Raw genomic sequence first — 72089 nt, 5'->3', positions numbered from 1 at the left:
TATCCAACCTAAACCTCCCCTGACACAGCTTAAGACCATGCCCTCTTGTCCTACTGCTGGTTGCCTAGGAGAAGAGACCGACATCCACCTGGCTACAACCTCCTTTGTTGTAGAGAGTGATGAAGTCTCCCCTGAGCCTCCTCTTCTAAAGGCTAAACAACTCCAGCTCCCTCAGCCTCTCCTCATAGGATTTGTGCTTGAGTCCCTTCACCAGCCTCATTGCTCTTCTCTGGACCTGCTCCAGCACCTCAGTATCCTTCCTGAACTGAGGGGCCCAGAACTGGACACAGTACTCAAGGTGTGGCCTCACCAGCACTGAGTACAGGGGAAGAATCAATTCCCTGGTCCTGCTGGCCACACTGTTCCTGATACAGGCCAGGATGCCATTGGCCTTCTTGGCCACCTGGGTACACTGCTGGCTCGTGTTCAGCTTCCTGTCAATCCAAACTTCCAGGTTCCTTTCTGCCTGGCTGCTCTCCAACCACTCTGTCCCCAGCCTGTAGCGCTGCATGGGGTTGTTGTTGCAGCCAAAGTGCAGGATGTGGCACTTGGCCTTGTTCAACCTCATCCCTTGCTGAACATCAACTTGATGTCATCTGCAAATTTGCTAATGGCACACTCAATCTCCTCATCCAGATCATCACTGAAGATATTAAACAGGACTGGGCCCAACACTGATCCCCAAGGGACACCACTAGTGATCGGCCGCCAACTGGATGCAGCACCATTCACCACCACTCTCTGGGCCCAGCCATCCAGCCAGTTCTTAACCCAGCGGAGCCTGTCCAAGCCATGGAATGCCAGCTTTTTCACGAGTATGCTGTGGGAGATGGTGTCAAAGGCTTTGCTGAAGTCCAGACAGACTACATCCACAGCCTTTCCCTCATCCACTGGGTGGGTCACTGTCATAGGTTTACTTGTTCTAAAAAAACTAAGTGGAATTTTTTTCCTTTCCCCTGCATCCTTATGAAAGGGGGATGTTGAACGAGGGAGAGGGAGGTTGGTTCTTTTGGCTGGGGTGATTGACACACACAAAAGAACTAACTAGCAGGCCTGCATTCCAAGCTGATGGCCCTCCTAAGACTGTGGGGAGGGGTGATGAGTTTTTTTTCTTCTCTCCTCGGAAAGGGGAGTCACTTGACTTTTGCCTTGATTCAGGCAAGGTGTGTGTTGGAGGGGTCCGAGGTTCGCTTTGTTTTTTGGCCTGGTCATCTGGCTGTTTTCTGACCCTGGCTTGCCTGAGTTTTCCTTCATCCTGTTCTGCCCCCAGCCCAGATCTGCTCGGACTTCATCGGAGTGGCTTGACCCATCTGCAGAGGAACTTTTTGAGGAGGAGGTCGCCCTTTTCCTCCTCTACTCCCGTGTTTGGCAGCGGCTTATGCCCATCGATGAAGGGGGAGAAATCCCAGCCACAGCCAGCTGCAGACAGTGTGAGTTTCGTGGGAAGAACCCCCTTTTTCCCCTTTTCCCCTTCCCCTTCTCGGTGGGGGGAAAAATCTCCATTTTTGGCTTCTCCCGCGAACCAGGGCCTCACGCGGCAACTGCCAGCGCCCAACAGCGCCCCCTGCTGGCCAACACAGAGAAACTGCAGGCTCAACACCTCCAGTGATCCAACAGTGCCCCCTGCTGATCGTGGTTAGAATTGCGCCAAAAGGCGGAAAGTACCAAACTGTTTCCTTTTTGAAGGGGATTTTTGGGTACAAGATTATTGTTTGGTTGTTTTTGTGTACTTTTGTTGTTCTGCCAATACACATATATCCTTTAATAAAGGGCTGTTATTTTTTCTTTCTCCATACTTCCTCAATTGGAGCCTCTTAATTTCGGATTTACAATTGCTTAGAGGGAGGAGTTTGGTCTTCCTCATAACTCATCCTCCTTTGCAAAACACTTCAATCTCATTAAACTGAGACAGTCACCTGATCATAAAAGGAGATCACATTGGTCAGACAGGACCTGCCCTTCCTAAACCCATTCTGGCTGGGTCTGATCCCTTGTCCTTCCTGTAGGTGTTGTGTGATTGTACTTAGGATGATCTGCTCCACAACCTTGCCAGGCACTGAGGTCAGGCTGACAGGCCTGTAGTTTCCCGGGTCCTCCTTGCAGCCCTTTTTGTGGATTGGCATGACAGTTGCCAACTTCCAATCATCTGGGACCCCCCCCAGTGAGCCAGGACTGTTGGTAAATGATGGAGAGTGGCTTGGCGAGCTCTTCTGACAGCTCCCTCATCACCCTAGGATGGATCCCATCTGGTCCCATAGACCTGTGGGGATCCAAGTGTCTCAGCAGGTTGCTAACTGTTTCCTCCTGGATTACAGGGGGGCTATTCGGCTTCCTGTCTCTGTCTACCAGTTCCAGAAGCCAGCTGTCCTGAGGACAACCTGTCTTACTGTTGAAAACTGAGGCAAAGAAGGTGTTAAGTACCTCAGCCTTTTCCTCATCTTTGGTGACTATGTTACCTCCCATGTCCAACAAAGAATGGAGGTTTTCCTTGCCCATCCTTTTGCTATTGATGTATTTGTAGAAGCACTTCTTGTTATCCCTAACAGAAGTGGCTAGATTGAGTTCAAATTGTGCCTTTGTCTCTCTAATTTTCTTCCTACATGACCTAAGTATATTCCTAAACTCTTCATGAGCCCTTTTTTCCATAGTTGGTAAGCTCTCTTTTTTCCCCTAATTTCCTTTAAAATCTCCTGGTTCAGCCAGGCCTGCCGTCTTCCCTGCCAGCTTGCCTTTCGGCACACTGGGACAGCCTGCTCCTGTGCGTTCAAGACTTCCTTCTTGAAGCATGTCCATCCCTCCTGGACCCCTTTGTTTTCAAGGGTTGTTTCCCAGGGTACCCTCTGAACCAGTCTTCTGAGTAGGCTGAAATCTGCCCTCTGGAAGTCCAGGGTAGAAGTTTTATTGATGGCCCTCTTTGCGCCCAAGTACACTGTTCCCCAGACGGCCTCCGACCACCACATCTCCCACCAGCCCCTATCTTTTTGTGAACAGCAGGTCTAGCAGGGCCCCTTAAGGAGAGGAGATGGTCTCTGGATCTGAAGACATACAAACACTGTCACTGAACCAGAAACCAAATCCTCAACTATATCAGTTGCTCCGAGATAGTCAAGAAGAAACAATGGAAGTAGAGGTCAACTTGTTTAGTAAGGGAGAAAGCAGCTTCTCCTGAGTGTGAGCAGGAAGGAGAATCAGAAGAGTCAGCCAACAGCAGAGCAGTAACAAGAACAGGAAAGGAAGAGATTGAAGGCATAAACAAGTCAGAAACTACCCTGTCCCTGAGTGAGTTGCAGGATATGCCAAAATATTTCAGCCATCAATACAATACAGCAGAGAGGAAGCAGTCTAGGAGGTTCCTGGAGTGTGTGAAAGACAACTTCCTAACACAACTGGTAAATGAGCTTACCAGAGGAGGTGCCCTGCTAGACCTGTTTGGGAACAAAGAAGGACTAGTGGGTGATGTGGTGGTCAAGGGCTGTCTTGGGCATAGTGATCACAAAATGTTTGAGTTTTCAATACTGGGTGAAGTAAGGAGGGGCACCAGCAGAACTCCCGCCTTGGACTTCCAGCAGGCAGACTTTGGTCTGTTTAGGAGATTGATTGACAGAGTCCCTTGGGAGTCAGTACTGAAGGACAAAGGAGTCCAAGAAGGCTGGATGTGCTTTAAAAAGGAATTGATAAATATTCAGTACCAGGCTGTTCCCATGTGTAGAAAGACAAGTCATTGGGGAAAAAGACCAGCCTGCTTAAACAGGCTCCTCTGGAAGGAGGGTCAGGAAGGACTATAAGGATGTCATGAGGTCATGTAGGGAGAAGATAAGGACTAAAGCCCAATTAGAACTTGATTTGGCCACTACGGTTAAAGAGAACAAAAAAAGTTGCTATAAATACATCGACAGCAAAAGGAGGGTCAAGGAATGTCTCCATCATTTGTTGAACACAGAGGGTAGTGTAGCGACAGGGGATGAGGAAAAGGCAGAGGTACTTTATGCCTTCTTTACCTCAGTCTTCAATATCAAGACTATTTGTCTTCAGGATATCCAGCTCCCTGAGCTGGAAGTTAGGGAAGGGGAGCTGAATGAAGCCCCCATAACACAGGAGGAGATGGTTAGTGACCTGCTATGCCAATTAGACAGTCACAAGTCTATGGGCCCTGATGGGATCCACCCCAGAGTAATGAGGGAACTCGTGAAAGAACTTGCCAAACCACTCTCAATCATCTATCAGCAGTCCTGGTAAACTGGAAAAGTTCCAGCTGACTGGAAATTAGCAAATGTGACACCCATCTACAAGAAGGAGTGAAAGGATTATCTGGGAAACTACAGGCCTGTGAGCCTTACCTCGGTTCTAGGCAAGGTTATGGAAGAGATCATCCTGAGTGCCATTACACGACACATGCAGAACAACCAGGGGATCAAGCCCAGACAACATGGATTTATGCAAAGAAGGTCCTGCTTGACTAACCTGATCTCCTTCTATGACCAGGTGACCCGCTTAGAAGATGAGGCTGTGGATGTTGTCTATCTAGACTTCAGTAAAGCATTTGACACCATCTCCCACAGTATCCACCCAGAAAAACTGGCTGCTTGTGTCTTGGATGGATGGAGTCTTAAATGGGTGAAAAACTGGCTGGATGTCTAGGCCTGGAGAGTTGTGGTGAATGGAGCTAAAGTCAGTTGGTGACCAGTTGCTAGTGGTATTCCCGAGGGCTCAGTTTTGGGGCCAGTCCTGTTTAGCATCTTTCTTGATGATCTGGACATGGGGATTGAGTGCATCCTCAGTAAATTTGCAGACGACACCAAGCTGGGTGGGAGTGTTGATCTGCTCAAGTGTAGGAAGGTTCTACAGAGAGACCTGGACAGACTTGATCAATCGACTAAGGACACTTGCATGAGGTTCAATAAAGCGAAATGCCAGGTCCTAGATTTGGATCACAGCAACCCCATGCAGTGCTACAGACTGGGGTAGACGTGGCTTGAGAGCTGTTCAGCAGAAAGGGACCTGGGGGTGCTGATTGACAGCTGGCTCAGTATGAGCCAGCAGTGTGCTCAGGTGGCCAAGAAGGCCAGTGGTATCTTGGCTTTTGCAAGAGTTGTGTAGTCAGCAGGACTAGGGAAGTGATTGTCCTCCTGTACTCGGAATTGGTGAGGCCACACCTCAAGTACTGCATTCAGTTTTGGGCCCCTCGCTTTAAAAAGGACATTGAGGTGCTGGACCGTGTCTAGGGAAGGGCAACAAGGCTCATGAAGGGTCTAGAAAACTTGTCTTATGAGGAACAGCTGAGGGAGCTGAGTTTGTTTAGTCTTGAGAAAAAGAGGTTCAGGAGGTCCTCATTGCTCACTACAACTACCTGAAAGGAGGTTGTAGTGAGGTGGGGGTCAGTCTCTTCTACTGTGCCTAAGATGTTGTTTCGAGTAGTGGCATAATTTACTGGGTATGTTTTTAGCCATACAGTAGTTGCTTCCACCATGGTGAGTATGTAGTGCTTGCCTTGCCATGTTCATGGCAGTAGTCTAATACAGTCAATTTGCCAGACCTTGTCAAAACCCAGCCACTGCCCTCTATTCCAGGGAGACTTTACTTGTGTGGCTTGCTTGATTGCAGAATGTTTCACATTCATGAGTAACCTGCATGATGACCTCCATGGTCAGGTCCATCACTCAGTCACGAGCCCATGTATATGCTGCATTTTAATCTGGGCCATTTGTGACCTGGATATAGAATGATAGAATCATTTAGGTTGGAAAAGACCTTTAAGAGTTCAACCATAAACACTGCCAAGTCCACCACTAAACCATGTCCCCAAGTGCCACATCTACATATCTTTTAAATACCTCCAGGGATGGTGACTCAACCAGTTCCATGGGCAGCCTGTTCCAATGCTTGACAACCCTTCCCATGAAGAAATTTTCCCTAATATATAAACTAAACCTCCCCTGGGGCAACTTGGGGCCATTTCCTATCATCCTGTCAATTGTTACCTGAGAAAAGAGACGGACACCTGTCTGGCTACATCCTTCTTTCAGGTAGCTGTAGAGAGCAATAAAGTCTCCCCTCAACCTCCTTTTCTCCAGACTAAGCAACCCCAGTTCCCTTAGCCACTCCTCATAGGTCTTGTTCTCTAAACCCTGCTGCGGTTCGAAAAGGGGGGGAGGACCGTGGCACTACACGAGTCCGGGACACGAGGGTGGGATGCAGGTAGAATACTTTATTCATGTGTGCACCCGGTCTTTTATCAGCTCGGGAGGGGAAAGGGCCAGAACATAGGGCGGAGCATGAGACAGACAAGCAGGGGGACAAACCAAGGTAGGGACACGGGCAAAAAGGGGAGGAGCACAGGAGGAACCAGGGGAGGAAAGGGCAAATGGGGGCTGTCTCCTGTCTGCAGCTTTTCCAGCCAATCGGCAGAGAAACAGAGGAGCAGGGAGGTGAACAGGCCGGGATGTGCCCGGAAGATACAAATTCTGGGGGAACATACAATGTGTGTATACATAATAACTATAAAACCTGCATCATAAAGTCCGTTCAATTGCTATACATATTTTTCCATTTCTGGAATCATTCCCATTCCGATTCTTGGTCCTCGACATAACCCTATATCAGCGTCATTGTCTTTCTTTGGACATGCTCCAGCACCTCACTGTGTTTCTTTCCTCTCTCCCTACATGTCCTGATGTTTCATGGGCCCATCGAGCTACAAATAACTTCCCCTTATGCTCCCAGTCTAAGTCCACCTGAGATACTTCAATTTTGACAGTCTTCTCTACCTGTTCATTGTTTTGATGTTCTTCAGTGGCACAGTTCTCAGGCATGTGAGCATCTACATGACATACCTTTAAAGCAATGCTTTCTACCCGAGCAGCGATGCCTTGCCACAGTGCAGGATCCCATATGGGTTTACCTCTGCACTGCCAGTTGATCTGCTTCCATTGCATTTGCCACCATCCATGAGTCAATATAGAGATAAAGTAATGCCCACTTTTCTCATTCAGCATTCTCTAGAGTCATCTGGATGGTTTTCACTCCTTCAAACTCGCCTTCTCCAACTTGTCATATGGGACTCCACACAGTAGCTTTCCACTTCCGATGGTTGTCTACAGTATGACAGGATTCATCAGTAAATGAAGCATAATGCCTTTATCTTCTGATAACTCATTATATGGTTTGTGCCTCTTGGGCACACATCACGTCCTCAGGCAATGCTCCAAAATCACCACCTTCTGGCCAGTCGTCAGCTCTTCCAGCATTCCTGGGTGGTTGGGATTCCCCATTTGAGCCCATTGCATGATCAACACTACCCACTTACTCCATGTGGCATCAGTTGCGTGATGTGTAGAAGGGATGTTTCTTTTGAACATACAATGTAGCATGGGCAATTGTGGTGCCAAGATCAGACATGCTTCTGTACCAAGAACTTCCGAAGTGACTTGAACTCCCTCATATGCTACTAGTATCTCTCAGTCAGCGTGTAGTGGGCTTCTGATCCTCAATAATCCCAGCTCCAAAACCCTTGATGTCAACCTTGGGTTTCTCCTGGTGTTTTCTGCCAGAGGCTCCAGGTGAGACCATGCTCCCTGGCTGCAGTGTAGAGTACATTTTGCATGTCTGGTCCTGTCCAAACAGGCCCAAGAGGTACCGCATGAGCTATTTTCTGTTTGATCTGCTCAAAGGCTTGCCATTGTTCAAGGCCCCACTTAAAATGGTTCTTCACTCAATAGATGGGGCTCACAAACTGACTATAACCTGAAACATGCATTCTCCAGAACCCCACAAGGCCTAGGAAAGCCTGTGTTTCACTCTTGTTAACTGGTAGAGACATAGTTGGTATAGAATCATAGAATGGCTCGAGTTGGAAGAGACCTTAAAGATCATCTAGTTCCAATCCCCCCACCATGGGCAAGGATGCCATGCACTAGATCAGGTTGCTCAGGGCCCCATCCAACCTGGCCTTGAACACCTCCAGGGATGGGGAATTCACAACTTATCTGAGCAACCTGTTCTGGCGCCTCACTACTCTCTATGTAAAGAACTTCCTAACATATAATCTAAATCTCTCCTCTTTTAGTTTAAAATCATCCTGCCTTGTCCTATCACTATCTGCCTGTGAAAAAAGTCCCTCTCCATCTTTCTTGTAGGCTCCCTTCAGGTACTGGAAGGCCACAACTAGGTCTCTCCAGAGCTTTCTCTTCTCCAGGCTGAAAAGCCCTAGCTCTCTCAGCCTGTCTTTGTAGGAGAGGTGCTCCAGCCCTCTGATCATCTTTGTGGCCCTCCTCCAGACCTGCTCTAACAGGTCTATGTTTTTCGTGTTCTGAGGACTCCAGACCCAGATGCATTCTCCAGAACCCCACAAAGCCTAGGTGGGGTCTCACAAGGGCAGAGTAGAGTGGGAAAATCACCTCCCTTAACCTGCTGGCCACACTTCTTTTGATACAGTCCAGAATGTAGTCAGACTTCTGGGCTGCGAGCACACACTGTTGGCTTATATCCAGCTTTTCATGGCCCAAAACACCCAAGTCCTTCTGTGCAGGGCTGCTCTCAATGAGTTCTTTTAGTTTGTGCTCATGTCTGGGATTGCCCCAACCCAGGTGCAGCACTTTGCACTTGGACTTGTTGAACCTCATGAGGTTCTCTTGGGCCCACTTTTCAAGTTTGTCCAGGTCCCGCTGGATGGCATCCTGTCCTTCTGTTGTGTCAACTGCACCACTCAGCTTGGTGTCATCTGCAAACTTGCTGAGGGTGCACTCAATCCCACTATGTCATTGATGAAGATATTAAAGAGCACTTGTCCCAAGACAGAGCCCTGAGGGACACCACTCATCAATGGCCTCCCCCTGGAAATAGAGCCATTGACCACAAGTCTATGGCTGTATCCATCCAGCCAATTCCTTATCCACTGAATAGTCCATGCATCAAATCCACGTCTCTCCAATTTAAAGATAAGGATGTTGTGTGGGACCACGTCAAAAGCCTTACAGAAGTCTAGGTAGATGACATTGGTTGGTCTTCCCTTGAAAACTGTTGCAGTCACTCCATCATAGAAGGCCACTTGATTGATCAGGCATGATCTGCCCTTAGTGAAGCCATGCTGGCTGTCTCGGATCACTTCCTTGTCTTGCATGTGACTTAACATTGCTTCCATGAGGATCTGCTCCATGATCTTCCCAGACACAGAGGTGAGACTCACCGGTCTGTAGTTCCCCGGGTCTTCCTTTCTCCCCTTTTTAAAAATAGGAGCAATGTTTCCCTTTTTCCAGTCACCAGGGACTTTACCTGACCACCATGGCTTTTCAAATATGATGGAGAGTAGCTTGGCAACAACAGTAGGCAGTTTCCTCAGGACCCTGGGATACATCTCATCAGGTCCCATAGATTTGTGGCTATTTGGTTTCATCAAGTGGTCTCAAACCTGCTCTTTGCTTACAGTGGGAGGGACTTGCCTCCCTCAACCCCCACCTAGGGGTTCAGGGGCTTAAGGGATATGGGAAGCCTGACTGCCAATGAAGACTGAGGCAAAGAACTCGTTGAGTACCTCAGCCTTCTCTTGTTAAATCTGTTGTTACCAGTTCTCCTTTCTCATTTTTCAGGGGGTACACTCTCCTTGGTCTTTCTTTTCTGACCTATGTACTTATAGAATGCCTTCTTGTTATTCTTCACATTCCTTGCCAATTTCTGTTCCAACTGTGCCCTAGCTTTCCTGACCCCATCCTCACACATCCGAACCGTATCCCTGTACTCTCCCCAGGCCACCTGTCCCTGTTTCCACTGGCCGTGCATTTCCTTATTCCTCCTCAGTTTGAGGAGCAAATTCTTGCTCAGCCATGCTGTTTTTCTGCCTGCCCTGCTTGATTTCTTATACATGGAGATGGAGAGCTCTTGTGCACAGGCTCTCAACCTGTTCATGGCTGTTTCTCAGAGACAGCTCTTCACAATCTATCCATTCCTTAACATAGAGGGCAGCACCTCCACGTCTCCTTCCCAGCCTATCTCTTCTGAAAAGCCTTGTAGACCTCAATTTAAGTGTTCCAGTTCTCTGATTTTGTTGATCTCATGTATATCTTGTTGATCACATCCATAGGGACATGATGACATCTATCCTGCCATTTTACTCCCATGAACTGGATCTCCTGTGCAGGTCCCTTGACCTTGCTTCTTTTTATGATAAAGTCAGCTTTCAGAAGAACCTAAATTATTCTTTTTTCCTTTCTAAAACACTTCTACTTTCTTGCCTCACGTGATCATGCCATGGATGTATTGTACATGTTCAGAGGCATCACCCTGTTCCAGTATAGTTTGTATTTGTCCTAGTTAGAGACGCCGGGACCAGTTTCGCCACTGTGTGGGTGTAACCCAAACTGTGTATTCTACACCCTCCATGTCATTTCCCAGGAACTGTTAACAATAGACCATTTGCAGAAGCTGCCCAGAGCACACCTGACCCCTCAGGCTATAGTTATGGGTGATGTTAACTCCCCTCCAGGGAGTCATTAGCACCTCCACACCCAGCCTGAGGGGTCATGTCTGCTAATGGGCCACCAAGGATTCCAAAAATATCTCACGACTCACATTGTGGAACTCCCCGCCCTGGAGGAGGTACTGGGCATTCCCACTCGAACCTGAGTGTATATAATCTTGGGGTCTTGAGACTTCTGGCCCCATTCATCGGATCCAGAGGAGGACCAGAACCTCGACCAGACTGTGACCACCACTTTCAACTAGACTGCGACCACCACGTTCAACCAGACTGTGATCACCACCCTCGACCAGACTGTGACCAGCACTCTCACCAACAGGTTTTCCCTCTCCTTTTACTTTGGACTCAGGGGGACCGCGTGGGGCTCAGCACGGGGGGCCAATGAACACCACTGTTTGTGCCCCAGGGTGCCGGGTTATACATCTGGGTTTTGTGGGTTAAAACCAATTGTTTGTCCATATAATTGTACTTATTGTATTATTTTTATTAAATTGTAACTCTGACTTATAATCTCTTTTGAGTTGGGTTCATTTCTCCTGCCAGTTTACCTTTAAACCAGCACAGTATTAGTTCATGACAAATGGTAGGACTGTGTTTCTACCCCAGGGGAAGTCAATTCCAGGTATATTGGACACCCTTCCATGCGAAAGCAAACTGTGGCCTGCATTCTTCTGCCAAAGGCATTGAGAAAAATGCATTGACAATGTCAATTGTAACATACCAGTTGGCTGCCTTTGACTCCACTTCATATCTCTCTCTCTGTGCCTGCATCATTCTCTCTGTTCCACTGCATCTGTATGCCGGTCTCTATGTCTTGTTCTGCATTTGTGTGTCTTTCTGTCTCTCTTCCTCTGTGTCTGTGCTCATTTCTCCCTCTGCATCTGAGTCAGCATAGACTCATAGAATCATATATTCATTAAAGTTGGAAAAAACCTCTAAGATCATCAAGTCCAAACATCAAACTAGCGCCACCACCATGTTCAACAATAAACCATGTCCTCAAGTGCCATATCCACACATTTTCTGAACATCTCCAGGGATGGTGACTCCACCACTTCCCTGGGCAACCTGTTCCAATGCTTGACAACCCTTTCTGTGAAGGAATTTTTCCTAATATCTAATCTAAACCTCCCCTAGCGCAACTTTGAGCCATTTTCTATCATCCTGTTAATTGTTACCTGGGAAACTGACACCCACTTTACTATAACCTCCTTTCAGGTAGTTGTGAAGAGCAATAAGGTCTCCCCTCAGTCTCTTTTTATCCAGGCTAAACAACCCCAGTTCCCTCAGCCACTCCTCCTAACACCTGTGCTCCAGACCCTTCACCAGCTTCCTTGCCCTTCTCTGGACATGCTCCAGCACCTCAATGTCTTTCTTGTAGTGAGGGGCCCAAAACTGAACCCAGTACTCAAGGTGCAGCCTCACCAGTACTGAGTACAGGGGGACAATCACTTTCCTAGTCCTTGATGGCCACACTATTTTTGATACAGGGCAGGATGCCTTCTTGGCCACCTGGGCACACTGCTGGCTCATGTTCAGCTGCTGTCAACCAGCACCCCCAGGTCCTTTTCCACCAGTCAGTTTTTCAGCCTATCTCCCCCAAGACTAGCGCTGCAGGAGGTTGTTGTGACCCAAGTGCAGGACAAGGCACTTGACCTTGTTGAACCTCATACAATTGGCCTTGGACCATCAATCCAACCTGTCCAGATCCCCATGTAGATCCTTCCTACCCTCAGTCAGATCAGTGCTCCTGCCAGCTTGATGTCATCTGCAAACTTACTGAGGGTGCACTCCATCCCCTCCTCTAGATCATCGATGAAGATACTAAATAGAACTGGCCCCAGTACTGAGCCCTGGAGAACACCACTCATGACCAGTTGCCAACTGGATGTAACTCCATTCACCACCACTCTCTGGGCCCGGCCACCCAGCCAGGTTTTTACCTAGTGAAGAGTGCACTCATCCAGGCTATGAGCAGTCAGTTTCTCCAGGAGATTTCTGTGGGAGACTGTTTCAAAAGCTTTACTAAAGTCTAGGTAGATAACACCCACAGTCTTTCCTTCATGCAAAGGTCACCTTGTAGAAGGAGATGAGGTTTGTCAAGCAGGACCTACCTTTCATGAACCCATGCTGGCTGGGCCTGATCAACTGGTTGTCCTGCACCTGTGGCATGATGGCACTAAATATGATCTGCTCCATGACTTTCCCCGGCACTGAGGTCAGGCTGACAGGCCTGTTATTCCCCAGATTCTACTTCTGACTCTTCTTATAGATGGGCACCACATTTGCTAAATTGCAGTCACCAGTGACATCCCTGGTTGACCAGGACTGCTGGTAAATGATTGAAGGTGACTTGGTGAGCTCTCCCTCCAGCTCCCACAGTACTCTTGGGTGGATCCCATACAGCCCAATGGACTTGTGCAGGACTAAGTGGCACAGCAGGTCACTGACCATTCCCTCCTGGATTATGGGGGCTTCATTCTGCTCCCCATCTCTGTCTTCCAGCTCAGGGGGCTGGGAACCTTGAGGACAATTGGTCTTGCTATTTAAGACCTAGGCAAAGAATGCATTAAGTATCTCAGCCTTTTCCTCATCCTTTGTCACTGTTTCCCCCCACATCCAGTAAAGGACAGAGATTCTCCTTGTCCCTGCTTTTGTTGTTGATGTATTTGTAGAAACACTTTTTGTTGTCTTTTACAGCAGTGGCCAGATTAAGTTCTAGTTGGGCTTTGGCCCTTCAAATTTTCTCACAACATCCTTGTAGTCCTCCTAAGTTGCCTGCCCCTTTTTCCAGAAGTGATAAACTCTCCTTTTCTCCCTGAGTTCCAGCCAGAGTTCTCTGTTCTACCAGGCCTGTCTTCTTCCCTGTCGGCTCATCTTTCAGCACATAGGGATGGCCTGTTCCTGTAACTTTAAGATTTCCTTCTTAAAGAATGTCCAGTCTCCCAAAGGACTCTCTCAAGCAGTCTTTCAACAGGCCAAAGTGTGCCCTTTGGAAGTCCATCATGGTGGTTCTGTTGACCCCTCTCCTTACTTCTCTGAGAATTGAAAACTCATCATTTTGTGATCACTTTGCCCAAAATGACATCCAACCAGTCCTTCTCTGTTCACAAACAGGTCCAGTGGGGCACCTCCCCTTGTTGGCTTGCTTACCAGTTGTGTCAGGAAGCTTTCTTACACACACTCCAGGAACTTCCTAGACTGTTTTCTCTCTGCTGTGTTGTATTTCCAGCAGACATCTGCTAAGTTGAAGTCCCACATGAGAACAGGGGCCAGCGATTACAAGATTTCTCCCAGCTGCTTATAGAATATTTTGCCTGCCTTTTCATCCTGGTTGGGTGGTGTCTCAGTCTGAAGAGACTAGACTGTTTGCTAAAGAGGATGAGTTATGAGGTAGACCAAACTCCTCTCTCTCTGCAATTATAATGTCAAATTAAGGGGCTTTACTCGAGGAAAATGTGGAAAAACAGAAGAAATAACAACCCTTTATTAAAAGATATATGTATGTTGGCAAAAACAGTAACAAAAAACCAACAACAACAACAACAAGTCTAAATGAATACTTCTCTGTCCTTTAGCACAGTCCTAATTGTGGTCTGCAGGGGGCGCTGTTGGATCGGTGGAAGGTGTAGGACCTGCAGTACCTGGTCATGGTCGGCAGGGGGCGCTGTGGGCTCCGGCAGTCACCCCGCGAGAAGAGGGGGCTGGAGACAGCGATCCCGGACCGCGTGGGGAAGCCGAGAAGGAGATGGGGGGGTCCTCGCCTCCATGGGGACGAAAGGAAGGCAGGCAGTACACTCCCACGGGAACTCACCGCTGTCTCAAGTGGCAGGGACTCACCACAGTCTCAGGTGGTGGTGTCTCAGAAAAACTCCCCCTCCTCTCCCGTGGGCAAGCAAACTCTCCGATGAGGCACAGCAGCTCCGGGGAGCGGGACAGTCAGGCAGATCGAAGCCAGCAGGAATGAGGAGTCGAGCTCACCAGGATGAACAGCCAAAAAAGGAGACTAGACCTCCAGTCCCCTTCCCCAAAATGCCTGTCTGCACCCAGGGAGCCAACAACGCAGTCTGCCCCTCACCTCCCCGAACAGAGCCAGCCCCCGCCTCCCTCTCTCCTCTCTCCAAATGGGCCATTAACCTAGGCTGGCTACATCTTTTGTAACGCTAATGACCTCCCTTCCCCCCCCCCATCCCGCTCACTCCGTTTTTTTTTCCCTTGGAGTGGAGCAGGGGGAAGAAAAATTCCCCTGATTTCCTAATCTGTAACAGGTGGTCTATAACAGACTCCCACCAGGATACCTGCCTTATTGGCCTTCCCCTAGATTCTTACCCATAAACACTCTTCCACCTCATCTATGTGCAGTAACTTCTTTCAATATCTATGTATATGCAGGTGTCTGTATCTCTCTTCTACTAGGTCTGTGCACATGAATGCCACTGTTGATCTCTCAGTATTTCTTTGTGTCTGAGCATGTGCACATATCTCTGCATTTGTGTGCATGTGCTTCTGTCTCTATTCCTCTGCATCTGTGTGCATACCTCCCTTTTTCTCTTTGAGTCTGTGTGCTCCAGTCTGTGTATGTGCACGTGCATCTCTGTCTTCTCCTCTGTCTCTCATGTGTTTCTCTTCCTTTGTGTCTGTGTGCATGCACGTGTCTGTTTCTCTCTTACTCTGCATCTGTACACATGTGCACCTCACTGTCTCTGCCTGTCTGTATATGCCTATGACTGTCTTCCCCTTCTGCATTTGTCTGCACAAGCATCTGTTGGTCACTCTTCCTATGCATCTGTGCATATGCGCATCTTTGTCTCTGCTCCTGTATGCACATCTCTTTGACTCTCTTTGCCAGTGCCTCTGTGTGTGCATCTCTCCTCCCCAATTCTGTGCCTATGTGTGCACATGTCTCTGTCTCTCTCTGCATGTGTGCATGTCTGTATCTCTTTGTCTCTGCATTTGTATGCCTGTGTCTGTCTCTTCCTCTGCACCTCTGCACACCCATCTCTCCTCCTTTGTGTGCATACATGCATGTGTCCGTGTATACATGCTCCTCTCTCTCCCCTCCTGTCCACGTGCCTGTCTCTCTGTCTCTCCATCTGTGTGCACATGCCGCCTTCTCGCTCTGTCTGAACATGTGCACATCTCTCTGCATCTCTCTTCCTCTGCAACTGCACATGCATCTGTCTCTTCTCCCGTGTCTATGTGCATGCCCATCTCTGTATGTGTGCACCTCTGTCTCTTTTTCTCTTTTCTTTCCTCAGTGTCTTTGCTCATGCCTTTGTCTTTCTTCCCTATGCATCTGTGAACGTGTGAACCTGTCTCTGTACGTTTCTCTCTGCATCTGTGCATGCCCACATCTATCTTCCTCCATGTTTGTCTGCATGAGCATCTCTCATTTGCTCTTTCTCTGCTTCTGTCCATGTTTCTCTCCATGTATCTCTGCATCTGTGCATGTGGATTTCTTTGTCTCTCCGTGTCTGAGTTCACACATCTCTGTCTCTTCCTCTATGTCTGTCTATATGCTTCTCACTTGAGATGTGGGCCTGTGTGAACCCCAAGTTCAACAAGGCCAAGTGCAAGGTTCTGCACATGGGTCGGGGCAATCCCAAGCACAAGTACAGGCTGGGAGGAAAATGGATTGAGACTAGCCCTGGGGAGAAAGACTTGCAGGTCTTGGTGGACGAAAAGCTCAATATGTCTCAGCAATGTGCGGTTGAAGCCCAGAAAGCCAGGTCTGGGACCCCCAACACAATAAAGACATAGACCTGTTGTAAGGAGTCCAGAGGAGGTCCAGGAAGATTATCAGAGGACTGGAGCACCTCTCCTATGAAGACACACTGAGAGAGTTGATGCTGTTCAGCCTGGAGAAGAGACGGCTCCAGGGAGATCTTATAGCAACCTTCCAGTACCCAAAGAGGGCCTACAGGAAGGCTGGAGAGGGACTTTTTACAAGGGCATGTAGTGACAGGACAAGGGGCAATAGCTTTAAACCAAAAGATTTAGATTAGATATTAGAAAGAAATTCTTTACTGTGAGGGTGGTGAGGCACTGGAACAGGTTGCCCGGAGAAGGTGTGGCTGCCCCATCCCTGGAAGTATTCAAGGCCAGGTTGGATGGAGCCCTGAGCAACCTGGTCTAGTGGAAGGTGTCCCTGCCCATGTCAGGGGGCTTATAACTAGATGATCTTTAAGGTCCCTTCCAACCCTAACCATTCTATGGTTTTATGAAGCAGAGCGTTGAAGTTTAATGCTTGAAAACTGTCTTTAATAAATACCCTTGTTTACATAAGAGAATTGATACTTATTTTTTAAAAGTTCATATGGAGTTGTACTTTTAATGGTCAGAAGCAAAATGAATGCCAGATATTCTGGTGACTGATTAAAAAAGCAGTTGAACAAATGCAAATTTAGAATCTTGTTCCTGGATGTGTAGAGCTGGAAGTAAAACTGAGCACTTCCATGAAGTGAGTTTCTATTCTCCCTACTACCACCTTAATTCCTGAGAGTTCAGACTTTACTGAATCATGGTATATTTTGGACACATAACATCACAGAGTAGACGTCTGCTTTTACTGTAAACTGTCTCTGGATGATACCTTCATAGTTCAGAGGTTTTGCTCCAGAGCTTATGGCTCCCCTCAAAACATGGAAATGAGCAGAACTTTTAAGGCTAGTTATAACTTATAATCACACTCATAGAATGGTTTGGGTTGGAAAGGGCCTTCAGAGCTTCAACTCCCTTGCCATAAGCAGGGACATCTTTCCCTAGATCAGGTTGCTCAGAGCCCTGTCCAACCCGACTTTGAACACTTCTAATGATGGGGTATCCACAACTTCTTTGGCCAACCTGTTCCAATGTCTCACCATCCTCATCATAAATAATTTCTTCCTTATGTTCAATCTAAATCTACCCTCTTTCAGTTTAAAACTATTACCCCTGGTTATGTCACTACAGGCCCTGGTGAAAAGTCTTTCTCTGCATTTCTTATAAGACCCATTTATATATTGAAAGGCTGCAATAAGATCTCCCTGTAGCCTTCCCTTCTCCAGGCTGGACAACCCCAACTCCAGCCTTTCTTCACAGGAGAGGTGTTCCATCCCTCTGATAATTTTTGTGGCCCTCTCTGGACCCGCTCCAACAGGTCCATGTCTTTACTGTTCTGGAGGCCCCAGAGTTGGCCCCAGAAAATCAAGTGTACCATTCAGCTTGGTGTCATCTGGAAACTTGCTGAGGGTACACTCAATCTCACTATCTTAGTGATGAAGATATTAAGTATGGACCCTTGAGGGACACCACTCATTACTGATTTGTACTTGGACATTGAGCCATTGACTAAAAGTCTTTGGATGCAGCCATACAGCCAATTCCTTATCCATCTAACAGTCCATCTGTAAAACCCAATTTATAGTCCAGAATGTTGTAGTGGACTATTTCAAAGGCCTTATGTCGTGGTTTAGGAATGAGACTCTCCAAACCACATGCCGCTCTCTCTCGCTACCCGGCTTTCCCCTCCCCCCCCCCCCCCCCCCCCCCCCGTGGTGAGATAGAGAGGAGAATTGGAGGCAGAAAAGGCAAAGGTCACGGGTTGAATAAGAACAATTTACTGGAAAAAAAAATGAGATAAGAAAAGGAACAGGAACAGCAACAATACTAATGACAGAGGGTACAAGAAAGAAATTATTCACATGGAAACCCTCTGACAATAGACAATACTGGACAGTTTCCCTTGCTACGTTTACTTGACTGGAACGGAATCCCTTCTCCCCAGAAGAGAGTCCCTTTCCTCCTCCCACAGCAATGACATGAGGTGGTATAGAATAACCTCCAAGTCCTAGCAATGCCCCCTCCTGGCTATTGAAAAAATTAACCCTGTCCTGGCCAGAACAAGGACACCTTATAGAAGTTTAGGTAGATGACATCTGTAGCTCTTCCCTTATCCACTGATGTAGTCATTCCATCGTAGAAGGCCACTAGGTTAGTCAGGCATGAGATGCCCTTGGTGAAGCCATGTTGGTTGTCTCAAATGACTTCCCTGTCTTCTACAGGAGGATCTGTTCCATGATCTTACAGCAGGTGAGGCTGACTGATCAAGTAGTTCCCAGGATCCTCCTTATTACTTTTTAAAAAATGGGTACATTTTCTTCCTTTTCTGGCCACATACCTGTAAAAGCCCTTCTCTTTATTCTTGCCAAATTCAGCTCCATCTGTGCCTTACCTTTTCTGATCCCATCCCTGCAGCATCCCTATATTCTTTCCAGGATACATGTCCTTTGTTCAATGGTCTATGCATTTCCTTTACAGTTTAGTCTGAATGGGAGGTCCTTACTCAGCCATGCTGATCTCCTGACTTCCTTGCCTGATTTCTTACACATGGGAGTTGAGAGCTCTTGTGCTCTAAGAAAAATGTCCTTAAAGAGCTGCCAGCTCTGTTCAGATCCTTTACCTCTGAGGGCAGTTTCCTGGGGATTCCATCCACTAATTCCTTAAACAACTGAAAGTCTTGACTTCACACTTTGTCTGGCCCATATCCCTCAGGATTGTGAATTCCACAGTGTTCCACATCATCACTGCAGCCCAGGCTGCCTCCAATCTTGACCTCTGCAGTTAGTTTATCTGTGTTGGTGAACAACAGGTCTAGTAACACATCTCCACTGGTTGGGCTGTCTATTATCTGGATTAAGAAATTCTCCTCAGTGCCCTCCAATAGTTTGCTGTCCTGCTTTTCCCTTGATCAGGCAACCTGTAGCAAACACCAACCATGAGGTTTCCTTTGTTGGTTTGGCCCCTAATTTTTGACCATAATCTCTCAAGGGCTTTGAGCAGCCTGGTCTAGTGGAAGGTGTCCCTGCCATGGCAGGGGGGCTGGAACTAGACAATCTTTAAAGGCCCCTTCTAACCCAAACCATTCTATGATTCTATGATTTCACAGGTCTTTCTCTGTTGATTCCTAATGCATCAGCAGCCCCTGGCTCTTCTCTGTTACTCAAAACTCCATCCCCTTCCCCTGACAAATCTAGTTTAAAGGTCTCCTTATAAGTCTAGTCAGTTTGTTGGTGAAGACCCTCTTGTCCCACTTGGCCACATGAATACCATCAGCTCCCAGCAGACCCGGTTTCTCAAAGGTAGAAGTTAAAACCGTGAGTATGGCACCAGCCACATAGCCAGGCATTCACCTTGAGCAGATGATAAACTAGTGTTTACCAGGCTCAGCAACGTCTCAGGAATGTCATGAATGCAAGCTCCTGGTAGGCATCTGTCATAGGTTTACTTGTTCTAAAAATCCAAGCAGAAATTTTCCTTTTCCCTGTCCCTGTAAAAGAAGGTGTTGAATGAGGGAGGGGGAAGGGGTAATTGACTATACAAAAGAACTAGCTGGCAGACCTGCATTCCAGGCTGATAGCTTTCTCTAAGGCTGGAGGGGGGAGGAGTTTTTCTCCCCTCCTCTCTTTGGAAAGAGGCACTTCACTTTTTGCCTTAACGGGGGCAAGGTGTGTGTTGGAAAAGCTCTGAGGCCATTTTGCTCTCAACCTGGTCATCTGGCTGTTCTCCGGCCTCGGCTTGCCTGTGATTTGCTCTGTCGCCAGCTGGACCTGCTCAGATTTCATTGGAGAGTTTGTGCTTGTTGAGAAGGAGTGGAGGGAGTCCCAACCACAACCAGCCGCAGACAGTGTGAGTTTTGTGGGAAAGAAACCGCCTTTCTTTCCCCCTTTCCCCCTTCCCCTCCTCAGTGGGGGGAGGGGGGGAGATCTCCATTGTCGGCTTCTCCCGCGCACCGTTAGAGCCCAACAGCGCCCCCTGCTGACCACCACACTTCAGTCTCCTTAAACTGAGACAGCATCAGAGTTCTCTAGAGAAGTTGTCTGGATAGTAAATGGGTGCTTTGTTGCCTCTCAGTAAGAAGTATCCAATCACTAATACTTAAATGCTTTTCTGGTGGCACTGATTCTAATGCAGATGGGTAGTTTGATCAACTTCATGTAATCAGCTTCTCCTGGACTCTGTCCATTACTCATGTGCTCTTCAATTTCCAACCTCAGAGCATCATGTCTGTTACAGTGTCTCACCACCCTCATTGAAAAAAAATTCTTCCTTATATCTAGGTGTTGAGGAATACATCTGGTGCAGGTAGCTGGGTTTGCAAACTGCAGATTGAGATGCAGATTGAGCTCTGGGTGGGAGCCTGAGACTAGGCAGAGGCCATGAACTGCCAACCCTTTGGTTAACGAAGGGCACAAAGACTGGTGCTGCTGGCCAGGTGAATGGACACTGAGAGACACAGCTGGAGTCGAAGACTCAGGAGGAAGAGCTAGACTTGCGCACTTAGACTGTGAGGGTATAAAAGCCCAGGGGTGCCTTTGTTGGGGGTCCATCCTCCGAGGCACCAGCTCGGGCTGTTTCTGTGTTACTGCGCTGTGAATAATTTGTTTTATGGAACGAGACATCTGAGACTCTCTATTTGTGTAGATTTGGTGGAATTATTGGTAATGAGTCGAGAATGGGTGTGCAGCCTGATCAGCATAAGGCACACACAGAGGAGTTGTGGAGCTTCCTGAAAGGTGTGAGGTGGGGGGGCTTGAATCCCTCCTACAACACAAAAGGGGTTTGGAGACCTGCATGGGGAGAGGTTTGTGTTCTTTGAACTGCACAGGGGGTGGTAGAGTCCCTCAGCACAGACAGAAGGGGGGTTGAAGTCCCTTTTTTAGCACCTAGAAAGGGGTTTCAAGTCCCTCATAGTGTTTGAAATGATGGGAAATAAATCCAGCATTGTTGTTGCGGCGGTCAATAAATAAAAAATACACTAACAGTCTAGTACAGAGCAAAGTACAAGTCTCTCTTTATTTTTCCCATGTGTCTTTTTATATCCCATGTTAGTAGCAAGCAGCAATTTTAGAAGGTAAGCAAGTAACAGTATTTTAATTGTCTATTATTTGTTACTGATATTTTTGGCAAAGCTCAAGACTAAATTGAGGTTCTCACAGGACAGAATCTAAGCACTCCACAGCTGTCTTTTCTTTCATTAGGGCTGCGTACATATTTGTCCTATCTCAAGGATACACCCGCAAGTTTCCCAAGTCAATATGTTCTCCTAGAGATTTAACAGACCCGCTGTCAACCCTGACAATTCCCTCTCTTTGTATTTGCGCGAGAAAAACTGCCTGTGCCGTTCTCTGGAGGGCCCTTTCCAAACACAGCACAAAACATGGTAATATTGCAAGCACAACTACAACTATTACCAAAACTAAGACCCCCATCTTGAGTAAGGACATTAACCAACCCGAAATACCCCAACCAGACAACCATCTTTCCAAGCCAAAAAATCCAGTTTCCTGCCTGATCTTGTTTGTCTGTTCTTGGAGAGTGGCAATTTGTTTGTAAATGGATGGAGAATGATCTGAAATATTTAAACAACACATGCCTTCAAATTCCTGACATCCATGTCCATGTGCTAGCAGTAAAAAATCAATTGCAGTACGGTTCTGCAGTGTAGCGTATCGTACGCTATCTACATCAGTGACAAGTTTATATAAAGTGTCTGAGGTCAAATTTGCTTTCTTGGTTATCCAGCATGACAAACCATTAATTTGTGATGCCAGCAGCTGATGCTAAAGAAAAAAAACTCAGGAGCAGTTAAGTGAGGGTAAGATAAGGAAAGGGTTTAATTTGTGCCAAGGCATAGATGTTATAGGACGCATGCCAGCTGTGTCTGAGATGTTACATTTTATAATACTGTTTGTCCAATCCCAAGTGTTTCCACCCCGTAGCTTTTGCCCTGGTCCACCCCCTGGCCCACCCCCTGGGAATTGGGTCTGTGGGCTTTTGGGACCACTTCATCATCTTCACCATCTTCAGAGCACAAAGGGTACACGGTCACCCAGTTCTTGACTGTGTTCTGTTGTTCAGGCCAAGATATGAGTGTTCTCTAAACAGCATAGGCCTTGCCTTGACAAAAGACTAAACATTTCTACTGAATTCAGGGGTAGAATTGATATGGGGAGCATGGAATAGGGTAAGAGGGTTGAGGAATGTGTAAACTACTTGTGCTACAGGGTGAGGGACAAGGACTGCTGCTTCTAAAATCTACTTTTACTACTTATAAAACTTATAAAGCTTACAAAATTAGGAAAAATAAGAAACTAAAAGGGTCTTAAGGCATCATTTGCTTTAATGCTTTTGCTGAGGCAACTTGTGGCAAAAATAAAGAGGCAGATACAATAGCTGCTTGACTCCATAAAGTCAATGTATCACTACATTTAAAATTAAGGGTCAGTGATCATTTAGTTAAGACATGACTGTAGATATGGGAGTGATTTAATAAAAGCTTTTCAGTGGGTGTAAGTAAACCTAGTCTACCAAAGGTACAGGGTCCCCCTATAGGCATCGCTGGAATACCTGTCCATGCCCGATTGCCACAAATCAAAAAATATCATTTTGGGAGGTGGCAAGCAACTGCTACGCCGTATGAGGGTCAAGTACATCTATACAAACACCAGGCAGATGCATTTCAATAGAAGGGCATATCTGGAGATAAGTCTTGCAGAAGGGTCCTTGTACCAGTACAGATATCTTGTCCCTTAGCATAACTAAAATAAAAGCAAGCAGTAGTAGTTAATATCTAATTCTTGCAGTGCATTGCCTACTGGCAGCCTATGTAGCCAATCAGATACGTTTGCAATACAGCTCTTTGCAGAAGCATTACAAGCCTTTGTGGACCAATAGCGCATTTGTGTAACATTAGCAACAAGTTTCACTGAATCAGAGTTATTTACAGGCGCCCCAATAAGGCACATGTGAAAAGGCAGCTCAGGTTGCTTGAAGGAGGCACAGAAGGTGGTTTGGTTCAGTGCTTTCATCAGGGTCACCCAGACGTTGTGGCTGTTCCATGAACTGAGTCGTTCAAGCTGTTTCCCATAGGAGTCATCACTGCTGGTTCCTTTGAGACAAAATAGGACGCACACACCAGCATCTATATAAACACAGGCATATCCCTTTCCCCAGGTTATTAGTTGATGAGGGCCTGACCATTGTCCAGACACCAAGTTCTGCACTTGGACAGGAGCAGGAGTAGTCGCAGGTTAAGATGACACTAGAGAGGAAAAATGCAAAAACAGAGCAGGAAAGTGGGAATCCAGGGGAAAAGTCAAAAAATTCAAAACATAGCCTTGTCTAGATGGGTTTGGGCAGAAGCACCCTGCATTCCCCCTTTCTGTCTTTGAAGCAGACGCTTCAGAGAGCCATGCATGTGTTCTACAATAGCTTGGTCAGTGGGAGAATGAGGGATGCCAGTAACATGGGACACCCCCCAGTCACTCAGAAAGGTGTGAAATTTCTGAGAGCTATAGGCCAGGACGTTATCAGTTTTCACTTGTGATGGAACACCAAGGGTAGCAAAGGCTCGTTGGAAGTGATGAATCACACCTAGGGCACATTCACCTGTGTGAGCAGTAGCACAAACAGCATGGGAATAGGTGTCAATAGAAACATGCACATACTTGAGACGTCCAAATTCTGGAACATGGGTAACATCCATTTGCCACACCTGCAAAGCCTGTAACCCCCTAGGATTGGTTCCATAAAGCATAGGGACATTCTGACCCTGACAATCTGGACAGGCAGCCACAATAGAACAAGCGAGGGATTGCGGAATACTGAATTGTCCCTTAAGGGCAGTGCTGCCTTGGTGAAAAAAGTGATGCAAAAGGAGAGCCTGTTATCGCTTATCTGGAACAGGACCAATTGTCTGCCCGAGCATTACCCTCAGTAAAAAATCTGGGCAATGAGGTGTGACTACGAATATGAAAAACAAAATAAGGGTTTGTTTGAGATTGAATAGTATGCCAGGGGGTGAGCAAAACCTGAAAAAGAAGTCGATCATCACAAGCAGAAAGAACTACTTGATCCAAGTGCTGAACAAGTCCTGCTACATAAGCAGAATCTGTAACAAGATTAAAAGGCTGAGGGAAAAGCTGAAATGCCAAGGTTGCAGCACAGAGCTCCACGATCTGTGGAGACCCAGATTGTTGAACAAGTTCATGCTGCTACCCTATAGGCCTATACCAGACCACAGCAGCTTTCCCTGTCTTACCAGAGCCATCAGTAAAAACAGTGAGTTCAACCACTGGTTTTGTAGATGATAACAATTTCTGCCCAACAGGTACTTCACTAAAAAATTTCAGTAAAGGGTGTGAAGGCAAATGATAAGCAATTTGTCCCTGAAAATCTGCCATAGCAGCTTGTAACTCATATTTATGAGCTAGACACCACTCAAAATAGCAGGATTGTACAGGCAAAACAATTCGCCCAGGGTCTCTGCCAGTTAATTCAATGCATCATTTCCGTGCTTTCATGATGATCTCAGAAAGCAATTCAAACAGTCCAGGAACTGTTTTATGAGATCTGAAAGGTAAAAACAACCATTCAAGGATGTGGAGAGGATTTCCTCAAGTCTCATTCCATTGAACAAGGATCCCACAGAGGGAAACCTGATCTATGAGAATAAAAAGCTGAATAATTTGAGACAGGTCAATACGAAAAATGAAACATTCTGTTAACAATACTTCTACCTGGTGGATGGTTTGAATTGCTTCCTGAGTCAAAGATCGTCGTTCCAGTAGATCAGTAGAATTTTTGAGCAGTGCAAAAAGAGGCTGCAGTTGTAAATTAGTCAACCCCAAATAAGGGTGAATCCAATTTAATGAACCTGATCATTTCTGAACATCAGTTAGGGTATGAATAGACGTCTAACTGAAGAGGCTGAGGTGTCACTGTTTGAGCAGTAACAAGGAAACCCAGATATTTCCAGGGCTCTGTGTGCTGTACCTTTTCTGGAGCAATGATAAGGTCAAATGACTGCAATGACTGTTTTGCTGCATCAGCCACTGCTATCAATTCATCTTTGTGCTCTGTTGAAAACAGGATATCATCCATAAAGTGGTAGCAGAAACAATTTGGGAACTGGCTTCTAACAGGAGACAAAGCTTGTGCCACAAACCACTGGCAAATGGTAGGGGAATTTTTCATTCCCTGTGGCAAAACTCTCTACTGATATCGTTTTGAGGGCTCTGGATGATTAACAGAAGGTACTATAAAAGCAAATTTTTGTCATTGTTAGCTAAAGGAATAGTGAAAAAACAATCCTTCAGATCGATCACTATTATAGGCCAATCGAGGGGTATCATTGAGGGTGATGGAAGCCCTGGCTGCAGAGTTCCCATCATTGCCATGACAGCATTGACCTGTCGCAAATCATGCAATAGCCTCCATTTCCCAGATTTCTTTTTTATGACAAAGACGGGAGTGTTCCAGGGGCTATGCGATGGTTCTATATGACCAGTAGCCAGCTGTTCTTGCACAAGTTCCTGCAGGGCTTGTAACTTCTCGTAGGGTAGGGGTCACTGTCCGATCCACACTAGGGTATCTGTTAACCATGTTAATGCCAGTGTGGGCTGCTTAACGCCCTGCATCACAGTGACCCCTGTTAAAAATCCGTAGTAATTTTAACTCCCCATTGAGCCAGACAGTCTCTTCCCCATAAAGTTAGGGGGGCTGGGGTGACATATGGTCTCATGGTTGCAACCTGCCCTTCAAGATTGCAAATTAGGATAAAATGAGCTGCAATGCAACTTTGGGCAGCTCCCCCCAGTCCCATGACACCCAAATCAGAGGATACCAGAGGCCAGGAATTCGGTCAGTTATACAGGGAAATGATAGTGACATCGGCACCTGTCTCAAGCAACCCAGTCACCTTAACAGCAGAAGGTGAGACTTTTCCATTGCGCAGGTCACAGATCATCTGTGGACGTTTGTGGGACACAGTCTGTGACCAAAATACTTGCAGAGGTCCTGTTGATCCAAATCCTCCAGCGTGTCTCTCTCGGTCTTCTGTCCTGGGAACACAGCTCACAAAAGACACAAGTTGAGCCATACGTGTTCCTTTTGGAATGGTTACAGGAGGGTAGGGAGTAGAGACCATTGCACAGATTTGTCCCGTATAGTCTGCATCAATTACCCCTACATGTACAATTATCCCAGCAATTGTGCTACTTGAGCACCCGATTAATAAAGCACTCAGACCATGACCAATAGGTCCCTTAGAATCTAAGGGAACTTTGACAACATCTGTAGAAGAAATTGTTACTGCATCGGCGGTAGGTATATCCATGATGGCTGCTCCGGCGGTCTTCCTGGTGAGCTGATCGCAGAGGGGAACGCCAGGTGAGCTGCATACAAATTATGCTGAGCCAGTGAAGGCATCTGTGTCCAAGCGCACCTGCAGTTTCCCTGCAGGGGCTGGCCATTAGCATTAATTTTGGATTGGCAGTGTTTTGCAAAGCGGCTGGGCTTCCCACAGCGATTACAATGAATGCCAGGGGGATTAGGTAAAACCTTTGCTTTCCCCCATTACCTCTGACAGGGCAATTAGCTTTAATATGTCCCTCTTTGTTGCAAGTGAAACAGTGAGGAGTAGGGCGTAGCACTGCTGCAAGAGCAGTCATTTCTTGTGCCACGCTGCCTACCTTTGAACGTGCCAAGACCATATCAGTGACAGACGGGTCTCCTGGCAGTGTTTCTATGATTTTCTGGCAATCCTCATTTGCATTATCTTTCACTAACTGCTTCAGGAGTGTTTGATGCAGAGTTTCGTCATCTACCTGTTTTTCTAACGAGACTGTGATACGCTTGACAAACTGCAAAAATGGCTCTTTCACTTCCTGTTTCACTGTAGTATACTGAGGACGAGGGGAAGCAAGCTCCATAGTTTTAATCAAAGCTAACATTCCCACCTGCTGACACTGTTGTAACACAGCAGGATCCCACTGGCATTGTAAATCAGGATTACTAAAATAATTTTTTCCCATCAAAACCTCTACTCCTACTACTAATCTCAGATCCCTTGCAGGAAGTCTCACATTTTCCATGGCTGTGTGCTCTGCTTGTTTTTGCCAATTAGCATTAAACACTTGGTATTGTACAGGTTCAAATAAAACTTGAGATAGATATTCGATATCATAAGGGGCTAATAAATCAGCGTTAATTATGCGAAGCACACGCATAACTTTGGGAGAATTAACTCCATATTTAGTTGCATACATTTGTAAATCTTGAATAGCCTTCCAAGGAAATACACAATGCTCATCTTGCTTGCCAGAATTAGGGGCAGCTTTCACCACAGGGTAAGCTACTATTTCCGAATCTATCCCTGGCACAAATGGAAACTCATCTACAGTTTTTGAGGGGTGCCCGACCTTTTCCAACAGATCCCAATTCCCCCGTTCTGCAGCCTGTATATGTACGGTCTCCCAAAACCTTCTAGGGTTACGCAGTAACACTGTAACTGTTGCTGATGTCAAAGTCCATGGGTCAGCTAATGATCGTGTCTTATGGTAAGAGGGCTCCCTGTGAATAGGTTGAGAAGCTCAACTACAGACGGAGGCATTTTCAGCTTCCTGCATGTTTGCATCATCTGCTGGGGGGGCTGATACAAGCCCCCGCTAGGCACATCTTCAACATCATCCTCCTCCGGCAAGGGAGCAGGGGAAGCAAGCCTTTGTTTGGCTTGATATTCCTCTACAAGCTCCATAGGTGTCTTATAGTGGCGAGGGCCTACATCAGTAGGCGATCTGTACTTGCGAGAAGTGTGCACTAGCTCTTGGGGTGAGGGATAGCGAACTTTCAGAGTTTTCTGAGCTTTCAGAGCCGGGCTAGTGGTTTTAGTAGATGAATTCGGGCCCCACACTTTTTAATTTGTCCGCTAAAGCACCTAATTCATCATCAGAGGGAGAGGTAGCAGACACCGGAGCCAGCGGCAGTGGTGCCGACGGCGGTGTCGGTGTCGCAGCAGCTGAAGCTCCCTCCTCCCCTGCATGTTTCTCCGTGTTTACCACTGACGCTGTTTCAGAAGACTGCGCATCTTCCGAAACATCCTCATTAAGCCAGTCTTTTAAGGTGTTAATTACCAGACACCAAGTGGTAGGTAAACCTTCTGTCCCTTTAGCGCCCTTCTGAATCACATCCCACAACTTGTCACCCACCTTTGGTCAGGTGGATATGCTAAATGGGACTACGGAGTTAGCTTCAAATCCTTGCTTTTGGCACCATAGTAGCAGGCGCCGTAAAGCATAGTCGTCAATATCTCCACCTTTACGCTTTAAAAGATGCTTCCAGGAAGATAGCACCATACTTTCCTCTTTAGAGATCTGATTTCCCATTATCAGAATTCCCGATCTTGGTGGCTCACCTTTCACCAGGTGTCAGTTACTCTTTGTGTCCGGGCTAGGCAGCTACCTCCGCTGCTCTCAGCTACGCCAAGCTCCGCCACCACCTGTGCCTCGCCCCATGGGTCGCACTCTCTCTTGGAGAGCACCTCGGAGGTTCCTGATGAACTCTCTAGGAGATCACCTGCCAAGGTCATCAGTAAACTTCTGGAGATCACGGTCCAGGGGTCACCATTTGTTGTTGTTGAGGCGGTCAATAAATAAAAAATACACTAACAGTCTAGTACAGAGCAAAGTACAAGTCTCTCTTTATTTTTCCCATGTGTCTTTTTATATCCCATGTTAGTAGCAAGCAGCAATTTTAGAAGGTAAGCAAGTAACAGTATTTTAATTGACTATTATTTGTTACTGATATTTTTGGCAAAGCTCAAGACTAAATTGAGGTTCTCACAGGACAGAATCTAAGCACTCCACAGCTGTCTTTTCTTTCATTAGGGCTGCGTACATATTTCTCCTATCTCAAGGATACACCCGCAAGTTTCTCAAGCCAATATCTTCTCCTAGAGAGCTAACAGACCTGCTGTCAACCCTGACACGGCATAGATAAGGGGATGCTCTTGGTCAAGGTTGTGCAAAATTAGGAGAAATTGTTCCGTACAGCAGAAATTTGCAAAGACAGTGCAATAATGTTGTGCCGGGAGGATTGGCCAGCTATAAGCTGGTCTGCTCACTCGGGAGGGCAATGACTGTCACAAAACTTTAATGACACACTTGCAGTTAGTGTCTTTGTAGACCTGGCATCCCCTGACACCAGGAGATATTTTAAGAAGCATATGCCAGTGTGGGGGGGACCAGTACAGATGGGGGGCTCTAGGTCACAGCACAGACTGTATGTATTAAAACAAAGGGAGGAGTGTTACCCAGCATGAGACGGGACCCTATTGCCCTGGAAGCCAAGAACAGTATCCAGAAGCAGACAGACTGATACTTAGCCCAAGGGATTTTGAAGCATCCTATTAGATGAAGAAAGTCAACCTTCGTTTGCCTTCACCTGGAAAAGACAGCAACTGACTTGAACATATCTTCCCCAAGGGTTTGCTGGATCCCCTACCATTTTTTCACAAATATTGGGGGTTGATTTAAAGGGTAGGAAATTACCGTGAGAATAAGGCTTTATATAGTATGTAGACAATTTATTATTAGCAAGTAGTGATGAGAATGCCTTTATATTAGACACTATACATTTATGTATTGCCCTAGTGAAAAGGGGACACTGTGCATCTCCATCCAAACTTCAGCTGGGTCAAAAGAAAGTTAAATATTTAGGCTTTATTTTGGGAAAATGGCAACGGACAATAGATCTGGAAAGAATAGAGGCCATAATTAGGTTCCCACATCCAGTCCAAAAAAAAGCAGGTACAAGGTTTTCTCTTGAGTCATGGGATTTTGTTTGCCATGGATTCCTAGGTTAGGGGAACTAAGTCTCTGACTGAGGCAACCAAGAACAAAGAGATAGAACCTATTGCATAAGGCCCAGAGAGAGAACAAGCTTTTAAAGCTATAAAAGGAGCTTTAGCATCTGCTCCTACTCTTGGGTTCCCAGATCCTTCAATGTGTATGTACATGGATGGAAAGGAAGAGCCAGTGGAGTGGTAACGCAGAATTTAGGACCCTATCAGAGATTGGTTGCATATTACTCAGTTCAACTAGATCCAGTTGCAGTGGGAGCACCAGCCTCTATTAAGTCGGTGGAAGCAGCAGCAACAAATATTAGAAAAGAGCTGCCCTCTTATCCTGGGACATCCTATAACAGTCCATGTCCCACATGAGGTGAAGATACTGGTGAGACAGTGTGCAACACAAGCTTTGACACCACAAAGGGCACATAGATATGAACTGATCTTCCTAATAGCAGATAATGTAATCTTAGAAAGATGTAACACCTTGAATCCAGTGAGCCTAATGCCTCTACCTGATGATGAACATCACCAGATGAGCAAATTATACATACCAAAAGTAAACCACAGACTGATTTAACTGATGGTCCCTCACATAATCCAGATCTAGTTCTGTTTGCAGATGGCTCATCCTGCAAAGACAGCAATGGTCTGGGTGTGCTGTGGTGAGCCAGGGACAGGTAATAGAAGCACAACCACTCCCAACAAGGATGAGTACACAAGGAGCAGAACTAATAGCTTTGCACATCTGGGAAAAGGGAAACAAGTTAACCCCTATCTGAATCAGAGAGAGGTGCTCATTTTACAGTGAATATACTTGAACAGCTGTATAAGACTCTGGAGATAGAGAGAAAATTACATACACCATATCGTCCACAATCTTCAGGACAAGTAGAAAGGATGAATAGAACAGTAAAAGAAAACATAGCAAAAATATGTACATGCACAAATCTAAAATGGTCAGAAGCCTTAAATTTGGTTCTGTGGGATGTCTGAAATACTCCGCAACAATCCATAGAACTGGGGTTAACCAGCAGAGATTCTCTTTGGGAGACACTTAGCTATACTAGGAACTTAAATCACAGCTAAGATCAGCCTGTTGGAAGGAGATAACGTCTGATCCAGGAGGTTATACATATATGCAGAAAGGGTTAGAAGGGCAGAGAAAGTATGCACAGTGGTATCAGTCCAGCCCACCTGAAATATAAGTACATGATAAACAACCTGGGGATGAAGTGTTAATCAAGATATTCTCATGAAAATATAAACTGGAGCCTAAATGGGAGGGACCATTTACTGTATTACTGTGTTTTTATTTTGCTCTTGAAGTTTTGGGTAAGGATAACTGGATGCACCATTCTCTTATCAAATGAGTAGTGAATGATCAGCCAGTTGGTCAATAACTGACTTTTGAGAATCTTTCGTGATTCTATCATGATAAAAATTTCTATCCTATGATAAACTTAGCCTTAATCCTGCTGTGTTCATCACTTGCAATGATGTTATAAAGGCAAATGGTTAAATGCCTTGAATCATAGAATCAGTTGGGTTGGAAGGGACCTCCGATATCATCAAGTCCAACCCTTGATCCACTACCGCTGTGGTTGCTAGGCCATGGCACTAAGTGCCACATCCAGTCTCATCTTAAAAACTGCCAGGGATGGAGAATTCACCACCTCCCTGGGCAGTCCATTCCAAAGCCTGATTACCCTCTCTGTAAAGAATTTCTTCCTAATATCTAACCTAAACCTCCCCTGGCACAGCTTAAGACCATGCCCTCTTGTCTTACTGATAGCTGCCTGGGAGAAGAGACCAACCCCCACCTGGCTGCAACCTCCGTTCAGGTAGTTGCAGAAAGTGATGAAGTCTCCCCTGAGCCCCCTCTTCTCCAGGCTGAACAATCCCAGCTCCCTCAGCCTCTCCTCATAGGACTTGTGTTCGATTCCTTCACCAGCGTTGTTGCCCTTCTCTGGACCTGCTCCAGCACCTCAATATCCTTCCTGAACTGAGGGGCCCAGAACTGGACACAGTACTCAAGGTCTGGCCTCACCAGCACTGAATACAGGGGAAGAATCACTTCCCTGGTCCTGTTGGTCACACTGTTCCTGATCCAGGCCAGGATGCCATTGGCCTTCTTGGCCACCTGGGCACACTGCTGGCTCATGTTTAGCTTCCTGTCAATCTACACTCCCAGGTCCCTTTCTGCCTGGCTGCTCTCCAGCCACTCTGCCTCCAGCCTGTAGCGCTGCATGGGGTTATTGTGGCCAAAATGCAGGACCCGGCACTTGGCCTTGTTGAACCTCATCTCTTTGGAATCAGCCCAACTCTCCAGCCTGTCCAGGTCCCTCTGCAGAGCCCTCCTGCCTTCCAGCTGATCGACACTCTCCCCCAACTTAGTGTCATCTGCAAAGTTGCATATGGTGGACTCAATCTCCTCATCTAAATCATTGATAAAGATATTAAGTAGAACTGGGCCCAACACTGATCCGTGAGGGACACCACTAGTGACCGGCCGCCAACTGGATGCAGCACCATTCGCCACCACTCTCTGGGCCCAGCCCTCCAACCAGTTCCTAACCCAGCACAGGGTGTCCCTGTCCAAGCCGTGGGCTGCCAGCTTTTTCAGGAGTATGATGTGGGAGATGGTGTCAAAGGCCTTGCTGAAGTCCAGATAGGCTATATCCACAGCCTTCCCCTCATCCACCAGGCAGGTCACCTGATCATAAAAGGAGATCAGGTTGGTCAGACAGGACCTGTCCCTCCTAAACCTGTGCTGGCTGGGTCTGATCCCTTTTCCTTCCTGTAGGTGCTGTGTGATTTCACTTAGGATGATCTGCTCCATAACCTTGCCAGGCACTGAGGTCAAGCTGACAGGCCTGTAGTTTCCCGGGTCCTCCTTGCAGCCCTTTTTGTGGATTGGCATGACATTTGCCAACTTCCAATCATCTGGGACCTCCCCAGTGAGCCAGGACTGTTGGTAGATGATGGAGAGTGGCTTGGCGAGCTCTTCCGCCAGCTCCCCCATCACCCTTGGGTGGATCCCATCTGGTCCCATAGACTTGTGAGGGTCCAAGTAGCTCAACAGGTCACTAACTGTTTCCTCCTGGATTACAGGGGGGCCATTCAGATTCTTATCTCTTTCTACAAGCTCCAGAAGCCAGCTGTCCTCAGGACAACCTGTCTTACTATTGAAAACTGAGACAAAGAAGGTGTTAAATACCTCAGCCTTTTCCTCATCTTTGATAACTATGGAGGTTTTCCTTGCCCCTCCTTTTGCTATTGATGTGTCTGTAGAAGGACTTTTTGTTATCCTTCACAGAAGTGGCAAGATTCAGTTCAAATTTTGCCTTCGTCTCTCTAATTTTCTTTCTACATGACCTAACTATATTCCTAAACTCTTCCTGAGTAGCCAGCCCTTTTTTCCATAATCGGTAGGCTCTCTTCTTTACTCTAATTTCCTTCAAAATCTCCCTGTTCAGCCAGACCGGTCGTCTTCCTCACCGGCTTGCCTTTTGGCACACTGGGACTGCCTGCTCCTGTGCTTTCAAGACTTGCTTCTTGAAGCACGTCCATCCCTCCTGGACCCCTTTGTTTTCAAGGGTTGTTTCCCAGGGTACACTCTGAACTAGTCTTCTGAATAGGCTGAAATCTGCTCTCCGGAAGTTCAGCGTAGAGGTTTTATTGATGGTCCTCCTTGCATCCCTGAGTATTGAAAACTCTATTATTTCATGATCACTGAGTCCCAGACAGCCACCGACCATCACATCTCCCACCAGCCCCTCTCTGTTTGTGAACAGGAGGTCTAGCGGGGCTCCATCCCTGGCAGGCTCATTTACCAGCTGGAGCAGGAAATTACCCTCTATACACTCTAGGAATCTCCTAGACTGCCTCTTCTCCTCTGTGTGGAGTTCCCAGCAGACATCCGGCAGGTTAAAGTCACCTGCAAGAACAAGGGCTGGCGATTTTGAGACATCCGCCAGCTGCTTGTAGAATAATTCATCACCCTCATCATCCTGGTTGGGTGGCCTTCCCCCTGAGTCTGATCCACAGGCACTCAACCTTATTGTTTCTGACTTTAAGCTGAAGAGCTCATAGCCATCCATGACAGCACTCCAGTCACGTGAGTCATCCCACCACGTTTCCATGATAGCGACTATATCATAGCTTTCCTGCTGCATGATGGCTTCCAGCTCCTCTTGTTACCCATGCTGCATGCATTGGTGTACATGCACTTCAGCTGGGCTGCTGATTTGACTCTTAACTTGGGCTTTCCACCCTTAGGCTCCTCTCTGGAGAGCCTGGTTTCAATCCCTTCCCCCTTCAAACCTAGTTTAAAGCCCTCCTTGAAAGATTGTTTGGTTTTTTCCTTTGAGTATATTAGCAGGAATGCTCAATTAAAACAAAGGGAGGACTGTTGGGCAATACATCTGGTGCAGGTAGATTGGTTTGCAAGCTGCAGATTGAGCTACAGATTGAGCTCTGGGTGGGTGCCTGAGACAAGAGGACATGAACTGCCAACCCTTTGGTTAAGAAAGGGCACGAAGACTGATGGTGCTAGCCAGGTGGATGGACACTGAAGACACAACAGGACAAAGAGCAAGACTTGTGTACAGATAAACTGTGAGGGTATAAAAGCCTGGGGGGCTGTAGGGTTGTAGGGGGGGTTGTAGGGGACGTGTCCCAGGGGCAGAGAAATCAAGAGACATGCGCAGGGACAGACAACCCTATTGGTTAAGAAGGTCACATGGCTTTAGGGGATATAAGGAAGTGCCGAATTCAAATAAAGCCTCTTTGATTACCATCTCAGAAGAGCGTACATCATTCTTTATCATATAAAGACCCAAACGCTACAAATGGCTCACCAAACCTGGACTTGAAACCTATATTAGGTTAGTTTAGCATATCCTGAATCAGGCAGAAAACTCGGTAATTCCGGTATCGTCTTGATTGATTGGCGATGGGAATTTTAACCTAAAAAAATCAAGACGTCTGTAAATCGTTGTCTCAGCAGCATCTGAGAAATGGAAAGTAAATTTAGTGAGCTCAAAAATATTAGGGAAAGTGCACAGAAGAAAAAAGAAAGAAGAAGAAGGAGAAATGGAATGGTGGGAGGCGAGGAGAGGAGCCGGGGACCACGCAGGCAGAAACAGGCGGCGAAACAGCCAAACTGAGTGAGTTATCAACACTGCAGCCCCCAGTCCCCACCAAGGGGGGCTTGGAGCTGCTCTGTTTACCTCGTGAGCCGCCACCGGGCGCTCCGCAGCTAAAAAGCAATGGAGACCCGAGCAGAGGCAACTAAGCCGCCCCGTGCCGCCTCCCCGGACGCCCTGGGGACCCTAGGACCAGGCCTGCTGCCCAGCCGCCTTTCCCCCCATGTGTGCGCAATCTACAACTGCAGGGAAACAGCCGAGCCATGCATGTGCTGCCAGCTGTCCTCCTCCCCCCCACACTGTCGCGGCTCAGCCGAGCGCGCGAAACAGCCACTGCAGGAACCCCATGCCGGATGCGCCAGGACTGCCGCTGAACGGAGCCCGGTACTGCTGAAACATCCACACCGGAGGTCACCTGCCACCCCTGCTGGCCCCGCACCATGCTTACAAGCCACGCGGGACCCTCCAAAGCTGCGCCACTACCCCGTTGGCACCCGGAGCCCCCAGAGCCGCCTCGTGCCGATCCATGCCTGCCTGTGGCGACAGCGCAGACCCTCCAAGATGAGGAAAAACCACCCAGAAGCTGCGGAGACCCCGAAGGAGTTTTTCGCTGCTTTTCGCCGTTTTTCGCCGCTTCGCCGCCGGACCAGCGCTAGGACCGCGCACAGTGCCGATCGCCACCGGAGCCTGCACCGCACCGAGGGACAGCCCCGCCGCCGCTGCTGGAGCAGCAGCCGGACACCAACAGAGAAGCCGAGAAGAAAGAAAAAAAAAAAACACAGAAAAGTAGCCGATAAACAAACTCTGCAGCCGAACACAGGACTCTGCCACATGTATCTACAGCCCCGGAGCTAAGGTAAACATGGGGAGCTTTGTCTCCATGGAAACCTCACGAGACATTGAAACATTAACTTTACTGCTAAAATCTTACCACATTAAAACTACAAAGGCAGAGTTACCAGGATTAATAAGATTTATTAGATCTGTACACCCCGCACTCCCACTAACGGAAGTGTTACATTTAAACACATGGGAAACACTGGGACACATTCTAAACCAAAGGACCGAGGCAGGCAACCGCGGAGCTTGCAACACAGTATCAGTTTATTCAGTGATAATGTCTGCCCTCCACAAGGCACACGAGCAAATGAAACAATTAACCCACACCCCACCCCCTGCTCACACTGCTAGCAGCAGCACAACCCCCAGGCATAGTAACAGAAACGCACGAGATGTACTGGGGGGAGAGAAAGGAGCTGTTCGTGAGTTAAATCATGGGTCAGGAGCCAGGAGCCACGGGAACATGGGTCGCTGGGAGGGAACAGAGCCTGAAATGCGGGATCCCAAGTCATGGGATCAGCGCAAGGGGCTCTGTTACAGTGATGAGGAATGTAACCCAGCCCCTCTGCCCCCCACGCTGCGAATGAACAGCGACCACATGTTTCGGAGTGGGCGCAGCCATCTTGCCCGCCAAACTGAACGGAAGCCGATTCGTCTCTTCCGGCCCCAATGCCGCCCCACCCCGCCCGTAGGCACGACCGGGAGGGAGGCCCCTCCCCCTCACAGCCACCACCACCCAGCACCACCCCCCCACAGGGAACTGAGCTCACTGGAACCACAGGGAGGGAGGCAAAGGGGAATGAGGAGGAGGGACCAGGGATGCTTTAGGCATAACCCCAGAGAGGCAAACAGATATCACACACATCTCCGAATTTGGCACGTTAAATATGTACATGTAAATAGATACACATTCCCAATACATAACTGCCACAGCACACGCAGGGGAAAAGGCCAAGGATGTCATTAGGCACTGGCTCAGTTGTTTTGCTACCCTTGGTACCCCAAAACAGATCAAGACTGATAATGAACCAGCTTTTATCTCAGAAAAGGTAAGAAATTTCCTGTCAGAATGGAGAATTTCACATGTCACAGGTATCCCACACTTACCAACTGGACAAGCAATTATTGAAAGGGCACATCACACACTGAAACACATGTTCAATAAACAAAAAAAGGGGGGAATCTGTGTAGCCCACAAGAGCGTCTGTGGAAAGCCACGTATGTTATCAATTTTTTAAATTGTGACAGCACTGAAAGAAGCAGGTATGAAAAGCAGTACAAGCCTCAGTCTCTTGCCTCTCCCAAACCACTGGTCATGGTAAGAAACTTGATTTCAGGGCAGTGGACGAGACTGTTAGATCTCGTCACTTGGGGACGAGGCTACGCCTGTGTGGCTGCAGGAAAAGAGCTTAAATAGATTCATTCCAGGTGTGTTAGACCCCACCTAGGTACACAACCACAGCAGCAAGAACCAGAGTAACGCAGAAGTTATAAAAGAGTTATGTTTATGTTTCAGGTTTACATTTAGGGACGACCAGTGTGGCAAAAAGCAGTCTGTAAAAATCAGTGAATGAGGTGTGAATGAATAAGAGAGTTGTTTGACTGGACAAATGTATGAAACACAAAACACTTCACAAAATAACACTACCTCCACCACATGGTCACTTTAAGAGAATTTAGTTTGCTAAGCTTAGCCTGTTTCTTAAATAAAGTTGAACTCCCCAGTTATTTAAAACCCTCAGATTAATAAAGATTATAAATTTGCACAGTTGAGCTAAGACCCCTAAGTTAATAAAGTTATTTCTCCAAGTTGCACTACCCTTTAGGAATATAAGAAAGTCTTATAAAGTTTACCATAGATGTATAAGAAGCCAAGCAAGCAATGTGCTGAGTCATTGCAAGCTTTGGTAGTTTACGATGTACTGTTCTGATTTTTCGCAATGTTGTTATTACACTGTTTTCGTGACCTTAAATAGTAAAGAAGGGGTGATGTAGGGGGTGTGTCCTGGGGCAGAGAAATCAAGAGACATGCGCAGGGACAGACAACCCTATTGGTTAAGAAGATCACATGGCTTTAGGGGATATAAGGAAGCGCCGAATTCAAATAAAGCCTCTTTGATTACCACCTCAGAAGAGTCTACATTATTCTTTATCATATAAAGACCCAAACGCTACAGGGGGTCCCTCCTCCGAGGCACCAGCTTGGGCTGTTTTTGTGTTACTGCACTGTGAATGATTTGCTTTATGGAACAAGACATCTGAGACTCTGCTATGGGAAACCTGGGGTCAAACTGGTAAGGAAACCTGGTCTGACTGTGCGTGAGTGGGGTGTGTAGGGAGTCACACTCACTGGAGCTGCCCACTGTGAAGGGACTGTGATCCCAGCAGTTAAAGTCTCTGACATTGGGAGTGTGACTGCCAGAGAGTCTTGTGAATGGTCAGACTGGGAAGTTTCCTTAACGTAGTCTGAATCTACTTTCTTTTAGTCTAAAACCATTACCCCTTGTCCTATTGTCACAGCCCCTACTAAAAAGTCTGTCCCCATCTTTCTTATAAGCCCACTTTAAATATTGAAAAGCTGCAATCTGATCCCCCTGACACCTTCTCTTCTCCAGGCTGGACAACCCCAGCTCTCTTAGCCTGTCTTCATAGGAGAGTTATTCGAGCCCTCTGACCATTTTTGTGGTCCTTGTCTGGACCCACTTGTCACATCCCACTCCTATACGGAAGGGACTATCCAAGATTTGTAGATGCCCATGGTTGAAAAAAAATTGCAAAAGCCAAAAGGGTCCAAAAAAACCCTCATAAAGTTTTATTAGCAAACTACATACTCGACATGGAAATTGGTATATGTTTTGCCCCTATCTTCTTATAAAAATGAGAATAAAAGAATAAAAAAAAAAAGATGGAAGAGAGATAGAGTGAAAGAGAGATCAGATAGGAGAGAAAATAAGGTCACCAGTCCTAGGTCCAGCATTGATCCAGCCAACAGGGTGTCCAGGGTCCTGGGAGCGCCACCCAGACTTTGTAGGGTACCTTTTTATAGGTAAGTTTTGCCTGCCGTGGGATTAGGTTTCTCACTCTTCATATAAATGAGTTAGCATGTGCAGTCCATTCTTCTGGGCCTTCCTGGAAATGACTCAAGGGGTTTTGAGGGTCTCAATACCCCTCTATTGGCTTTGTCCACTCCTTGACCCCACTTCTGCACTTGCACTGTCCTTTATGTTGTGCTGTCACCATGGACCAGAACAGGAAAATTGGCTCCAGAAAAGTGCTGCCCTATCTTCATACAGTTCCCCTTTCCAGGCACATCCTGTTCTAACTTGCCTGCTTGAATGGCCATTGGTGTTTGAGGCTTAGCAATGCATTAACTCCTTACTGTCCAGGCCTCTACACTGCTCTAACAGGTCTACATCTTTCTTGTGTTGAGGACCCCATACCTGGATGCAGCACTCCAGATGGGGTCTCACAAGAGTGGAGTGGAGGGGGAGAATCACCTTTGTCAACCTACTGACCACACTTCTTTGTATGAAGCCCAGGATATGGTTGGCTTTCTGGGCTGCGAGCGGACATTGTCAGCTCATATCAAATTTTTCATCCACCAAGTCCTTCTTTGCAGGGCTGCTCTTAATCCCTTCATCCTCCAACCTGTACTGATACCAAGGGTTTCTCCAGCTCAGGAGCAGGACTTTGCACTTGGCCTCATAAGGTTCACATGGGCCCACTTCTCAATCTTGTCCAGGTCCCTGAATGGCATCACATCCCTCAGGCGTGTCAACCACACCACTCAACTTGGTGCCATCTGCAAATTTGCTGAGCATGCACTCAATCCCACTATGTCAGTGATAAAGGTATTAAACAGTACTGGTTTGTATATAGACCCTTGAGGGATGCTACTCATCACTGATCTCCATTGAGCTGTTTACCACTACTCTCAGGATGCAACCATCCAACCAATTTCTTATCAACTGAACAGTCCATCCATTAAATCCCTATCTCTCCAATTTAGAGAGAAGGATATTCTGAGGAACCATGTCAAAGGCCTTACAGAAGTTGAGATAATTTACATATAGAACCTTGCCCATGTCCACTGTTGTAGTCACTCCTCTTACCTTCTCCTTGCACAACCTTAAGGCTCAGACTGGCAAAGTGCACATTACCACACATTAATCTCCTGCTCACATTCCCAGATACTGTGCTGTCTGTTGAGCTCCTTTTGTTACATAGCTACTTGTCTGAAGAGTTCTTCTAGCTGGGCACACTTGTGTAGCTACGACATCCACCACTGCCTTCAGCAGGTAGAGGAACTAGGGGGACTTCCAGATACTGGAGTTCCATGCAGCCTGAGGTCTGGACAGCTATATTGATCCTTGGGAATTCTATTTGGGTGGAGATGTCTGCATAGATAGGCTGTAGTGCATCTGTTTGGGTTACTGCCTTGCAGTTGCTGCAGATGGACACCATTTTCTTTCAGGAGATCACCTTAAATCTCAGGACAGAAGAGAAAGGCACAGCAGATACTAGCAAGAGGGGAAAGAAGAAAAGGGGCACAACTTCAGGCAACAGAGTTGTTTAGGGCACAATCTGAAATTTATAAGTCCTTCAGTTACAACTAGCAATTGTTTTCTTGGCATGTGCCTGTAAAGGTAATGTCTGGGAAGAACAGCAACTACTATGGTAAGCAAACCTGCTGCCCCCCCCCCCCCTTGGGAGTCTGTGCCTGATAATGCAGTGTGAACACCCTCAACTCCTATTGACTTCATCTGAAATAAAAGGCCCTTTGACCTTGCAAGTGTAGCTGACAGCATTATACTTTTAGACTCTGTTCTGTACTAGAACTGTTCATTGAGTTTCTGAATGAATTATTGTGTGGGTTGTGTTTGTAAGCTAAGGATAAGTAGACTGCTTTCTTTTAATAATCTCCTTTCACTCTGGATGTAAAACTGTTCATTTTCTTTCAGATGCTTCAGGCGTGCTCAGTCCAACATCTACCAGTACCATATGCAACGTTCCCACCTCTGATTTCCAATGACCCATTCCTTTTGCATCCTCCTCACCTCTCTCCACATCATCCTTCTCATCTGCCACGTCCAGGACAATTTGTTCCTTTCCAATCACAGCAATCACGTTCAGTAAGTAACGCTTATTATCCCCTCTACTAAAATATTTGGGGGTTGATCAGCAAGTAATGCTCTTGTCCTTCTAATAACATTCTGGTTGAGAGAATAAATGGATCTTATTTAGAGTAAGTAATAGGGTTTTGTAGTAGTTCTACCTGAGCAAGACTTAGTCTGAAGAAAAAAAAGTATTGTTTTGAAATTAATTTTTGATTCTCTTAAGATTTCCTCAGATGTTACCCACTCTTTTTCCTTGGACACCTCTACTCCTGTCAGTCTGACATAAGTTTGCTTCATGTATTGCTTCTGAAGGTGATGTTCTTCCAGAAAGTAAAAGAATATAGAGACCTAAGTGTAGTGCAGCAGTGGTCTCAGAGAAAAAACTTTGTAGAGAGACCAGAAAGCACAAAGCATTATTTGTAATTCATGCTTCTACCACATTAATTCACAGTTTATTTAAAGTGAGTATCCCCCCAAACACTGGTGTGAAAAGTATTACTTAAACCTTCTATGGCCTACTGGAGTCTCTTTTCTCCCCTGATTATGGAAATTATTGACTCTTTTCACTTGTGTGAAAAAGTAATGCCATGCCTTCATAATAGGGCTTATGCAAATATGAGAGAAGATGTTATTTTGGACACAAAGGAAAAAAATTAGATTTTGCAATTTCTACTTGTTAATCTTCTGCCAGAGGTTAGTAGTATCTACTTAATAATCTTCTTCCAGGCACATTTGTTTCTTTGGAGCTCTACCAATATTTCATTAATAGAGAAATACAAAATCATTTCAGTATTACTGACAAATACTGCTCAGATTGTTTTGAGCAGTAACAAATACTGCTGTGTTAAATGTCAGGTGTTGGTACTACTGTAATAATTTCATTTTAGTCATAGGGGAACAGTTCTACATAGTTTTCTCTGGTAATAAGGATGTTTTCCCTCAGAAAATGTCAGGCCTTCTTTCTTAGATTGCTAATTTAGATTCAAGAATAGGCTCCTTTGTTAACTTTTAGCTCTTTTCGGTAGCTTGTTTTTTTGCTGTCAAGTCTTACTAGAAGAATTATTTCCTTAAATATTCTGACTATTTAAAGTTTATTCAGCAGAATGGGGAAACAATTTTCCTTTTCCTTTGCTTCCACAAGACGACTTTCATATCAGACTGTTTTGAAGAATGTGGAATTCAGTACTGGGAAAAGAAGGGTGATTTAGTGAAATAGTAGAGTTAAGGTTTTCCTGAAAAATGAGACCAAAATGAGCTGACATTTGAATTGATCTTTCCTAATAGCATAAGTATAGCTTCAAGATAATGTATCTAGCCTAAATAGGGCAATAGATTATTTATAAGTATAAATCAAGGTGTTTACAATGAAGATTTTTGTCTCACAGGGAAATGCTGAGTTCTTTCAGTAAGAAACTTCTTAATTTTTCATCCATCAATGTGCCTTCAATAATTTCTTATGGTATTGAAGTAGAACTATTTTCTTCAGTTTGAGAACGTTTCTATTAAGGAAGTCAGTTGCTACCTTATATATGCAATCTGATGAAAGGGATCATAGGGTCACAGGATAATTCAGATGTAAAGACACCTCAGGAGGTCTCTAGTTCAAACTTCTGTTTAAAACAGGATCAGCTATGAGGTCAGGTGAGGGTGCTAAGGGCTTTTTCTAGTTGGATCTTGAAAACCTCCAAGGGTGGAGACTACACAAATTCTCTAGGCTCCTGTTCCACTGCTTGACTGTCCTCATGGTAAAAAAAGCTTTTATTTGTATTTAGCTGGAACCTCTTTTGTTTTTACTTATGCCCATTGTCTCCTGTCCTTCCACCATGCACCACTGTAAAGAGCCTGGCTCCATCTTATTGATCAAATCTCTGCAGGTATTAGAAGGCCACTGTTAGATTTTCTTTCCCGCTCCCTCAAGTCTTTTCTTCTGGCAGAAAAAGCCCAGTTCTTTCAATTCTTCTAATAAGACAAATGCTCCAGTCCCCTTACCACCTTGGTGGCCCTCATTTGAGCTTGTTCTACTTTAACAATGTCTTTTTTTTTTTTTCCTATTTGGATGCCCAAAACTGGATGAAGTATTCCACATGAGGTCTAACAAGTGTTGAGTAGAAGGTGTAGATTCGCTCCATCCACTGACTGTGCTACTGTTTGTTAATACAGCCTACGATACTGCTAGCCTTCTGTGCTGCCAGGGCACACTGTTGCCTCATGTTCAGCTTGCTGTCTACCAAGGGCCTCAGGGCCTTTTCAGCTGAGTTTCATAGCCAGTCATTCCCCAACCCGGATTGTTGCCAGGGGTTCTTCCTTCTCAGGTGTAGGACTTGGCATGTGTCCTTGTTGAATATCATAAGGTTCCTATTGGCCCATTTCTCCAGCCTGTTCATGTCCTGCTGTATGGCAACCTTACCTTCCAGTGTACGGATTGTTCCCTGCAATTTGATATCAGCTGTAGACTTCATGAGCAAGTACTCAGTATCTTCCAGGTGAGTGATAATGTTGTTAAAGGGGATAGGTCCCTGTGGTATACCACTTGTTACCAGCATCTTGGTAAAGTATGACCCATTAACCACCATGATCTAAGCCTGATCATCCAAACATTTTTTTCCATCTGGTTGTCCACCCATCCAGACTGTAACATCCAAACTTGGTGTAGTGGTTTGAAACTCCCAAGAATCTAATTTCTAAGTTCAAGCCCCCCTCCCACAGTTTTCCCCTGTGAGAGGGTTTAGTGATGGTATGGACTTGATATCTTTTTCACCTCATGTGGAGAGTTTTCAGACAAAACACAACCATTTGTTATTGGGGGAAGGAGAAAATATTTACAAAGGTTTATTTATACACACATATATATATATCTACATTGAATTAAATTCCTCTTTTCCTTCAATAAAAGTCTAAGAAGAAAAGAGAAAAGTCTTTCTGTCACTCCTCAGGCCACAGTTCCCTCATTTCAGTTTTTTTGTGGCACTGGTTAGTGTCCTTCATTTTCCTGAGGCAGCAGATTTAAGTATGGCAGTCAGGATTTTGTTCTTACTTTGTGGAAATTTCAACCCCGAGGCCGAGCCTTCGGGGGATTTCCCTGTAGATCTTCACTCCTCTTGGTTTAGAACATTGAAGGCAGCTTTCAGTTCAGTTTAACCAAAGCTCTTTTGCTCTGTCTCAGCTCGCCAGCATGATAGAAGCAGCAGCAGCAGCAGCAGAGGGCACGGCCACCTCCTCCACATTCCGTCCTGGCTCAGCTCTCAGGACGTCTCCGGGTTTTTTAGCTCCTTTCTCTCTCTCTCTAGCTGCTGCTGCATTTCGGGACTCCCTAAGGGTTTGGAAGTCCACCCCTCTTCAGGAAGTCTCTGAGTTTTGGGAAAGTAATACAGTCTTACCCCAAAACAGCCCCATTGAGTTTTCCTCTGTTTTGTTGCCAGCTCTCCCTCCTGCAGGAACATCTCTGCGTCTTTCAGTCGGCTTCACGTTATCTCATTGCTATTGGCTATCTTTTTGGCTTTCAACCATCGCTGTCTCTGTTCAGGACTGCTCCGCTGCCGCTTTTCAATGTCTTCTGATGCTGCTGACAGTAAGGAAACTCTTCCAGCTCTGGACCGGGTCCAGCTTTGACACTATACCAGGTCTCCCGTAGCCTCAGCTGAAGGCTGGGGGCTCTTGGTCTCCAGAGGGGCTCACTGGCCCCCTGCCTCCTCGTGGCTCAGATCATGGCTACCTACCTTCTAAACTATCTTCACCACCTTCTCTTCTGTTTCTGTGGGTATGCAATTTCCGTAGGGTGCACGTGGACTATTGATTGGTCCAGTATTATCAGTGGGGCAAACCATTACTACCTCAGAGAGAAGGTTTTTCAAACCACCACACTTGGATACAAGAATATTTTGGGAGTGTCAAAAGCCTTGCTAAAGTTGAGGTGAATGACATCCACTGCTCTCCCCTCATCCACAAATCATCACCTTATCATACTAGACAATCTGGTTGATTTTCCCTTGGTATAGCCATGCTGACTCTTCCCTCTTCCGTATGCCCAGAAATATGTTCCAAGAGGACTGACTTCATGATTTTCCTAGGGACTGAAGTAAGGTTGACTGGTCTGTAGTTTTCCAGATTGTCCTTTTCTCCTTTTTTGTTGATGAATGCAATGTTTGCCTTTCTCCAGTTGTTACAGATCTCCCCTATCTCCACAACCTTTTAAAGATTATGGCAACCTTGCAAGGACATCAACTCTTGGATGCAGTCCATCTGGTCCCGTGGACTTGTATGAATCAAGTTCTCTCAAGTAATAAATCTCTGACTCAATCCTCATCCACTGCTAGTAGTTCTTCTCTAGATTCTTCTCCTTGCACTAGTGGCACAAGAGGGAGGAGGTGTGGGGGATTATGGTCAGTATATAAGTCATTCTCTGCTGCCCCTTCCTTTTCACACCTTTCCTCTGCTCTGATATGGGTTTTTCATGGGCTGCAATCTATCACAAAAATTTGCTCTAGTGTAGGTTCTTCTATCAGGAAAATCTGCTTTGGGATGAGTTCTCAATGGGCCAAAGTTCCTTTGGGAAATATCAATCTGTTCCAGAGTGGGTCCTCCATGGGCTACAGGGAATATCTGCTCTGGTGCCGTGGAGCACTTCATTCTTCTCCTATTCACACTTTTTTTGTTCCCTCCTACTCCCCATACAGCTTTCCCCCCCCCCTTTCTTAAATAGTTTTTCACAGAGGCACTACAAACACTGCTGATTGGCTCAGCTTTGGCCTGCAGTGGGTTGGTCCATTGCTGAGCCAACTGGAACCAGTTATGTCTGGCACAAAGAAGCCCCTTATCTCTTCCCACAGAGGCTACTCCTGCAGTCTCCCGCCTCCGCTACCAAAACCTTGCCACAGATACCCAGTAGAACTACATAAAATTTCCACAACTACTCAGAACATATAATTGGAGTTGTGGTTTTCTGGTATTAAAAAATAAATTTTAAAAACTGGTTTTCTATTAATACAACAAACCCTGTGTTTCTTTTAGCCACTTCAAAGGATAGAGAATGAAGCAGAACTGCTTGGAGAACATCTTCCTATAGGAAGCTTTACCTACTCTCCATCAACTCATCCACCAACATTGACTTCCTCAGCTTCTATCCAACTCTTAACCCATGATCCTTTACATCAAGATGTTTCATTTGGAATAGTAAGTATTGTTTTAGTACTATGCCCTCGTGCATGCTGAGTTCAAGGTCTTGATCTTTGCTCTAAGTTATAACCATTTTATTAAAAATTACATTTTCGCAATTGAATTTCATTAGTGGCTACAGTTGTGGAAAGTCAGAGTGGTTGGTTTTTAGGGTTAGACTTACTTCATAGAGTCTCAGGGCTCAAACTTGGAAGAATGACTTACATGGCTTATACCAGTGAAAGAACTCCTGTGTATATGTTGTTTAAAATTCTCATTCCTACCCAACCACCTTCAAAAGACAGTGCGTTGCACCAGGTTGAAAGCCCTTGGCTTTTGTTTTGCAGCATGTTCACCTATTTAAGTTCTGCCTGTCCAAACCAGCCCATATACAAAGCCTTACAAAATGCTTACTAGCTAGCTGTCCAGATTCTGTCCAGGACAGAATGCATGCAGTAGCCATGAGGAGGTAAAGCCTGGAGCCCTGTGGGTGTGGCTGGGAAGTTATTCTATACCACCTCACAACAACTGCCGGGGGCAGGGGTAAGGGACTTTCTGGTTGCTGAGACGAAGGACATAGTTTTCTGGTGGAACAAAGCGTGGCGAGGTAGGCAAGCCATCCGCCATTGTTGCCTGGGGTCCATGATGAGAATTTCTGCATGTTAATCACCCTATTTTTGCACACTTTTGTTATTAATATTGTTGCTGTTACTGTTTATTTTCTTATCTCACTGCTGTTTCCAGCAAATTATTCTTATCTCAACCCGTGATCTTTGCCTGTTATGCCTCCCATTCAAGGGGGAAGGGGAACAGTTTGTGGTATTTTTAGTGGCAGTACTAAATTGGGGAATACCATTCCTAAACCATGACAGCCTTAATTGATGCCCAATGTGGGGCAAAAAGGGGTTGAGATAACAACAGATCTGCCCAGAGTGGGTTGGAAACAAATATGATCTAAGCATTTGCTGTATTAGGTCCAGAGCCACTGGTCACAATGTTGCTTGGTCTGTTCATGTGGGTGTGGCAACTAAGTTGGTATATATTCCTCTATGTGCTGCTCATGGTGCTCTTTTTCAGAGCAGGGAGAGGAATCGCAATTGCTTTGTTGCTGTACAGTGTGATATCAGTTTATGACATTGTCGTGGTTTGAATCTTGTTTTCCCCCAGAGGCTAAGAGAAGTGGTAGACCCCAAGGGGTGGAAACCCCTGGAAGTTTTGAAGTCCTGCCCAATGGGCACTCCTGCACAAATGTAAACATATCACAAGCTCACTGGAAGAGATGAGTTGTAGTTTTGGTTGAGGAGAGGTGGCCATGTTGTAGAGCCACGAGGTAGGGGCTCTGTGCCCCTTGGGGCCTCTGGCCCCCTCCCAACCCCGGCTGGGGGGCTGCAGGGACCTGGAACAGCATAAAGCTGGGCTAGGTAACTGTAGTTATGCCGGGAGATGTTTTCTCCATGGGCACAGAGCAGCAGTGGGCACTGACCAGAGAAACGGTGGCAGAGAGCCAGGAGATAAGAACCTGAACTGGAGGAGCAGCAGAAACAACATGCAGCACCGCAGAGAAGACTCCTGGAAAGGGAGGAGAAAAAGAGAGCAGCTGAGAGACAGAGTTTGGGGTAAGACTGTACCAGATCCCCCAAAACTCCCTTGGAGACCCTCTTGGAGAAGAGGGACATGGACTCCTATTTAGGAGAAGAGTTTTAGACATGCAGCACTGGAGAGAGAGAGGAGTTGAGAAGCTCAGAGCGTCCCGGGTGCTGGACCGGGACGGCCAGATGGAATGTGGGAGGAGTTGACTTTGTTTTCCCCCTCGCACTGCTGCCACGGTGGCAGCCTGAGAGACAGGGCACAGAGGCCCTGCAAGAGATACCAGACCGTCACGAAGACCCCCCTGTGTCTTCGTGATATGACGTGGTGAAACGACCTTGTCTGGGGTTACGAAGCCCACAGAAGACCCCTCGGTTGGAGGCGATGGGGCCGAGAGAGAGACTTGGATATCTCCCTCGTGAGTGCTGGCAGAAAGCCAGCCACAACTGCTGCATGCATGAGATGAGGAGAACCTGCTGCCTTAGAAGATGCTACTGCTTAAGGACTGGAAGGGATCTATCCTTCTTTCCCTCCTGGACTTTTATTTGGAGGAGAGAAGAGATCTGATCCATTGTAAATACTATATGTCATGGTAGAGATAGTTGTGATCATGTGTATAATGTGATATGGTATTTATTTGTACAGTCATTGTAATATATTCCCTTTCCCCCACTTTGAGTCTGGCGTGTTTTGTCTGGAAAAACCCATCTCACATTAGGTTGAGATGTGGGAGGGGGGATGGAGCTAGGGAATTGGATTTTGGGACTATCTCAAACCATGACAGACATGATAACATTAAGGACAATAATGATCATTTGGGATGTGTATTCAGTGCTGTTCTCCTACTCTTACCTTGGGTGCTACCTCTGGGAATTCATTAATAATCGTACCCAGTCTGTAGGGGGAATGGGGGAGGATGATTTTCCCCAGCTTTTCACCCCCTTTTCCTCCTTCAGGCCTGTTACAACAGCTTTTGAGAATCTTGAATTCCCATTGGATGTTAAGGAAAGCACGCTTTTCTTGCTTGGTCTGCCAGGTCTCCTCAGTGCGGTCTACACCATGTTTAGAGTTACAAAAGAGATTTCTGGGTGGGTCATTCAGAGATCTGCCCTGAGGGTGGATAGTCATGAGTGGCATGGAAGGTAGGAGAAAATGGGCAAGCTTTTGAAGGAAATTCTCTGCTCCAGTGGTTTGGAAGTTCACCCCCAAATAACTACAGGACCCTGTTAATGTGGCAGAATATTTGAAAAAAATGCTGTGGCAGTTCCAGAGAGGTGCAAAGTTATGCAATGTGCTGAGCCCTGGCTACTATTTATCAGGCACTGCTCGGCACTAGACAGCACCCTCATGGGGAGGAGGAGGAAAGCAGACCAACAGGCATCAAGGCCACTCAAACTGCAGCGGAACCAGAGGAACAACCTGTGCCCGTCGCAGTCACCCTTATACAGAAGAAGAAATCCAAGACCAAATCAGTTCACTTAGTGAGGGATGAAGAGAAAGTAGGGTCTTCAGAACAGGAGGAAGAGGCAGGGCCAGAGATAATCACCTGATCCCTATCCCTGGGTGAGCTGCAAGATATGTGAAAAGATTTCAGCCACCAGTCGGGTGAGCCTCTGGTGACCTGGCTGCTCCGATGCTTGGATATCGTGGCCCACGATATGAAACTAGATGGTAGTGAAGCCAAGCAACTGGGATCCCTGTCCTGGGATGCAGGCATTGACAAGGGGATTGGGAAGAGAACAGAAACTCTCAGCCTCTGGAGGCGACTCCTGTCAAGCGTGAAGGAAAGGTATCTTTTCAAGGATGATCTTTTAGTGCATGGAGAAAAGTGGAATGCCATGGAGCAAGGTATCCAGTACCTGAGAGAATTAGCTGTGTTGGAGGTAATCTATAGGGATTCAAATAACAAGCAGTCCCCTGTGGATCCAGAGGAGGTCCAGTGTACACAAGCCTTGTGGTGGAAGTTTGTACGGAGCATGCCATTTTCTTATGCCTACTCATTGGCAGGGATGTCAATGAAAGAAGGAGAAGAAACAGTGCTTCAGGTGACTACCCAGCTCGGGCAATATGAAGATCATCTTTTTTCCTCCCTACTTGCACCTTGGCTGTGGAAATACTGTCCAATACTGCAGACATATTCAAAAGATTCGATCAAACCACTGAGTTCTGCTGTGCCATACCTGCTGGAACTTCAGTATGAACTGGAGTCCAAGGCGAGAAAATTGTGCCACCATCGACATTGCTAATGCATTTTTCTCCGTTAGCTTAGCAGCAGAGTGCAGGCCACAGTCTTCTTTCACCTGGAAGGGTGTCCAGTACACCTGGAACCAACTGCCTCTGGGGTGGAAACACAGCCCCACTATTTGTCATGGACTGATCCAGACTGCACTGGAAAAGGGTGAGACTCCAGAACACTTAAAATACATTTATGACATCATCATATGGGGCAACACAGCAGAGGAATTTTTTGAGAAAGGGGAGAAGATAATCCAAATCCTTCTGAAGGCCAGTTTTGTGATAAAACAAAGTAAAGCAAGGGACATGCCCAGTAAATTCAGTTTTTAGGGGTAAAATGGCAAGATGGACATCATCAGATTCCAATGGACCTGGTCAGCCAAATAGCAGCTATGTGCCCACCAACTAGCAAGAAGGAGACACAGGCTTTCTGAGGTGCTGTGTGTTTTTGGAGAATGCATATTCCAGACTACAGTCCAATTGTAAGCCCTCTCTATCATGTGACCTGGAAGAAGAATGATTTCAAGTGGGGTCCTGAACAACAACAAGCTTTTGAACAAATTAAACAGGAGATTGTTCATGCAGTAGCCCTTGGGCCAGTCAGGACAGGACAAGATGTAAAAAATGTGCTCTATACTGCAGCTGGGGACAATGGTCATTCCTGGAGTCTCTGGTAAAAAGTACCCAGGGAGATTTGAGGATGACCTCTGGGTTCTGGAGTCAGGGATACAAAGGATCTGATACCTGTTGCACCCCAACTGAAAAAGGGATCCTGGCAGCTTATGAAGGGGTTTGAACTGCTTCTGAAGTGATTGGCACTGAAGCACAGCTCCTCCTGGCACCCCAACTACCAGTGCTGGGCTGGATGTTCAAAGGGAAATTCTTTTCCACACATCATACCACTGATGCCATGTGGAGTGAGTAGATCATGCTGATTAAACAGGAAGCTTGAATAGGAAACCCCAATCACCCAGGGATCTTGGAAGTCATCACAAACTGGCCCAAAGGTGAAAATTTTGGATTATCATCCAAAGAAGAGGAGGAGCAGGTCACACGTGTTTAGGAGGCCCAACCATTTAATCAGTTATAAGAAAATTAAGAGTGATATGTTCTCTTCACTGACAGTTCCTGCTGTGTCATAGGGATACATTGAAAATGGAAAGCTGCCATATGGAGTCCTACGCAGTGAGTTGCAGAAGCTATTGAGGGACAAGGTGGATCAAATCAGGTTGCAGAGCTGAAAGACGTCCAGCTGGCTTTAGATATTGCTGAATGAGAGAAATGGCCAGCACTCTATCTCTACACTGTCTCATGGATGGTGGCAAATGCTCTGTGAGGGTGGCTAGACCAATTGAAAAAGACCAATTGGCAGTGCAGAGGGAAACCCATCTGGGCTGATGAATTGTGTCAAGACATTGCCGCCTTGGCAGAGAACTTGGCTGTAAAAGTACACATACCCAAGAGTTGGGCTACTGAAGAACATCACAGCAATGGACAGGTGGATGGAGCTGCCAAGATTAAAGTGGCTCAGGTGGATCTGGACTGGCAACATAAAGGGTGAATTATTTCTGGCTTGGTGGGCCCATGACACCTCAGGTCATCATGGAAGAGATGCAACATACAGATGGGCTCGTGATCTAGGGGTGGACTTAACCATGGACACTATCTCCCAGGTTATCCATAACTGTGAAACATGCACTACAATCAAGCAGGCCAAACGGGTAAAGCCTCTGTGGTATGGTGGACGATGGTCAACATATAAATATGGGGCAGATTTGATTACATCACACTCCCCCAAGCTCGCCAAGGCAAGCACTACGTGCTGACAATGGTGGAAACAACCACTGGATGGCTGGAGATGCACCCTGTGCCTCACACCATTGCCTGGAACACCATCTCGGGCTTTGAAAAGCAAGTCCTGTGGCAACATGGAACCCCTGAAAGAATTGAGTGACTCAGTTCAAAAATAGCCTCATAGACACCTGGGCCAGAGAGCATGGTATTGAATGGGTATATCATATGCTCTATCATGTACCAGCCTCTAAAAAAATTGAACGGTACAATGGACTGTTAAAAACCACCTTGAAGGCAATGGGTGGTGGGACCTTCAAACATTGGGATCTACATTTAGTGAAGACCACCTGGTTAGTTAACACTAGAGGCTCTACCAATCGAGCTGGCCCTGCCAAATCAAAATGTCCACATGACATAGAAGGGGATAAAGCCCCCATGGTGCATATGAGGAATGTGTTAGGGAAGACAGTTTTGATTAGTCCTGCCTCAAGCAAAGGCAAACCCATCCATGGGATTGTATTTGCTCAAGAACCTGGGTGCACTCGGTAGGTAATGCAGAGGGATGGGGAAACACAATGTGAAACTCAAGGGGATTTGATTTTTGGGTGAGAACAGTCTGTAATGTTGAATTGTATAATATTGGTTGCTGAATGACACTGCCACCGTATGCCATAACTACCATGGACAGTGAGGATGGACTACTCCAGATACATCAGTTGTGAGCTCCTGATGCAGCTTGCAACCAGCTGATAGCACACCAGCCCTCCTGCCCTGGAAGACATCTAGGACAGATAGAACTCACAGTCATGGATGAAATGAACTCAACAGATATCTTGGAGGGACAGTCATTGACTATGAAATTATACCTGTGCTTGTGTGTGTATATATATATATATATAAATATATAGTTGGAAGGTGTAGGATGTGGGCATGACATAGATGGTATAGAATAAGTGGTGGATGATGTCCTGCTTCCATCCAGGACAGCTAATTTTTGCAGAAGTTGTGAGGAGGCGGAGCTTGAAGACATGTGGGCATGGCTAGGAAATTATTCTATACCACCTCACATCAATTGCTGGGGGGTGGAAATAAGGGACTCTTTGGCTTCCAAGAAGAAGGGTGTTGTTTTCTGGTGGAACAAAGCGTGGTGGGGTAGGCAAGCCATCCGTCGTTGTACATTGTTGCCCGGGGTCCACAATGAGAATTTCTGCATGTGAATCACCCTATTTTTTGCATACTTTTGTTATTAATATTGTTGCTGTTACTGTTTGTTTTCTTATCTCACTGCTGTTTCCAGTAAATTATTCTTATCTCAACCCATGATCTTTCCCTGTTTTGCCTCCCATTCAGGGGGGAAGGGGAGTGGTTTGTGGTCTTTTTAGTGGCAGTACTAAATTGGGGAATACCATTCCTAAACTATGACACTAGCTTACAAGGGTTTCTGGTTAGCATTGTTACTTTTTTTCCCTGCAGGATAGTATAACTGTATGTCACTGATGAGATTTGTTAGTCAAAACAATTTTTTTGAAAAGGCTGGTATTTTTTGTCTTGGACAGGGCTGGATTTCTTTGGATAATGCCTTATTTAAAATTTATTTCAACACTCACTTTTCATTTAATTGCATTATTAAATAAGACAAGAATTTTTTCTTCCTTTTTACAGCCTTACCCACCTTTTATGCCTCGAAGACTCACAGGGCACAGTAGATACCTATCACAGCAACCAATACCACCACATGCGTACCATCCCAGCCTATTACCATATGTGTTGTAAGTCCAAAGCACATTGTACTCATAGACTACCTAATAACTCTGTAAGCTAGTTGATCCCCTCAGTATTTTTTTATGTTTGGGCTCTACCACAGGTTGCAAACAGTTCAAACAATCCCAAGGAATAAGGAAACTTGTAGCTAAATTTAAAGTTTCCAGTCTATTTAAACTAGTACAAGTGAACGGTTTGATGATAATGTAGTTTTGGCATCTCCTATGCCTCTTTTTTCTGTTGAAATCTCCTTAAAGATGGTCAGTGTAGAATGATTACACATGATTCTTTGATAACAGTTGAGTTATACCCCATGGTTACATCCTAAAGTCTACTTATGTAGGATAAAGATCTAGCACTACTTACAAAAAAAGTCTCAAAAAACAAAACCAAAAAAAAACAAACCAAAAACCCACAACCCCCCCCCCCCCAGCAAAATCAATTAATTACTGAAACATAATGAGGGGAGCCTTCCTGGGTGTGGGTGTGTTTTGGTTTTTTGTTTGAGGGGGTTTCTTTCTTCTGAACTGATAATCTGTTACAGCTTTTTAACTTCTGCACTTGATTAACCATTTCTGGAAGAGAAGGGATGGTAGAAGTAGCATTAAGGGATTATCAGTAACCTTTTAAAGTAGATTCTATCTGCTGTAGATTAGATGTGTGACATGGAATTTATTGTTCTTTGTAGGTTCTGTTTTTGAAATTAATACAAAATGCTTAGAAAATGAGGATTTTTTTATGAAGATGTCATTGACAGGGAGATAATCCAGCTTTATCATTTGTTGTTTTGCCACAACATCTATAGATGCTGACTCCGCAGTTTGACTTGCATCAAAATAGCACCAGGATATATGATTCAGTGAAGTTCTTAAACTTTGCATTGTTTATTCTGACAAAGTCTGCTCTGATGTTATAGCTGCTTGCCTGTTTACTCAGGCAAGATTGCTTGTGTGTCACAATAATTCCTGATAAATTTATAGTGCTGTGTTTTTTTGATTTCTATGATTGTGCATTAAATTTTGACCCATATTACTTTTTTGGGATGGCGATGTTTTTTTAACTTAAAAAAAAAACCAGAAAAAATTGCATGCTCTTCCCTTTATATCTGCAGAGGTTCTTCTCTGGCCAAATCCATGTTATATGGGAATGCATAGTTTGGTCTGCTGTCAGTGTGGAAGTTGGCCCAGTACTATATTGTAATTATCTTTGTTGTGTGCATTATTGAAAAGGAGACCGAGGGGCAACCTCATTGCTCTCTTCAGCTTCCTGAGGAGGGGAAGTGTGGAGGGAGGTGTTGATCACTTCTTCCTGGTATCCAGGGACAGGACACGTGGGAATGGTTCAAAGCTGTCAGGCGAGGTTCAGATTTGACATTAGGAAGCATTTCTTTACTGATAAGATGGTCATACACTGGAACAGGCTTCCTAGAGAGATGGTCAATGCCCCAAGCCTGTCAATGCTTAAGAGGCATTTGGACAATGCCCTGAATAATATGCTTTAACTTTGGGTCAGCCCTGAAGTGGTCAGGCAGTTGGACTAGATGATTTCTGTGGGTCCCTTCCAACTGAAATACTCTATCCTGTTCTATTCTGAGTGCTTGAATGCTTTTGTATTGGGGAACTAAGTGAACTTGGGTTATTATTGATAGTCTATCTATTTAAATAAGTCAAATTTAAATCCAGAAACTCTGTTCAATATTAATATTAACTCTGGGATGCAGGCTATCAAGAAATTAATTTCTGTAATAACACTGAGCCTTACTGTAAGTATAAGTTTTCATAGTAATATACATGCAATTTAAAAATGCAATACATCGAGTACCAAAAAGTGATGCAATTTTAATTCTTAATTCTTTTAATTCTCAATTCTTTTAATTCTCAGTTTCAAATTTAGCCTTTTACTGATTCTTAGAATTTGTTTATTTAAGAAGGATCAATAACATAACTCTACCTCTGACATATGTTTGCATGTTTTCCTTCAGGAAGATGTTGAGTTTAACTGTTGTTTGTTTTTCTGGCAGATCAGTGCTTCCAGTGCCACCTGCAGTTGGACCAGCTTTCAGTTTTGAGTTGGATGTGGAAGATGGAGAGGTAGAAAACTACGAGGTTGGTGTGTGAAGTACAAATTCACGAGGAGCAGATGTTAATACATGAACTTAAATGGTCTTTTGTTTTTCAAAGACAAAAAACAGATTAAATAAATGTAATGTTTATGAAGACAGAATGTAGAAACATTTTTTTCCATACTGGTTTCTAACACTGGATGTTAGAAACACCCTTATTTTGTATTTATTGCCTTTCCCCAAATCTATCCCTTCAGATTAGCGATGGTTAAATTCCTCAACTTTCCATTCTAGACGTGACTCATCTTTTTGCATTTTTCTTGATTTTTAAATATCGAGCATAAATATCCTATTCTTTTGAATATGCTATAACTTGGTGCTTTTTACGTGCCTTGCTATCTTTACAGATTAGTGTTAACATTATAGGATGAATTCAGGTAAATGTTCTGTTGGCAAGAATCTCTTAATATATATTTTCTCTTGACAATAAGGAGAGTACAGCAAGTCACATATTTTTAAAAAAAATTTCAATGTCTTAGATAATTGAGGGCTGATCCCAGCTCTTGTCCTTGCTGTTTCCCAGGCTGTTGGATTCCCATCAGATTCTGTTCAGAAAACCTCAGCTGCTGCCTACGCCTCCTCATGTATCTATTTCTCCTTGATTCTGCTCAGAGATATGTATCTATGCTGTTGCATAGCATTTACAGTGTAATGAGAGGCTGTCCTATAATGCTTCTTGTGCTAGTTAAAAGAAGCATCATATTGTAGCTGGCATGTTGGGCTCCAGGTTTTGGGCTATTTGAGTATCTGTACTCTTCGCATCTTTCATCAAATCTCTTAACCTCTGTGGTTCAGTTCTCTATCAAGTTTATACTGATGCTTTTCTGGAGCCCCTCATGCAGGAGCAGAAATTATGTACATGAGGATCACTTAGGAACAGTGTTCTGCCTGTATAAGTACAAAATTTAATCAGAAAGTGTCTCTATTCAGTTTGATGTCGTGCCTTTGTTTCCAAAGGTTCAGTATAAAATCTCCATGTCTCAATTCAGTTAGCCCAAGAAGTGGAATGGGAGTAAAAAGCTGTCCCTTTAAACTCTTGGACACCTAGAGCTAGGCTCATTGCATATTCCTAGAAAGCAAGTTTGTCAGCATTTTCTTCTAGTTACTCACACTACTGTGTCAGGGATGGGGCAAGGGGATTAATTTCCAAAGTAAAACATGTATCAAACTGTGAATACAGCTACAGGAGTGATTAATAGTTAGGTCATGGATATTTGGAAATCCTGAAATACTATCTTATGCAGTTCAGAAGGATTCATCAATGATCAAACTTTGAAAGACATCTTTCCATAGTACTTGCAGTTGTAGAGAGAGAAGCAAGATAAAACCTGTCTTGATTAGCACAGTTGGTTAGAGCATGGTGCTAATAACACCAAGGTTGTGGGGTTGATCCCCATATGGGCCATTCACTTAAGAGTTGGACTTGATGATCCTTGTGGGTCCTTTCCAACTCAGAATATTCTGTGATGAGGTGGTTTGTGCCATCCGTGACATGGCAGAAGAAATCACTTCTAGTAGAACTGGAGCTTGTTTGTGGCAATGAATGTTAAAAAGTCCAAATTCCTTGTTTCGTAGGCACTGTTGAATTTGGCAGAACGCCTAGGAGAAGCCAAACCTCGAGGACTGACAAAGACAGACATTGAACAACTTCCATCTTACAGGTTCAATCCAAGCAATCATCAATCAGAGCAGACATTGTAAGTACATCTATTTCAAAATTACATACTTTACATAACTATTTCCATGCCTTCAGACTACAGCCTAAACTAGGCAAATACTGGAACACAAGTGCTCTAAAAGCACTCAAATAAAAAAATATATTTTCTTAAACCATTTTTCAAATCAGATATAATTTATCTTGACTTTAAAATTCTGCATATTCTCACTTCAGTTATATGTCCAAATTTAGTTATTCAGTATTTTAAAAAAATTTTCCAAATTTTTGTTTGGCATACTAGATAACTTGGAATTCAGCCTATACTGAAATATTTTCCAATAACTGAAGTTTTAAGTGCTTCTGAAAGACCTTTTGACAGTCTTTGAGGTTTAAAGTTATATTTTCTTATTTTTAAGACAAATTCTGTTTGAAAAATCTACATAACAGAGAAATGAGGTATAGGTGGAAGGCAGCAAAAGTGATATACAGTGCTGTCAAATGTTTGAAATTGAACTGAAGAGATTTTTTTCTCTGATGTTACAGTTAGAGCAATCTTCAATGTTGTTTTTAACATAGTAGGGAATAAGAAAAATAAAAATACCAGAGAACTTAAGTTGATGATGTCTCTGGGGAAGAAATGTGTTTATAAAACATGTACGACAGAATATAGATTTAATTTAAGGAGAAATTTTTCATAGTAAAAATGTGTGTGATCTTTAATCAACTATGACTTTCAGAAATACTCAAAGCAAGTTTTGTGAGATTTTTTTTATTTTAATGTAGCTAAAATTAAAGTTAAAACTGAAAGAAATATGCTATAGGGTTTGCACTGCCTGTTTATAACAGCAGGCATGAACTCCAGTATTTTGAATTATGGTAATACAGTCTATTTACTGCTTGGGCCAGTGAACTGCCTTGTCTGGTTTGGGATTTGAAAACATGGTAAACAAAACAAAAGAAATTCTCATTTTACATTAGTCCACTGGACATCTATACCCACAAAAGTTTGATCACTGTAGATACTCCAGTGGTTTTAAAAAACACTTTTGCAGACACACCTAATAAGCTGCCTGTTGCTATTAAATGGGAAAGTTTATAGATATTTGCTGTCCTTTTTTTAGGTGTGTAGTGTGTATGTGTGACTTTGAAGCAAGGCAGCTACTTAGAGTCTTACCCTGTAACCACGAGTTTCATGCCAAGTGTGTTGATAAATGGCTTAAGGTAAATAAAATCTGTGTTGAATGCAATTTATAACGTCCTAGTTTGTAGTTTCATTTTTTCTTTAGTTTTCTACTGCATTTCATCTCATTTCCCATTTTTAATATTTAATGTCTGAAGTAAGAAAACAGGGCACAATCTGAATTTATCTTCTTTTTGTTGTCTCCTTACACTATAGAAATATTCCTTTTTAGCAATTAAAAAAAGATATTTCTTTTTAATAATAATTGAAATAGGGTAATTTTAAAAGGAATATGAAAAGAATGATCTTTAATAGCAGAAAGTGCTCCTATAAGAATCCTTCCTATCATTATGAATTTGAATTCTTTGGGCCAATAAAAATATATCTATCTTTATAAGTTTTAAGACATGATTGAGAGAGATTTGAAAACAAAAAAGGCCTTAGCATGAAATTACGTCTTCGTGCATGCTATGATATATTCTTTCAAAACAAGTTGTGGGGAAGACCTAGATGCAGAACAGTGCAATAAGTTGACAGATAGGATAGAACTGGTACAGGTGAGAAGAATAGGAATACAGTTTAGACGGTGATATATATAGGGAGACATCTGTATAATCTGTGTTATCCAGACCTACTTCCTTTCTTTTCTTACCTTTTAAACAATTCTATTCAGACTTAGTTTAATCTATCTATAGTCTGTGTTGGAATATCAAATATTTCACAGAACTATGTGAAGAAGCATGTCAAACATTTCCTAGAGAATTATAGATGCAATTTTATGTTACATCATTTTAAGATATGTTTTAAAAATAAAAAAGTTCTCATGCTTTGCTGACAAATATATTCCTACAGAGAATACACATTTTTGACTTGAATTAAGCCTGATAATTTCTAGGCCTTATAAAGTAAAGGAAATGACTGTCTCATATATACAGTAGAATAACCGGTGCATAAAGTGAAGTATTAGATTCAATATTGACAGTAGTCTTGTGGCTAATGGAGGATCATGATTAACGATAAGATTTTAAAAAAAAAAGTAATCAGAAAACAGCTTTGGGTTAGTGTACCCAATTTCCCTGGTTTCATCCCATATCAGCAGGAAAGAATGTGGCCAAGACCCTAATGTTATTTAATACCCCTACACGTCACTGCCAGGGGTGGGGAAAGGGACTCTATCGCTTCCAGGAAGAAGGACATTCCTTGCGGTGGGAGAAAGTGTGGTGGGTGGACTGATCTGGTATTGTTTTATTTTATGTGTAAATCATTTCCTTATGTTATACCTTTTGTTATTAATATTGTTGCTGTTACTGTTTGTTTTTTTGTCTCATTGCTGTTTCCAGCAAATTGTCCTTATTTCAACCCGTGATCTTTGCCTTTTGTGCTTTCAAAGGGGGAGGGGGGGGAGGAGAAGCAAGCGGCGGTGTGGTTTTAGCAGGACTACTAAATTGGGGAATACCATTCCTAAACCATGACAGCCTTAATTGATGCCCAATGTGGGGCAAAAAGGGGTTGAGATAACAACAGATCTGCCCAGAGTGGGTTGGAAACAAATATGATCTAAGCATTTGCTGTATTAGGTCCAGAGCCACTGGTCACAATGTTGCTTGGTCTGTTCATGTGGGTGTGGCAACTAAGCTGGTATATATTCCTCTATGTGCTGCTCATGGTGCTCTTTTTCAGAGCAGGGAGAGGAATCGCAATTGCTTTGTTGCTGTACAGTGTGATATCAGTTTATGACATTGTCGTGGTTTGAATCTTGTTTTCCCCCAGAGGCTAAGAGAAGTGGTAGACCCCAAGGGGTGGAAACCCCTGGAAGTTTTGAAGTCCTGCCCAATGGGCACTCCTGCACAAATGTAAACATATCACAAGCTCACTGGAAGAGATGAGTTGTAGTTTTGGTTGAGGAGAGGTGGCCATGTTGTAGAGCCACGAGGTAGGGGCTCTGTGCCCCTTGGGGCCTCTGGCCCCCTCCCAGCCCCGGCTGGGGGGCTGCAGGGACCTGGAACAGCATAAAGCTGGGCTAGGTAACTGTAGTTATGCCGGGAGATGTTTTCTCCATGGGCACAGAGCAGCAGTGGGCACTGACCAGAGAAATGGTGGCAGAGAGCCAGGAGATAAGAACCTGAACTGGAGGAGCAGCAGAAACAACATGCAGCACCGCAGAGAAGACTCCTGGAAAGGGAGGAGAAAAAGAGAGCAGCTGAGAGACAGAGTTTGGGGTAAGACTGTACCAGATCCCCCAAAACTCCCTTGGAGACCCTCTTGGAGAAGAGGGACATGGACTCCTATTTAGGAGAAGAGTTTTAGACATGCAGCACTGGAGAGAGAGAGGAGTTGAGAAGCTCAGAGCGTCCCGGGTGCTGGACCGGGACGACCAGATGGAATGTGGGAGGAGTTGACTTTGTTTTCCCCCTCGCACTGCTGCCACGGTGGCAGCCTGAGAGACAGGGCACAGAGGCCCTGCAAGAGATACCAGACCGTCACGAAGACCCCCCTGTGTCTTCGTGATATGACGTGGTGAAACGACCTTGTCTGGGGTTACGAAGCCCACAGAAGACCCCTCGGTTGGAGGCGATGGGGCCGAGAGAGAGACTTGGATATCTCCCTCGTGAGTGCTGGCAGAAAGCCAGCCACAACTGCTGCATGCATGAGATGAGGAGAACCTGCTGCCTTAGAAGATGCTACTGCTTAAGGACTGGAAGGGATCTATCCTTCTTTCCCTCCTGGACTTTTATTTGGAGGAGAGAAGAGATCTGATCCATTGTAAATACTATATGTCATGGTAGAGATAGTTGTGATCATGTGTATAATGTGATATGGTATTTATTTGTACAGTCATTGTAATATATTCCCTTTCCCCCACTTTGAGTCTGGCGTGTTTTGTCTGGAAAAACCCATCTCACATTAGGTTGAGATGTGGGAGGGGGGATGGAGCTAGGGAATTGGATTTTGGGACTATCTCAAACCATGACAGACATGATAACATTAAGGACAATAATGATCATTTGGGATGTGTATTCAGTGCTGTTCTCCTACTCTTACCTTGGGTGCTACCTCTGGGAATTCATTAATAATCGTACCCAGTCTGTAGGGGGAATGGGGGAGGATGATTTTCCCCAGCTTTTCACCCCCTTTTCCTCCTTCAGGCCTGTTACAACAGCTTTTGAGAATCTTGAATTCCCATTGGATGTTAAGGAAAGCACGCTTTTCTTGCTTGGTCTGCCAGGTCTCCTCAGTGCGGTCTACACCATGTTTAGAGTTACAAAAGAGATTTCTGGGTGGGTCATTCAGAGATCTGCCCTGAGGGTGGATAGTCATGAGTGGCATGGAAGGTAGGAGAAAATGGGCAAGCTTTTGAAGGAAATTCTCTGCTCCAGTGGTTTGGAAGTTCACCCCCAAATAACTACAGGACCCTGTTAATGTGGCAGAATATTTGAAAAAAATGCTGTGGCAGTTCCAGAGAGGTGCAAAGTTATGCAATGTGCTGAGCCCTGGCTACTATTTATCAGGCACTGCTCGGCACTAGACAGCACCCTCATGGGGAGGAGGAGGAAAGCAGACCAACAGGCATCAAGGCCACTCAAACTGCAGCGGAACCAGAGGAACAACCTGTGCCTGTCGCAGTCACCCTTATACAGAAGAAGAAATCCAAGACCAAATCAGTTCACTTAGTGAGGGATGAAGAGAAAGTAGGGTCTTCAGAACAGGAGGAAGAGGCAGGGCCAGAGATAATCACCTGATCCCTATCCCTGGGTGAGCTGCAAGATATGTGAAAAGATTTCAGCCACCAGTCGGGTGAGCCTCTGGTGACCTGGCTGCTCCGATGCTTGGATATCGTGGCCCACGATATGAAACTAGATGGTAGTGAAGCCAAGCAACTGGGATCCCTGTCCTGGGATGCAGGCATTGACAAGGGGATTGGGAAGAGAACAGAAACTCTCAGCCTCTGGAGGCGACTCCTGTCAAGCGTGAAGGAAAGGTATCTTTTCAAGGATGATCTTTTAGTGCATGGAGAAAAGTGGAATGCCATGGAGCAAGGTATCCAGTACCTGAGAGAATTAGCTGTGTTGGAGGTAATCTATAGGGATTCAAATAACAAGCAGTCCCCTGTGGATCCAGAGGAGGTCCAGTGTACACAAGCCTTGTGGTGGAAGTTTGTACGGAGCATGCCATTTTCTTATGCCTACTCATTGGCAGGGATGTCAATGAAAGAAGGAGAAGAAACAGTGCTTCAGGTGACTACCCAGCTCGGGCAATATGAAGATCATCTTTTTTCCTCCCTACTTGCACCTTGGCTGTGGAAATACTGTCCAATACTGCAGACATATTCAAAAGATTCGATCAAACCACTGAGTTCTGCTGTGCCATACCTGCTGGAACTTCAGTATGAACTGGAGTCCAAGGCGAGAAAGTTGTGCCACCATCGACATTGCTAATGCATTTTTCTCCTCATCAGGGAAGAGATGCAACATCCAGATAGGCTTGTGATCAGGGGGTGGACTTAACCATGGACACTATCTCCCAGTTTTCCATAACTGTGAAACATGGGCTGCAATCAAGCAGGCCAAGTGGGTAAAGCCTCTGTGGTATGGTGGACGATGGTCAAAATATAAATATGGGGAGGCCTGGCAGATCGATTACATCACACTCCCACAAACCTGCCAAGGCAAGTGCTACATGCTGACCGTGGTGGAAACAACCACTGGATGGCTGGAGATGCACCCTGTGCCTCACACCACCGCCTGGAACACCATCTTGGGCCTTGAAAAGCAAGTCCTGTGGCGACATGGAACCCCAGAAAGAATGGGGTCATTTAGCCTGGAGAAAAGGAGGCTCAGTGGTGACCTTATCACTCTCTACAACTACCTGAAAGGAGGCTGTAGCAAGGTGAGGGTCGGCCTCTTCTCCCAGGCAACTATTGACAGGATGAAAGGACCTAGCCTCAGGCTGTGCCAGAAGCAGTTCAGGTTGGACATTAGGAGGAATTTCTTCACAGAGTTGGACTCGATGATCCTTATTGGTCCTTTACAACTTGAGATATTCTATGATTCTACGTGTGGCATGGAGAGAAGGTAAAGAACAAGGAAAAATAACTTGCTCCCTCTTCTAAAATGAGAATTAGGACCATCGGATGTCATACACCCCATGGCATGATGGATGCTGAAATTCCATGAAGGTTGCTAAGTTTTTGAAAAATAATTCCTCCCAAGGTTGTTGATGCAAAGACATTGCATCTGTCTTAAAAAGCACTTGACTCACCAATTGCTGAAAGGTAGGGAAGTGCATCAGGGAAATATCCCAGGCAACTAGTGATAGGACAAGGGGAAACGGCCTCGAGTTGTGCCAGGGGAGGTTCAGGTTGGATATTAGGAAAAATTTCTTCACTGAAAGAGTGGTTGTGAGGAATTGGATTTTTTTAATTGCCTTAAATATTACTACTCTAGAAAACTTCAAAGAAGCCAGGAGAGTGAAGATAAAGGCTAAGGGGAGGAGGTCATAGCCCACAAACTGTTAATTTTGTCGAGGCCCAGGGGGTGACTGGGTGTGTGATGCTTCTCTGCGTGTGTGATGCCTATCTAAAGGAGACCAGTGACAATCTCCGGGTGCGTGAAGCTTATTTCCTATGGGCCAGGCCGTGTCAAAGGAGGCCCCCGTGTGCACACACCCACCACTACCCTGGAGAAGGCCTAAGCTCTTAGCAGGGCTGCCTCTGAAGCACACACCCTCCCCCCAAGCCTAAAATGACTTTGCAAAAACCAGCACCTCCAGCTCTCTGCAAAACCAACATAACTATGCAAAAACAGCCCCCCCTGCACACACACAAGGGAGGCACCAGGAGGGTTTCTGAGGATATATAAACCCATCGGACTTTATGTTTCATGGACTTCTTTCCCCTACCACTCCCCAACGGATCAAGACACCATCAGCAACATCAACAACAGCGACAACAACCAAATTCGTCAGACCTCTGAGTGGTGACTATAAACTTTTATCCTTTCTCTCTCTTTTCTATTTCAGTCTTATTCTCTCTTTCATTCTCTCTCTTCCCTTACACATTTTCTTGGGTGATATATTTATGCTTTTATATTGCCATATTACTATAGATAATAACGACCAAAATGGCTACATATGTTTCCCTTTGCTACCAAATTGTTCTAAAATGAAATCCTATATATATCTGTAAACGCTGATCATCTAGTATTGATTTACTTTAATTCACTGCAAGGCATTTATTAGCAAAAACCAAAAGTTACTCCTGCCTTGCAGGGCAGGTTGTAACAGTGGTTAAGCATTGGAACAGGCTCCCCAGGAAAGTGGTGGTGTCACCATTCCTGAAAGTGTTAAAAAAATGAGTAGACATGGCACTTCATGATACAGTTTAGTGGGTGTGGTAGTATTCAGTCAGTGGTTGGACTTGATCTTGGAGGTCTTTTCCAACCTTAATGATTCTATGATTCTATCATGTATACTCTTTCTTATGAACCTGCTGTTGATCACTGTTCAGTTTGGAGTATTTGGTTAAATGAAGCTTTGGTTGGACTCGATATGGCAGTTATGTTACATTAAGTACTTTCGATTGGCAATCGAAAATTTTTTAGTAATCTGAAATGAACTGTAGTATTTGTGAGGTAGTTTTGTGCTGATGCTTCTAACCAAGTTCAGAAATTGCTGACTTCTAACACTAGTATTGGCTAAAGGATGACTGACTTTAGAAAAAATACATCAGCATAAGCGTCGACTAGGCAGGTTTCTCTTTAATTGAAAGATTTGTGTAATCTGAGCCTAAAGGGAGTATAGTTACTCTATGTCAACGCAAAGTTTTAGACTGTTTAGGGAGTGGGGTAAAATAACTTTTGCGCTTTAAATTCACATCCCATGTTGATAAATTGTGCAAGGGAACACATTATCATTGGTAAATTTTAGTAAAACTTACTATTCCATCACAAGCTGGTAATGCAACAATAGAGGGCATCAAAGCAAACTTTGACATGTCTATATATGAAATTTGTATTTTTGTCCATCCTATAGTTATAAAACCCTACATAGAAAGACTTTTCCAGGCAATATGAGGGAAAACCTATTTTCTACTGAATTATGAATTATGTGTTTATATATTAGACTACAGTGAGAAAAAAATCCATGTCACATAAGGGTGAAGACTCATGAAAAAGAGGTTAAACAGTGAATGGGACAAAAATAACAAGAAAGAGGCTATCCTTTTTGTTTGTCAGTCTTTTCAGCTCTCAGTTTTATCATGTTTCACAATATCTGATTGTTTATTGATATCCTAACTCCTTGAGTCAAAGGAATACATGAGAAATCTTTTTTTTTAAAGCAGGATTTAAGCATAGTTCCAAAGAAAAACTTGAAAACATGACCTGTATTCACCCTGAAGGCTCAGGCTGTAAATCCTTTTCTTCTAAATGTGGTTCATTTCAGCTAGAATATTTCTATTTAATGTTTCTTATGATAATTGCAGTTCATTGTGCAGCTCTTATGTTACAGAAAGTTAGATTGACTGAAGGAATAGGAAGAGAGGATATGCATTGCAGCTTATGATACATTATGTGCACCTAATTCATCTTTACACCAGTTATGTTAAGATGTGAAGGGGAAATTATTTGATGAAATACACAAAAACAAGTAGTTGAACAGGGGACCAGAGATGCTGTGCAGCCTCTTTCCTGGACTTAATGGGAGAAAGCCCTGAATAACCTGGTCTAACCTTACAGCTGACTGCTTTGAGCAGGAGGCTGAACTACAGACCACCTGAGGATCATTCCAACATGAATTATTTTATGAATCGGTGCAGTCTCAATAAGTTTTCACTAAAAGGCTAAACTTTTCTGCATGTTCAGCTTTGGAGCTGTTTAGTCAGATTGTGTTGTGTCTGTTACTAAAAACCCTTTTTTCCCCATCCCTCTCAGCTTTCAAATTTTGGCCAAGCCTTCATGATAGACTTCTGCTCATCTGCTGGGATAACAGGGTAGTGAGAGTCTAAAAAGCTATGATTCATAATAAAGAGCTAGAAAGACTCAGATGCCCTACCATAGGGCACTTTTTTCCACCTCTGTCTTGCTTCTCTAGAGGTGGTGGGTTTCTCTTCCCACTGTATTTTTCCTTTGAGTTTAAAAAAATTCTAGGTTATTTTCACATACTCTAAAGTAACAGAAAACAGGTGCATGCTGAGTTTATCTTTTTTGTGTGTGTGTATCCATTCTGAGTACTCTTGATCGCTGTAAGTGGCAATTCCATTTTGTTTCTGGGTTGCAGACACTTACTGTAAGGAGTGTATTTGTCAGTGCATTAAACTTTCTTTTATTTCTGCTTTTACAGGCAAATCGTACCTGCCCAATTTGCAGAGCTGATGCTTCAGAAGTACATCGTGATTCAGAATGACTAATCTGAGAGCAAAAATCTGGTTTGGGTGTTCCTGGTCACATGTATATATGAACTATCCATTGAACTTACCTATGTGGCTTCCATCATTCCATTTACAAAAAAGAGTCAATGGATGTTTCTTTGCACTGTGCAACTTAATCGATTATAAAGCTTATAATGAGCCTTCACAATTGTGAGATTGTTATACTAACTGTGTGATTGAAACTCCAATTCACAGACTCCAGACTTTTTTTAGCTTAATTTTCTGTGTGCACTAACTTTTCCTGGTTTTTGTGGGATCATTCTGAGTGTTGCTGTGAGATTACAGTGGACGTGATCTTTTAGCATGTGCTTCTATAATAAGTGGTAGCTCCAAATAACATAGCAATCTACCTTCAGATACTGTGAGTGGGAATGAATAAATGGATGAGAGGTTGAGAGGATGTGTGAAGTGCACTTGTGACTGGGTGTATATATGTTTGAGAACATATATACCAGCACATACTAGGAATGTATGTATGTAGTATTAATTATGCTGCAATGTATAATCTTATGTTATTTAAACAGTACTAGTACCATACACTGATTTCTTTCCTTGTGTTTGGAGTTGCACACTGAATGCAAAGGATGTTGCAATGATAGACATTTAATATTTCCTCCCCAATATACTTAATGGTATGAAAAGACTTTTTTACTTGCTATTCAAACAGATGTTATGGTTCCCCTTTATTGGAGGCTTTTAAGTGGACCTTTAAAGAGTGTGTTCACTACTCAGTATGTGAGTAACCTTGGGTTTTTACACACTATAGGAAATCCAAATTTCAGTATGAAAGGTTTACTGCTTATTTTACCAATATAAAGTGGCAATATTGCATAACTCAGTTAACAATATTAACACTTCCAATTGGTGACCTTAATGTTGAAACTTTTCTGTTCTCCTTCTCAGTTCTTCTAGATGGATTTTAATTACGTATAGTCGATTTCAGGTTAGACTTCAGTTTTGAAGATACTGCACTTTGTGCCCCTCCTCCAAAAGAAAGCTGAAAAGGTGCTGAGGGTCTTCTGCAAAGTTTCTTCACTTTGACCATTATACTTGCTAAGTATGTACTCCTTTAGTATATAAACATTGACTTTAATCACTTATGGTGTTTACAAGAGAGTTGGTATACAATTAAAGTAACTTGTAAAAGGATATGATTTTATTCCTGTGAATTAATGAACAAAATAAATTGTTTAATGTTTTTTTTCAGAGAAGTAGAATTTTTGATATTTGTGCTTCAAAAAAGGGTTGATGGTGGTCATTCACTGCTAGAATACAGTTGTCTTAGGTGTGCTGCTTCTTAGCCTTCTGTATTTTCTGATAGGCTTAGCATGAAAAAATTTCCCTTATTTCTTTTTCTGTCAAGTCTCCAGAATGTTCTGCTGTAGAAGAATAAATTGGTACACCATCCAGAACAAATAATGCTGTGAAATAGGAAATAATTTCCATTGGACTGCCTTTCAAATAATATTTTTAGTTGTGTGGTTGAAAATATTGATTTCTTTAACACTTCAGACTTTTAAGAACTTAAAGATGTTTTAGTGAAATAACTGGTTCTAAACACAAACATCAAGGGATATGATTTTGGACATCAAAATATTTTCTCCTAAATTTAATGTCAATACCTCAGTTACAACAGTAGAAGTGACAGAACTACTAATATGGCTATAATTTGGTGCCATTTTGATCTTTGTTCTTTGTCATTTCTGATACTTTTGTATGCTACTATGCTTGAGTATCAGTTATGTTCTCAATGTCATGTTTTCTATGCTGTTTGACCTTTGAAGGTTCTACAAACCAATTAATTACCACTATTGTTTTTGCTTTTTTCAAATGCTCTTATCTTTTAGTTACACAAATAGTACTCAAAACTTCAGCCTGTCCATACTTGTCAATAATTAAGAATGATAAATAAAAATATACTGTCATATCAACTTCAAAATATTTAAATTTTCTCTCTCCCTCAAGCACTAAAGAATGGATTCCTCACAATAATATCAAAACAGTTAAATCACCTATAGTAAATATTATTTTTAGCAAATAAAATCATGTGGTTATTTTAAAAAGTGTGTGCTGTACATATCTTATAATACTTAAGGTCTCTGATATATCTGAAAAAGCCAACCCTAGCTGTACAGATTTAACCATAACAAACACTACTACACTCAGTATTCACTTTTTTGCCTAAAGAGAGACCGGAGAAAAAGACTCCAGGCCAATTTAGTGTATAAGATAAAGAGAGTAGGTCCTTTACTCAGGCCAGTAGCCTAGAGGAATACATACCACATGTGCGCACCCAGACAGTGGTTCTATGATTTTATAATAAGGTCCACCCAATCCCAGATCTGTCCATACCCCAGTTCTGCCCCCCAACATACCCCTTCAGGAATTGGGTCTGGGGTCTTTGGGATCCCTTCTTCCTCATCTTCATCTTCTTTGCAGCATGTATAGTCTTTGGAGCTCCTCCAAAGTTCTGGGCTTGAAGGTCTCTGTGTTTGTGTGATATCTTCTGGTCCAGACCTAGGGTGCTTTTCTACAATTCTACCTTGAAAGGAAGACTAAACACGCTAATGGAATTTTTAGGGATTGATATGAGATGGGATAGTAGGGTTTGGTATGTGTAAACATTATGCTACAGGGTAAGGGATATAATACAGCTATGTTAAAATCTACATTTACTACACAACTACTTCTAAAATCTACAAAAGTTAAAAAAATCCAAAAAGCTCTGAGGCATCAAAACACAGAAAGAAGGCGGTTGTTCTAAGCTAGATATAAATGTGCAATCAACAAGGCACACTTCATGAATACCAAGGGGAAAGTAGTCTTCTTTCCATAACACAAGAAATCTTGCTGTGTACTGTGCATTTTTTGCCAGTAAAACACTGAAGCTGAAGATTTAGGAGATGGAGTAACTAATTTGGTAAAATACTGAATTCCATTGCTGTGATCCTGTGGCTGATGTTTTCTGTAATGTTACTTTGTTTGCATGGGACTCTTGCAGGTATGCGCAGACATGTTTCCTGTGGTCAGTGTGTATAAACATCACACATGCATGAGTTCCAAATCAGATCAGACCAGCTACAACCCTTTCCTATTGTGGCTGTTAAAAGAGAAGAGGAAGGCCAACAAGGCAGATATCCTGGTGGGAGTCTGTTACAGACCATACAACCAGGATGAAGAGGCAGACAAAATATTCTATAAGAAGCTGGGAGAAATCTTGCAAACGCTGGCCCTTGTTCTTGTGGGGGACTTCAGCTTACCAGATGTCTGCTGGAAATACAACATAGCAGAGAGAACACAGTCCAAGAGGTTCCTGGAGTATGTGGAAGAGAACTTCCTGACATAGCTGATGAGTGAGCCAACCAGGGGAGGTGCACTGCTGGACCTGCTGTTTGTGAACAGAGATGGACTAGTGGGTGATGTGGTGGTTGGAGGCCGTCTTGGGCACAGTGATCACAAAATGAAAGAGTTTTCAATTCTCAGAGAAGTAAGGAAGGGGTTCAGCAGAACTGCCACTTTGGACTTCTGGAGGGCAGACTTTGACCTGTTTAGGTCAAATTTAGGTACGACAGGAGACTGGTTAAGACAGTCCCTTGGGAGGCAGTCCTGAAGGGCAAAGAAGTCCAGGGAAGCTGGATATTCTTCAAGGAGGAAATCCTAAACACACAGGAGCAAAAAGATGAGCCAACAGGGAAGAAGACTAGTCTGGCTGAACAGAGAGCTTTGTCTGGAACTCAGGAAAAGAAGGAGAGTTTATGCTCTTTGGGAGGAGGGGCAGGTAACTCATGTGGACTTCAAAGATGTTGTGAGGTTATACAGGGAGAAAATTAGAAGGGCCCAATCCCAACTAGAACTTAATATGGCCCCTGATGTAAAAGACAATTTAACCAGCTTCTTTGCCCTTCTTTGGACACACTCCAGCACCTCAGTGTCCTTCCTGTAGTGAGGGGCCCAAAGGTGAACACAGTATTCAAGGTGCAGCCTCACCAGTGCCAAGTACAGAGGGACAATCATGTCCCTAGTCCTGCTGGCCACATTATTTCTGATACAAGCCAGGATGCCATTGGCTTTCTTGGCCACGTGGGCACACTGCTGGATCATGTTCAGCTGTCTGTCAACCAACAACCCCAGGTTCTTTTCCATCAGGCAGCTTTCCAGACATTCTTCCCCAAGCCTGTAGTGTTGGATGGGGTTGTTGTGACAACTGCAAGTGCCTTGTTAAACCTCATATAATTGGCCTTGGGTCATCGATCCAGCCTGTCCAGATCCCTCTTAAGAACCTTTCTACCCTCAAGCACATCAACACTCCCACTCAATTGGTGTTGTCTACAAACTTACTGAGGTTGCATGCAATCCCCTCGTCCAGATCATTGATAAAGATATTAAGCAAAAGTGGCTCCAGTACTGAGCCCTGGGGAACACCACTTGTGACCAGCCACCGTGACCAGCAACCAACACACCATTCATCAAAACTCTCTGGGCTCGGCCATCTAGCCAGTTTGTTACGCAGCAAAGAGTACACTCATCCAAGCCATGAGCAGTCAGTTTCTCCTAGAAAATGCTGTGGGAAACAGTGTCAAAGGCTTTACTTATGTCCAGGTAGACCACATCCACAGCCTTTTCCTCATCCACCAAGCAAGTCACCCTTTCATAGAAGGAGACCAGGTTAGCCAAGCAGGACCTTCCTTTCATAAACTCATGCTGGCTGGGCCTGATCCCCTGGTTGTCCTGTATGTGCTGTGTGATGGTACTCAAGATGATCTGCTCCATAACCTTCCCCATCACTGAGGTCAGACTGATAGGTCTGTAGTTCCCCAGAACTGTAGTTTCCTGGAAATGATAGGAGGTATGCCCTGAACCTAAACTAAAATAACAAAACACCTTAAATGACTTAGCTGCTGCCTGTGTACAAGGATTCCCCACTCTCCACTCTGCC

The 72089-nt window shown here is 44.7% G+C and overlaps 1 long non-coding RNA gene across 1 annotated transcript; it reads left to right on the top strand.

Moving 5' to 3' along the window:
- The first annotated feature begins 53584 nt into the window (after positions 1-53584).
- LOC135405128 (uncharacterized) lies at positions 53585-68212 on the top strand. The gene is made up of 6 exons (XR_010425747.1): positions 53585-53777; positions 55790-55874; positions 57467-57588; positions 58670-58769; positions 67066-67172; positions 68097-68212. It is a non-coding gene; the product is annotated as an uncharacterized LOC135405128 (long non-coding RNA).
- The last annotated feature ends 3877 nt before the right edge of the window (positions 68213-72089 follow it).

Source organism: Pseudopipra pipra, chromosome W (genome assembly GCF_036250125.1).
Source record: "Pseudopipra pipra isolate bDixPip1 chromosome W, bDixPip1.hap1, whole genome shotgun sequence".
Classification (NCBI taxonomy): Eukaryota; Metazoa; Chordata; class Aves; order Passeriformes; family Pipridae; genus Pseudopipra; species Pseudopipra pipra.
Note: the sequence above shows the minus strand (reverse complement) of the source record. Positions and strands in the feature narration are given on the sequence as shown.